This window comes from Protopterus annectens, chromosome 14.part0 (genome assembly GCF_019279795.1).
Source record: "Protopterus annectens isolate FY-2018-M chromosome 14.part0, PAN1.0, whole genome shotgun sequence".
Classification (NCBI taxonomy): Eukaryota; Metazoa; Chordata; order Ceratodontiformes; family Protopteridae; genus Protopterus; species Protopterus annectens.
Window position 1 is genome coordinate 1,147,555,271 of NC_056748.1, and position 72,089 is coordinate 1,147,627,359.

The window sequence follows — 72,089 nt, forward strand, 5'->3', positions numbered from 1 at the left end:
CTTGTATCCTGATTACCACCATCGTAATCACAGCTGTTTTGGGTAGATTTAGGGCATAAAAACATTCATAGCTTCATTAGTAATCACAAGTCTTGCAGTCCAGGAAAGCACTGAGGAGTCTAGCCCAAATTTCCAGTTGCTCCAAAGCACTGTCTGGTTAAGTGACTAGCTCCGGGTCACACATTAGGCATAAGAAAGCTGAAAGAATCAAAATCTTTAACACAGGAACTATGGCTCACAGCCTTAATCCACTGTGGCAATTGCTAGATAAATTAATCCAACGACCTGGTGTGGGAATCAAACTCACAGCTTCATGTACTATTGAGCTGCTGGGATGGGTTTCAAACAGAGACATTGCAGACATTATGTTGGTTCATTTATCCTGACAAGCCACCAGAAAACATGAAATAGGGCAAAAAACATCTTGTGAGAAAATAAAAATGTTGATTAAGTTTGAAGCATCACGTGAATTTGCTGTAGAAATGAAATGGAATATGCCAGAATCTCAGTGTTTTTGGCATCATAACAAGCATCTTTAATACCTATGTAATTTGTACTTGTTTCCTGTATCCAGGGCACACCTGAACAGTGGCTTGTTTGTAAATCACTGTTAGATATGCAATGCCAAAACTGAACCAGAGTGTCTTTGTGACGGTCTCTTGTTAGGTTCCAAAACCCCAGTGTGATAAAGCAGTACAACTTCTGTTGTTTTATGACCAGACTTTTCATTATAATTCTGCATATTCTTCACGCCTTGCTAGTGGAATAGAATGTTTTACTTCCAGCATGGTGTCATGTCTCAAAAGTAAAGCCACTGTGGTGCCATGTGACAGGGGCCAGGCTGGTTTCAAATATTCTGGACATGAACATCTGAGTTCTTGAAATCCGCAGCTTACTGCCATATCCTTGTTTCTCTGCCTGCATTACAGAAAGGCCGCTCTCAAACAACCATACAAGCTCGGATTCCATTCGCTCATAATTGTCCATGATGTTACAGCTTCAGATCAAAATGCGTTTAAAAATTCCCTTCACACCTACGTGTGCCATTCAAAGAAACAGCATTGTTATTTCTCATGCATCCGCTAAACTAGCAATTGTGGGGATACAATCAAATATTTTATTAACCACAAATGGCGGTCTTTAAGGCAGTGTAGCCAAAGAAAAGTAACACAAGTAACTATTACAGTGATAAAGTTCAGATGCCAGTTTTTGTCCAAATAAACAGAACACTGTGTAGTCAGTTACACATAAAAGTATATTTGCTAACTTATATTCTGATTTGTTTTCAGTCTACACAAGGCAGATTGACTGTATCTGACAATTTAAAGCTTTGCTGTAAGGGCAACTTGGACAAGTATTTAAACACCTACAATTGCTTTCACAAACATTTGCTGCAAGGGAAAAAAAAGTTACAGCAGACACATCAGCTGACAATGGAAATGTTAATGTTTCATTTTTTCCTAAACAAGAGAGGTGACAACTTGGCTCTGTCTTTGCTGATGTAGTTTCAAAAATGTTTAACAACTGGCTATACTCCATAAGTGTGGAAGGAAGAAGTTGTGTTTCCACTACCAAAGTGTAGGAAGGCAATTTTTTGTAGATAATTACAAGCTCAGGGGAAAATCTATGAAACAACCATCCTGAAAATGTTAGCTTCACTCGAGATATTTGTTCTTTTCAACAGTAATGTCTGCTCAGTTTACAGCCATCATTCATAGCAGCTTATACAAATGCCATGGGGGTGTTCCAAATGATGACGAATGAGTCTTGCAAAGGCATGATTCATAGAGGCCATTTATATGAATACAAAAGGCCTTCAAAATAATGAGGTGAAAATGAAAGATGTTGTGAAGTGTAGTATGCTAACGAGATGGTTTTCCAATTCATAGTCCAACATCCCGTGTTAAATGTGATGCTTCACCTCTGATATTGGAGTAGCAATCTGCGAACTTAGCCCCCAGCCATCCTTTCAGTAATTGGTCTGAGTATGCACAAGCACGTCCCTGTCACAAAAATGAGTTCCCCCAGCAATCCCATTCATTAGTTTGAATTAGGTACGCACAAGCACTAAAACAACACAATAAATCATTTTGCCCAGCTATCATTTCAGCAGTCTGACCATGTATGGGCAAGCACTTTCCTGAGCGACCCCTTCTGCAACTTGTCCAGGAATATATAAGTACCAAAATGAAACATTTCCCCAAGCGACTCCTTCAGTAACATGCCCTGGTATGCACAACCACCAAAATGAAACATTCATCCAAGCAAACCCTAAAGTAACATCTCTAGGCCTAAATGAACATGTCCAGGTATGCATAAACACCAAAATGAAACATTTCCCAAATCATCCCTTTAGTAATGTGCCTTAGTATGCACACGCACTAAATGAAACCCTTCCCAAAGTGACCCCTTCATGAAACCTTTCCCAAAGTGACCCCCTTCATGAAACCTTTCCCAAAGTGACCCCTTCATGAAACCTTTCCGAAAGTGACCCCTTCATGAAACCTTTCCCAAAGTGACCCCTTCATCAATATATCCAAGTATGGAGAAGCACAACCTAATCTCCTCCCACATGTCCTTATTTTACCTGAAAACTGCGGCTTACTGGGGTAAGTTCAGTGCTATTTACACACGTTGTATGCAAATTATCTCATTATAGATGCATGTCTCTGAATCAGACTCATATGCATACACGTGTAGTAGCTGTCTCCCTATTGCTTATGCATTATGCATGTTACACTTTTGCAATACTGGGGCATGTTCAAAAAAAATTCCTTCACATTTCCATAGTCAACTTGAAAGCTCAGGATTTGCATACCCACATAGCGCTGCTCTTCATGGACCACTGCTATGAAACTTCAGTACCGCAAACTATGGAATACCACCCTATATGCTAACCTGACAGGGTGTGGATCAGGGTCTTCATGTACCTGACAGGTTGTGGATCAGGGTCTTCATGTCATTATTTATCTCCTGGCATTCATCGAAGGCATTCAGCTGCATCCCTCATGGGGAAAATGAAATAGAAATGGACAGCATGCTTATTAACGAAATAGAAATGGACAGCATGCTTATTAATGAAATAGAAACAGAGAGCATGCTTATTAATGAAATAGAAATGGAGAGCATGCTTATTAATGAAGTAGAAATGGACAGCATGCTTATCAACGAAATAGAAATGGACAGCATGCTTATTAACGAAATAGAAATGGACAGCATGCTTATTAATGAAACAGAAATGGACAGCATGCTTATTAACGAAACAGAAATGGACAGCATGCTTATTAACGAAATAGAAATGGACAGCATGCTTATTAACGAAACAAAAATGGACAGCATGCTTATTAACGAAATAGAAATGGACAGCATGCTTATTAACGAAATAGAAATGGACAGCATGCTTATTAACGAATCAGAAATGGACAGCATGCTTATTAACGAAACAGAAATGGACAGCATGCTTATTAATGAAACAGAAATGGACAGCATGCTTATTAATGAAACAGAAATGGACAGCATGCTTATTAATGAAACAGAAATGGACAGCATGCTTATTAATGAAACAGAAATGGACAGCATGCTTATTAACGAAATAGAAATGGACAGCATGCTTATTAATGAAACAGAAATGGACAGCATGCTTATTAATGAAACAGAAATGGACAGCATGCTTATTAATGAAACAGAAATGGACAGCATGCTTATTAACAAAATAGAAATGGACAGCATGCTTATTAATGAAACAGATATGGACAGCATGCTTATTAATGAAACAGAAATGGACAGCATGCTTATTAACGAAATAGAAATGGACAGCATGCTTATTAATGAAACAGAAATGGACAGCATGCTTATTAATGAAACAGAAATGGACAGCATGCTTATTAATGAAACAGAAAAGGACAGCATGCTTATTAATGAAACAGAAATGGACAGCATGCTTATTAACGAAATAGAAATGGACAGCATGCTTATTAATGAAATAGAAATGGACAGCATGCTTATTAACGAAATAGAAATGGACAGCATGCTTATTAACGAAATAGAAATGGACAGCATGCTTATTAATGAAACAGAAATGGACAGCATGCTTATTAACGAAACAGAAATGGACAGCATGCTTATTAATGAAATAGAAATGGACAGCATGCTTATTAACGAAATAGAAATGGACAGCATGCTTATTAATGAAATAGAAATGGACAGCATGCTTATTAACAAAATAGAAATGGACAGCTTGCTTATTAATGAAACAGAAATGGACAGCATGCTTATTAATGAAATAGAAATGGACAGCATGCTTATTAATGAAATAGAAATGGACAGCATGCTTATTAATGAAACAGAAATGGACAGCATGCTTATTAACGAAATAGAAATGGACAGCATGCTTATTAATGAAACAGAAATGGAGAGCATGCTTATTAATGAAATAGAAATGGACAGCATGCTTATTAACGAAATAGAAATGGACAGCATGCTTATTAATGAAACAGAAATGGACAGCATGCTTATTAACGAAACAGAAATGGACAGCATGCTTATTAACGAAATAGAAATGGACAGCATGCTTATTAACGAAATAGAAATGGACAGCATGCTTATTAATGAAACAGAAATGGACAGCATGCTTATTAACGAAATAGAAATGGACAGCATGCTTATTAATGAAACAGAAATGGACAGCATGCTTATTAATGAAATAGAAATGGACAGCATGCTTATTAATGAAACAGAAATGGAGAGCATGCTTATTAATGAAATAGAAATGGACAGCATGCTTATTAACGAAGTAGAAATGGACAGCATGCTTATTAACGAAATAGAAATGGACAGCATACTTATTAACGAAATAGAAATGGACAGCATGCTTATTAATGAAATAGAAACAGAGAGCATGCTTATTAATGAAATAGAAATGGACAGCATTCTTATTAACGAAATAGAAATGGACAGCATGCTTATTAACAAAATAGAAATGGACAGCATGCTTATTAACGAAATAGAAATGGACAGCATGCTTATTAATGAAATAGAAATGGACAGCATTCTTATTAACGAAATAGAAATGGACAGCATGCTTATTAATGAAATAGAAATGGACAGCATGCTTATTAACGAAATAGAAATGGACAGCATGCTTATTAACGAAATAGAAATGGACAGCATGCTTATTAACGAAGTAGAAATGGACAGCATGCTTATTAACGAAATAGAAATGGACAGCATGCTTATTAACGAAATAGAAATGGAGAGCATGCTTATTAACGAAATAGAAATGGACAGCATGCTTATTAATGAAATAGAAATGGACAGCATGCTTATTAATGAAACAGAAATGGAGAGCATGCTTATTAACGAAATAGAAATGGACAGCATGCTTATTAACGAAATAGAAATGGACAGCATGCTTATTAACGAAATAGAAATGGACAGCATGCTTATTAATGAAACAGAAATGGAGAGCATGCTTATTAACGAAATAGAAATGGACAGCATGCTTATTAACGAAATAGAAATGGACAGCATGCTTATTAACGAAGTAGAAATGGAGAGCATGCTTATTAACGAAATGGACAGCATGCTTATTAATGAAATAGAAATGGACAGCATGCTTATTAACGAAATAGAAATGGACAGCATGCTTATTAATGAAACAGAAATGGAGAGCATGCTTACTAACGAAATAGAAATGGACAGCATGCTTATTAATGAAACAGAAATGGACAGCATGCTTATTAATGAAACAGAAATGGAGAGCATGCTTATTAATGGTTCTGTAATATTCTTCAACATAAATTGGCTAGAAAATGGGAAATGTCCGGTATAAATAAGTGATGCAGTCCCTAGCGATGTGAATACCCACTCTAAATGATTGTCACTTTTGATGTAATACCACAACTCCATGTTCATAAAATGAGAAAAGGGGGTTGTGGATGGATGAATAACTGATTAATACTTGGAGCAGGTAATCATTGATAAGAGGGAACCACAGGATTTAGTGTTGGGGACCCTTTTTTTGATTTCTTTATGTCTATATTATCAAATAGTAAAGCAATGTACCCCACATTACCCACTAGTAAGAGAATGTGGATCAGGTAGTCTGCAGATAATTCCAAGATTCAGCAATAGTTCCCAACACTACTGAGCATAGAATAATGAAACATGAAGTAGAGTCCCTTTTTGAGTGATCCAAGAGGGACATAGTATTTTTCAATATCATTAAGTCCAGTGTCTTGTATTTTGACAAGGGAAATAAAAACTATCCATATGATATGGCTAACCAGCTGTTACCAAAAATAGGAGCTTTAAGAGATTTGGAGGGTGTTACTTGACAGAATGCTTAAATTATTTGTAAGTTTAACAAAATGTGAAAGCATACTATCGTAATCTTGGTAATATCTTCCGTTGTTCTTAAAGTGCAAGCAGAAGAAAGGAAGTACTATAACCTCTGTATAGGACCTATATAAGGATAGTTATCGAATATTCTTGCATCGCATACTTATGTAATCAGGGCCAGAGCAGTACAATGGTAATAATACAGAAAAAACAGGTATGAGAGGAATATTTTCTGGTAGAAACACCTAATTTTCAAAGTATGATAACAAGAAAGTTTTTGTCTAAGGTTGGCTGGTTGACTGTTGAACAAACTCTCTTTAGACATTCTACAAGCATTAAAGGTCACACACTTTAAAAGAACAGTTGACAGGCATAGCCCTCAACCTCATAGCTCAAAAAATCTGGATAAAGCCAAACCTAATGGGGGGACAGAGCTCTAAAAATAGGGACAAATTTAAATATTGTTCATATAGACTTAGTTGCTAGGATAAAAACTCCTTGTGTTACCATGCATGTTCTGGATGATGTGAAGTCTGAAACTCAAATGCCTGTGATTTAGTGAATTCAATCCTCAATGATTTGCAACATAAATCCAGAAAATTATAAATTTTATGAGGAACAGACCAAAAATATGAGGCAAAAATCTGGGCATTCTGTAAGAAATCTGGACAGTTGAGAGGTATGTTGACAGGTAGGCAGGGAATAGTGTGAATTACCCAGTAGCAGTCTAATCTCATGTGAGGCTGTGGTCCTGTTCAACATGAAACATTGAAAAGGAGTGTAAAGGATCACCCAAGCATGGGCAAAGAAGAAGCCTGAAGGCTTCTAGCTCTGAAATAGTAACGTATAATAATAGTAATTCATGTTAATTTTCTGTTTTTTCTTCTTGCAAATGCCACAGTATAACAAAGAAAAAAAAAAAGGATTTTATTTGCTTAACCTGAGAAAATGATAAATAATGCTATGTATTTGCAAGAAGAGGACCAATTAATTTTCATCTTTGGGCAAACTAGCAGCATCAAAATGTTGTTGTGATTGCAGGTGTAGGGTAGAGTTTAGAAGGCCTTGCTAATAACCTCTGTTCCATACCCTACTTCACCTGGAGTAAAGGAATATACTGCTGCATATACACGCATTCATTTTCTGATAACTGATTTATGCTATTCACTGTTGTCTGAAGCTAGACTATACTCCAGAAAGCAACAGGCATACAGCATAAAATCAAGCCAGGGTAATACACCAATCAAATACAAGTCTCACACACTTGTTTATCTACTGTACATCTTTGGGATGTGGGGTGAACAGGACACCCAGTGAAAACTCAGGCTGGATTTGCAAACATGGCAAATGAGGACGCGAGCGGGGAGACAGCAATATGCAGTCGAATGCAAAAGTCTTCGGTTTGCATATTTTAAATCTGAACCTTAAAATGCGTAATGCTTGCACTCGTTCCTTCTGCATTACATTTCTATTATCTAGAGTTTAGAACCGTCAGGATGGCCTCTTGACTATTTTGCATTAACTGTTTCTGTTGCCTTCTAATTTAGTACTCTTGAGAGTCTCACACACTTAAAATCACATGCTCTTCCAAAATAACTATTCCCTTTATGTACAAAATGTATTACTGGATTTTTTTCTGTAAGAAGCAAATGGATAATTGTTGCATTTTTTGTATAATTTTCTTTAATTATGAGGTTGTCTCTTTTCATTTTCATTATAGGCAACAGAAGAGAAGACATGTTACTAACAAACATGATTAAATACAAATGTGTGTGTGAGCGATTCTTAGCACTGTCATTTATTTCATCATTAAAACTACAGCATCACTAGAAACTAATCTTCCAACAATATTTTTAAGCTATAACCGGTTTGTCGCCATTAATCTTTTGAAGTTTACTGGTACATAAAATATCCATTAAAGGCATACAAAAATTATTTGTAATGAATTGTAGATAATATAAACACATTATCACAGCAGGGTAGACGCACAAAAAGTCTAATAAATGAAATACTTCTGAAACTAAAAGATTTATGGTAATATTACATTTATTAGTTTTCCATGTAGTTGGCTCTGCTGTAGTACAGTATTTGTTTTGCTTTCTTTAGAATTATTTAAGCTGGTGTGTGATTTTTGTCTTTCTGTTTTTATAATCTGTACTTCATTGTTCTGCTACTTTGCAAGCATTAAAAATGGGGTTGACTTGTTTACCTCACGTCACTCATGCCAGCAGAGATTTTAAAGTATGTGCTTCAATATTACCTAATTTATTAACAGCCTTCAATGAAAAATACAAACTGGACAATATTTAAAATTACAAATATATATATATATATATATATATATATATATATATAAAACTTTTGTTAACACAGAACAAATCAATGAACAAAAAATAAGTACATGAGAAATTTTCAGTTAAAGCTTAGATTTGAAGATTTTTGTCTTCGGTGCATATTTTTAAATAAAACAGTCTTTTCAGTTGGTTATAAATCCTTAATAGATGCCCGTCCTTTTACTTTAGCCATTATTATACCCTTCAGACTGTACATATCTACAGAATTACTCATGGTAAGATATGAAGCAATAGGTTTTACATTTAAACTATGGAGTAAGGATTTTGTAAAATATTTAGACATTTCCAGTAAATACACATACATGCAAATACATTTATATATATATATATATATATATATGGATCTATCTTACAACGTCGACAAGTCAAAACGCCGAAAACGAAATCACCGACACCACATAACCGACATTTCACAAACACGAAACCTCACATGCCCGACACACCATAATCCCGACAAGCAACAAACAAAACAAATCCCCGGTCCAAAAAGCACACACACAACACAAGCACACCAAAATCCTTACAAACCAACAGTAAACCTCACATACACAACTACCTACAACCTTAACCCAAACCCTAACCCTAAGGTCCGCCACTATCGCACACTCACCTAACCCGGCCTAACCCTAACTCACTTAACCCGCCCCTAACCCACAAACTATCACAGTCGCACACTTACCTAGCCATACCTAACCCTAACTCACTTAACCCGCCCTAACCCACAAACTATCACAGTCGACACTTACCTAGCCCGGCCCTAACCCTAACTCACTTAACCGCCCCAACCCACAAACTATCACAGTCGACACTTACCTTACTCGACCCTACCGTCCGTCACTACCGCATACATCCACAGCCTTTTCCCATGTCGATGTTCTCAGCCGGGTTTTGATCCGTCGGTCTTCTCCGTTTTCGATCTTCTGGCGTCGGTGTTCTCGCTGTCGGCGTTCTGACTTGTCGACATAGTCAGATAGACCCATATATATATATATATATATATATATATATATATATATATATATATATATATATATATAAAATATATATAGATAATGAATAGGGTAACACCAATGAATCAATTGTGAAAAATCATTCCCAATAGTCAAACGTACATTAAAAGCTACTTTAATAAATGCATAAGTGCTTTCGGATCATTCAATCCTTCATCAGATCCAGTCACACAAATGCTAATAAAACCAATTTAAATACATGAACTGGACAAAGTGTACTGTATGTAGCCAACACCCTTCACTACTGAAGCTACATAACCAATAAAACTAGTCTTGCTAACTCTTTCATCTCCTTCTTTTTAAGGCAGTCTTCAATGGAAAATGAGTATCCACTCCTAGCTTACAGGCTCCCAACCTCCCAATCCATGCCAGCTCTTTTTCAATAGTTTTATCAATATCCCCTCCCCTTTTACTCTGATATAGATGTATACAGACATTGTCCGTGAATATATATCTACAACTAGTACATCTTCAACATGGATGCGTGCCTCTTCTATTGGATGCCACAAGTACACGTTGATCCCATCCTTAGAGAAAAGCTGTTTCAAATTCCGGTTGTTCTTAAAAAGAAGTCACATCACCTACAATTTCTCTAAGTTTCATATATATATATATATATATATATATATATATATATATATATATATATATGTATGTATGTACACACACACACAGAATGAGAGATACACGCATACATGAATACACAGATAAAGGCGCCATGGGTTTTGGTCTTGATACACATTCATTGCATACTTATGTTGTTGGCAATGTTCATTGGTGGTTAAAGTGGTGAAAAGATATTACAGTTGAACTGCCACAGTTCAACTATAATATACCTTTTCGAGTTATCCTCTTTCACTGCAGTTGTTGCTACCGTGGAGTTAGTATATTTATTTCTGTGGGTTTGTGGCTCCATACCCCTATGTTACAGTAATGTTTGTAGTTTGTTAAGTGATTGCACATGTAATGTATTTGTTTACATTTGCGATTCTACAAATATAATGCTTTTTTTTTTTTTTTTTAGCGATTGCTGATGGACTGGTTCGATGAATTTACTCTTTATCAGAGTTTGTCTGTGATTTAAGTAATGTCTTTTGGCTTTTCCCATTTAGGGGTTGCCACAGCGGAACTCCGGTCTGCTAATGATTGGCAGTAGATTTCTACAGTGCTGAGGTGCCAGCCCAACGCCCAACCTTCAAAGAAGGCACTCCCATTCACACCTGCACCTACCTGCATGTCTTTAAACCTCACTCAACCACGGGGAGGACATGCAGACTCCACACAGAAAGCCAAGAATCGAACCGGAGAACCTCTTGTTGTGAGGCAACAGAGTTTGCCTGTGATCTAAATAACTATAATCACATTTTATGAGTAGATGTCCCATAAGCTCTAAACATTCCACAAGCAGGATTTTCAACATATGACACTGGGTGCTTATATTACTTCAGAGCAGCACCTTCTGGTTGTTTCTCACTTGAACTTGATTCTATTCTCACTTTATTATTTATTTTTTTCTGCTTCACCAATAAAAGATTTTTTTTCTTTATTGACTATTTCAGTATTTTTTGAACCCAGACTTGATTTTAGGTGATAACAATAAAATGCATGCAGGAATTCTTCCTCTTAAATACAATATGTAAGTGAAAGAACAGGTGATAGAAATACTCCCCTGCAAGGTCTTCCCTCCACTGTAACAATGTGACAGCTCATCTAAATACCACTGTTAGTTCTCTGTGATGTCTCAATCATCCTTCTGATGGTCTTAACTGCCACACCAATTGGACCATCAGATTACGCATACTTAGAACCAGATGCAACCTCTCACTGTTATGAATATCTCTTGAATTCCATTTTTGCTGTTGTGGACTACCATAATTTTGAATAGACAACATGAATACGATATACATCCCCCTCTTGATAAAAGCAAGTCTGTTTCAGTCTCACTCAATAACTTTGCAAAAAAAAAAAAAAGGTGTGCTCTCCTGGTACATACATTATTGGGCAAAACTGCAATGAGAGTCCTTTCTTCATCCTTGCCAAATGCCAGTGCCAGACTTCTAGCCACATTTTTTCCTAAGCATTTTTGGCACTATCTGTTTAGCTGTTTTAAACAGGAAGTTTTGAATACAACGAATCTATGATTAAACAAAGTATGTCTCTATTTTTTTTTCGCACAACGGCCTTCGCTTCTGGATGTAGCCACTTCCCTAAATGTCTAAACATCAGACATGGTATATTACCAAAACTCTTAATTTCTTTTCCTTTCTTTCAGAGGAAACTGCAGACTTGGCCAATTAACTACCAATTCATCTTCAGAGAAATCTTGCTGTTCTGGCACATATGAGCAATGCAGCATGTATATTCTAAACCTACTACACACATCTCTTTTGCTGATTTATAACAAACATTTACAGTTTTTTTTAACTGCTTTAACATCCTATGAGGTGCCTTGTAGTATTGAATAGACTGTAATGCATACTGTCACTTTCTGCTAGCACTTTTTGTTCATAAAATATGCTAATATATTTATCAAAAGCAAATACTGTAACTAGCAGGTATTCTATCTGGTCATATTTTTAATTTTTTATTTGGCTTTAAAACAATAAATAAACAAATCAATTATAAAACAAACTATTTACACAGGTCCACAACTGATCAATACATCAACATTATACATATCAACAATTAATATTTTTAAGCAAGTCTAAGTTTAAGCCAAGATTTATATGAATGTGTAATATTAGAAGTTCTCATCTTTATAGATGCAATCCACTACTGCAAACAATTTTTGCCATACTACTACATTCAAAACTAGAGGGGGTTGTGACTTCCTTTGTCTGGACCAGTGATCAGTGAGCCTCAGTCCCCACCATTCACACTGATGGTGAACATTCACAGTGAGAAAAATATACACACACAATATTTTCAGATGCAGTCCTCTGAACCAAATATTTTTTCCCTTAAGAGCGAACAGGAAATGCACACTCCAATCCTGGTGTTGGGCTTCCTCTCCAGGCCCCAAATAAGACTCCTTACTGCCCACTGTAGAGCTGAGTCCTTAGCTGGGTATTACAAACCAAATCCTCTACCACCCTCTCTGTGAAATCAGTGCTCTCAATGTCGCTGTTCAAACTAGCTGTCACACACACACACCCCTGGGAAAGGCTGTCACAGCTTACCCGCTCTAACACCTCTACCCAGACTATCACAGAAAATATAAAAAAAACAACACTGATGGAAAGACTCTGACAGATACAGAAAAACATTTAGCTAATCTCAGTATATTTTACTAACTGACTGAAGAATTACTGCTCCCTAGTTACTTACTAAAGCAAGGCAAGAAGAAAGTAGAGGAGTGTCTCTTGTCAGGTCCAAAAACAGAGTGGACTTATCACATCTCCAACTAGTATTCAACTACTACTTCAGTGCTGGCTACACAATGACATGACATCTGGTTACCTAGCACTGTGGTTCCCTCACTACCTCCCTCACTAGAAACTGAGCTAGGATTTGTCACTGATGTGTCACAATACACACAGAACTTTAGCTAAGGTTTACTCTACAGCATCTGGAAACTGTAAAACAATTCCAACACTTCCACTCTTCCTGGAAAGACTAACAAGTCATTCTCTGGCTGCACTCAGACCTGTGAGATAAAATCTTTTTGGCCTAAAAGTTTAATTTCAGGCTATTTTTCTTAAGGTTGGCATGGCTGAGCTTAACCTCTTCCCTTCCAGTATCTTCTATTACAATATATACATTTCATCAGTTACAACAATGCTGTCTGACATACATGTACATTTCTTTTCTATCCAGCAGGACTCGCTGTTGATACATTTTTAACACAAGCAACTTTACAAATACATTTTTAGCATAAGCATCTGTACAAATCAGTTTGATAATCAAATGACAGATATTTCTTTACAAAACTCCAGCTAGCTGGCATATGTTACACATGCATTTCCCTACTCCCTCTGGCATAGCTGCTACTACCTCAAATCATCACATGGGTAACTTTACTTTTCCAATTTTTGGTAATTGCGTTCATGTCTACAGCAAGAACAGATCAAAGAAGAGGCACTTGGAATTTTGGAATTATCTCAGGAATCAGAGCATTAAATAAAACTAAACATTTAGAAATAGTGCATCTCTCTGACCATAGAGCTTGAATGAAGTTATTAATGTTCTGATGAAGTCTTGATTGACGAAAGCACTTGACTGTGGTTCCTTTTGGATGTTTTTTTTTTGGATACGTATTACTCAATTGCTTTTTATTCATACTGTTGATTTTATTTGACTTGTGGGATTAAATACTGTCATTACATTCGAGAGTCCATTTTTTGGCTACAGCTGGAGTGGTAAACTTTTTCTTGAAGTTATTCATTTTTTTCCAAAAAGGGGAAATAACTTTACATTCATATACCATATGCATCCAATCCGCTATTATTTCAGAATTACATCTCCAGCATTTAATTGTATTTGATTTATACATAATTGTAATTCTGTTAGGAGTGACACAAGCTTGGTGTAAGTATTTCCAAGTGAAAATTTTTGATTATAATGAAGATGCAGCCTAGTACTAAACTATGACCCTATGAACCTTTAACAACTGTGTGGCCTAATTGGTTAGTGTATAGGCTGTAGTTGGCAGGGTTCCATGTTTGAAACATGGCAGTGGCAATTATTTTGCAATCTCCAAGGTAACATCCAAATCTGCTCTGAATTGATGGTCAAGAATACCACATACACAAATGCCGTAGATATAGCCAACCTTCTGGCAGACAGGTTCAGTGAAAACTTCACCCCCCTTGTCTCCCCCCATCAGTAATCCAGAACATCTCCAGCACCTGCCCCCTTCTCCTCATCACCAGAAAGCAGGTCTTTAATGCCCTCTCAAAGGCAAAAAAAAAATACAGTCTCCATGGGACCCGAAAACAACCCTGGCTGCATCCTGCATGAACTCAGGCATGAGCTCTCAGCTCCATTAGGCACCGTATTCAACCAAAACCTGAGGACAGCTACTGTCATCCCTCTACACAAAGGTGGAGCGTCCAGTGACCCAGGCAATTATAGGCCTATCAGTCTAACTAGCCTGATCTGCAAGGCCATGGATCACATTATCATGGACCTTATAAACAAGGACATTGCAACCTCTGAACACTTGACCCCACACAGTTTGGTTTTGTTAAAGGGAGATCATGCCTATTAAACTTTGTCAACTTCTTTGAAACAGTCACCAAAGCCATGGACAATGGGAAGACGATGCACACCAGCTACCTTGACCTAGCCAAAGCATTTGACACGATTCCCCAACTCAGGCATAATAGATACTCTCTCCCAGCTAGGCATATGTTACCAGATGAGCAGCTAACTGGCTCACTGATAGAATCCACTCAGTCAAAATAGGGGAAGCCACCTCTAGTAGTAGACTTGTAATGAGTGGTATACCACAAGGATCTGTCTTGGGGCCTCTGCTGTTTGGGTTATACTTTTCTGAGGTGCAAGCCAAAACCAGTGGTCTGTGGCTGATCAAGTTTGCAGATGACTGCAAGCTTGGCGCTGTCTTAAATTCTACTAGTGATGTGGACATCCTCCAAGATGGCCTTACCCAAATTAATGACTGGTGCCAGGTACATGGCCTTAAACTGAATGCCAAGAACTGCATCATTATCCCCCTGCCTCAGTAGCTAAAATCCACTTCTGTATGTCTTCCCCAAGTCTTGAAATTGGAACTAGCTACTGTAATATATTTGAGCACCTCTATCACTCCAGTGCAACAACTTCTGTATTCTCTCTGTCTTCAACTGTATTCTTGCATACCCTCTCCATATCCACTATCTGCTCACATCTCTCATCAATAAAGTACACGATAATTTAAACCAACAGCTATTCGTATCCATGTTATCCAGGACATATTGGCGCATATTTACTACTACCTTTTCATGTGATCACAGTCTTTTACTCACTTTGTACAGCATTGTATTCTCATATTTTTACAAACTATTTTTTCTGTATTATGTGATATTTCTCTGTATTATTTTTTTGCTATTTTGACATTTTATTTTTGTGCATTGTTCTATGATCTTATGAATGGAGAAAAAGTGTTTTGGTACCGATTTTTAAGAATAATGGTGATGTCCAGAGCTGTAGTAACTACAGAGGGATTAAACTGATCAGTCACAGCATGAAGTTATGGGAAAGAGTAGTGGAAGCTAGGTTAAGAAGGAACGTGATGATTAGTGATCAGCAGTATGGTTTCATGCCAGGAAAGAGCACTACAGAGGCGATGTTTGCTCTGAGAGTGTTGATGGAGAATTACAGAGAAGGTCAGAAGGAGTTGCATTGTGTCTTTGTGGACTTAGAGAAAGCATATGACCGGGTGCCTACAGAGGAGTTGTGGTATTGTATGAGGAAGTTGGGAGTGTCAGGGAAGTATGTAAGAGTAGTACAGGATATGTACGAGGGTAGTGTGACAGCGGTGAGGTCTGCGGTGGGAGTGATGGATGCATTTAAGGTGGAGGTGGGATTACATCAAGGATCAGCTCTGAGCCCTTTCTTATTTGCAATGGTGATGGACAGGTTGACAGACGAGATCAGACAGGAGTCCCTGTGGAATATGATGTTTGCAGATGACATTGTGATCTATAGTGAGACTAGAGAACAGGTGGAGGAGACCCTGGAGAGGTGGAGATATGCTCTAGAGAGAATAGGAATGAAGGTCAGCAGGACTAAGAGAGAATATATGTGTGTGAATGAGAGGGAGGACAGAGGAATGGTGAGGATGCAGGGAGTAGAGGTGGCGAAGGTGGATGAGTTTAAGTACTTGGGATCAACAGTTCAGAGTAATGATGAGTGTGGAAGAGAGGTGAAGAAGAGAGTACAGGCAGGATGGAGTGGGTGGAGAAGAGTGTCAGGAGTGATTTCTGACAGATGAGTACCAGTAAGAGTGAAAGGGAAGGTCTACAAGAGGGTAGTTAGACCAGCTATGTTATATGGGTTGGAGACAGTGGCATTGACAAAAAGGCAGGAGTCAGAGCTTGATGTGGCAGAGTTGAAGATGTTAAGATTTGCACTGGGTGTGATGAGGAGGGACAGGATTAGGAATAAGTATATTAGAGGGTCAGCCCAGGTTGGAAGGTTTGGAGACAAAGCCAGAGAGGCAAGATTACGTTGGTTTGGACATGTGCTGAGGAGGGATGCAGAGTACATTGGGAAAAACATGCTAAGGCTGAAGCTGCCAGGTAACAGGAAAAGAGGAAGGCCTAAGATATGGATGTGGTGAGAGAGGACATGCAGGTGGTTGGTGTGACAGAGCAAGATGCAGAGCACAGGAAGAAATGGAAACAGTTGATCCACTGTGGCGACCCCTAACGGGAGCAGCCAAAAGAAGAAGTTCTATGATCTTATTAAGTAAATGTGGAACTTTTCTCCCCAGGCGTCCTCTGAAAAAGGACCTGTGTCCAGTTGGACTTTCCCGGTAAACAAATGTTAAATAAATAAAAATTTGGGGAAAATGGCACCGCCACTAATTATCACATTAATAACAACGTACTAAGTATGCAAGCAGTCGTGAAAAAGTGCAGAACATATATTTATTTATTTGCAATGAGTACCATAATTCTTCTATAATTTGTGTAGGGACAGTGTAGCAGGAGCTGATCAGTTTCTGCTCTTCTGCAGAAATACAGATATGTAGTAATTCATTTGTGGAGTATTACAGTGACGCATAAAATAAATAAAAATTATAGACTTTAGAGGTATGTGTGGCAAGTGTCACAGTAGCTTCCGTCAAACTACAGATATGCACTGATTTCATCTGTGGCAGATTTCAGTTCTACACAAAATAAGTAAGAAATTGTACAGTACAGAGATGCATTTAACAAACAATTTCTTACCTAGGTGTGTACTGATTTTCTTGTCAGCACATTGCAGTTGTGTAAACTATAAATTGTACACTACAAAGATGAACTTCATTAAAAGAATTGTGCATTCTTACTGCCACTACATGTCAGTCACTAACAACAGTGCATCCTGGCCCTTGACGGTATACCCCAATGTTAGTCATTAATGTCAGTCATCAAAACCCTGTTAAACATACAAAAAAAAAAGAGGTGAGAAAGGGGGCTTAGTACACCCAACCATAACTGTTAGTGTATTTAAATAATTATAATGCAGTGTGTGCAGTCTTTCTGCCTATAAAAAGGCAGTCTCCATTTTCTGCTGATGATTTATGCAACTTCGACAAGTCACACTATAAAAAGTATTATCCTGCATCAGGTGCATGAGTCACATGTCACCACTCTCAATCCTCCAAAGAGGGGTATTCTGCCCAGCTTTATGAATTCTATAAAACATATGTAGGTATATTAAGTTTGTTTGGATCTAATACATGCAAATGCTGAGAATATTTCTAAAATATTTCTATACACATTCATACATTGCCTCTGTTCAGCATCTTTTTTCTTATCATCTTTCTTTGGTTGGCCATACAGCTGCACAAACTGCAGCAGATGAGATACCGCCCAAGGCACATTAATTTGTGAAAATCACAAACAGTATATTATATTACAGGTGTGGGAGGGATTCAGCCCTACCTTTTTCCTATATTCATAAAGAAACTACAATGTATTTCACTTTGATGCAAGATTTGAAAGTTTGAAAATATTTACCTACAAAAGGCCCTGACAAAAGTGTATTAAGGACTAGTTTCAAAAGAGAGAGTCATCTATGGCAGGGGGGAGAGCCAGATGTCACTATTTCTTACCTTCTATGTTGTTCTGCAAGAGAGGTCTACTTAATTTGATATGAGGTACACTCTGATTTGCCATAAAGGCTTACTTATAGGTTCATAGGTAGGTAACAAGGTTATCGGCCCTAGGGCTTATACAAGCCGAGACAAAAAGGTACCCTGGCTTTTGCCACCCAAGAAAATTATTTTCCTGTGCCACTGTCGAGCAGAGCTGCAGAAGGGATCCCCAGGGTGAATTTCCTATTTCCTATCCAATCATCAAGATTTTTCTTGAAGAGTGCTAATGAGGAGCTTTGTTTGATATAGATAGGTAATTTATTCCAGAGTATGGGAAGTCTCTGGGACAGGAATCTATCCTTCCGGCATGTTCTGTTTATTGTGGTGACAAGGTTTAGGTCACTAGAGCGTGTAGCTCGGAGGGATTGGGATTTCTTTAAGTGGAGCATGTCCAACAGCTCTGGGTTTGACATAGCTTTGTATATTAGGCAGAGATCGCCTCTGAGTAGGCGATATGCGACAGACTAAAGCTGGAGTTTTTTGAGACGGTCTGCGTAGGGCATCTGTTTGAGGCCAGTAATCCTCTTTGTGAGGTATTTCTGCATCCTTTCCAGTTGTTTCCACCAGTAAAAGTTTGTTTGCGCTTTAATCAATTAATGCACTATTTTATGGCTGTCTGCCATTGTTTTACAATGACGATATATATATATATATATATATATATATATTTATTTATTTATTTTATCATCACTTCTTTCTTTTCTATTTTCTAGTATTGTTACTAGCCTTCCTTTGCTTATTTTATTGTGTAAATAAGGGAACTGCAGAATGACTGCCAATAGTCAGCCTACTGTGGAAAAAAAAATACTTGCACCTACATTTCCAGGAATTTTAAGATGAAGGAAATTACGTTGGGCCTTAAAATATTATATGTCTGATGTCTGGCAGAAAGACAACTTTGACAATCTCCTTAGGTAATTGTGGTACAAAATGTGTCCAAAACCAACAAATCTTTGACACTTACAGGCACATATAGAATATTTATTTTAAGTCCATAAAAGGATATTTAGAATTTTACAAAATACACAAACATGAGCACACGTATAGATAAATAAATAGGCAGACATAAAAATGGAATGACTGACAGACTGATAAATAGATTTCTGTGACAACTGACAATGCCAGATGTCCTGTCAGACATGAGGTTGCGACTGCATAAAGACACAGAGATCAGTTGTAAATGCTTGCAATAAGGCAGGTGTAACCTAGAAATACTGATGATGTATCACTTTGCAGAAGGTTGTTAAAGTTGTAAACTACTGTTTTTATGAGGCATTTTGTAGAACATTGAACAATGAATTACAACTAATATTTAGTAGACAAAAGAGAGAACACAGATCTCAAAGATGATACCGGAAGAGTTACGACAATTCCTGATCATTTAACTGCTGGTCATACTTTTGTCCTTGAGGAAAACATAATCACTTGATGACCACCTGATGGAAGATATAAAAAGCCATGCAACAAGCTGATATGTTTGAAAAAACATTTTCTTATTTTAAGGTTCAGCCATCTTAAACTGCTCAAAGGAAAAGCACACCATGACAAGAGCACAGGCTACAGACACAAACTTTGACATTGATTATTTTTTTGTCTCAATAAGAAGATACAACAACAGATGCTATGTCTTCCTACAAATGTGATACAAGACTCTTTCGAAGAATAGTAAACGATAAATAAAAAGTTGCAAAATCCAGAAAGTATCAAATCTTCTTTCCTGCAATAACAGCAATATTGATTAATCAGGTTGTCACCTGTGAGATATTTGTCAGGCTTATGTTTACTGGATAGCAACCACAAAATGAAAATGAAAAAAAATATCTGTACATGAAGATAGAAAGATAACCAAAATACTGCCATATTTAGGGAGGGTGATGCTGTAAATCTACGTATTCCGACTATCAATCATATTACTGAAAAACAGCAACACTCTTTACATTTATATCATTTGGAAGTTACTTATCAGTTACAGTTCTTCATTCATTTGACCTTTATCAGACCAGTTAATGCTTAAAGCAATTTAACGGACTGAACTGATTCAACTGGAGTGCCTTCCTGTTGGAGGTATAGTGTGCTCCATTTAAATTAGTCAAACTGGAAACTTTCTCTGAGCCCCATCTCAACACCACTGTGTAAAAACAACAGATATGCTTTCTTTATCCTCATACAAAGCGTCAGGACAACATTTCTTTACACAAGGCTTGGATTGTCTCTCTGGTGACCAGGTTACATAAATCAAAAACACTAAATGCAGCATCATCTAAACTTAGTAAAAAGAACCATATAAGGAGGTAATTTCTATTTATGTTGCAACATTTTAAAATACTGACTCACTAATCTCTGCTCTAAGATATCTAATTTCTGTTGGTGTAATAAATGCAGTGTGTATTTCTGAATTATTTAGAGAGACATAGAAGAGGAATTCTCTGTCCCTGCAGTACTATCATAAAAAGATTTAATGAATGCTTGACATTGGGGTGCTCATCTATATTAACTGGGTATATTCACTGATTACTTTTTGTAAAGGGTATGTGAAAGGGTACAAATATAAAAACATATAAATATATCTGAAGTCTTGTCTGTACACATGTCCCTCCATCCCCACCCTGCCAATACTCATGACACTATGGCTGCATTCACAACTGCCAAACCTGCAGGATGAACCTGGAAGCACAGCTCTAGAAAAGTGAGCATCAGCGCATCACAGAACACTGCAGGCTTTCATACCATCTGTTCACAGCAGTTCTGCAGATGATCTTAACCTGACAGCAACCCAAATAATTAAAGCTGCAGTTTTATAGCCTCCACATATAACTTTTGTGTTGCATTCACTTTAACATTCAAAGACAGCTAAATATAAGAATGAAACCCTTAACCGCCCCAGAATACCAGCACACCAAACAACTACTTTTTCTCTTCTGCTTATGAGGGGATGCATTTGTCCCTGCATGCTAGAGTAAAATTTTCACTGAAGTTCCTAAACCTGGAAAAAGTGAAATTGAAGGTTTTCTGCAGGATTTCACTCTGAGTTCTCACATTGCAAGATAAACAACATATTACAAAGAACTAGGCTTTTCTGGTTAAATTCTGTACATCACTGCTGAAATTAAAGCCTTCACCTTGCAGGTCGGACAAGACAAGAATGTGTTATTTTGTATAATCTTTATTTTATCTTCCCAAGTCTCATGTAGGCACAGAGTAAATCTTTATCATGCAAACTGAATTTTGACTATGACCATATTATTTATATACTTATCTTCACAGAGTTATTTAAACTATTGCAGTTTTCATATTTAAGACTTATGTTGTAGTTCGTTGTGGTTAGTACCAAGCATCATTATTTTCTGAAGTAATATGCAAAGCTCTTCAAGTGCATTTAATTTATTGCAAGTGTTGTTTCTGTTCAAAAGTTTATGAAATAACTGAATATTCTTTAATCTGTAAATTCAACTTAGTACAGATACGTTTCTGAATTTAGACTATAACAAAAATTCTATACAGTCAACACAAATGTTGATATGGCCACTTAAGAATGGTCTGCACAATGAAATTCAATAGAAAAGGTGAGCCTTAGGATGTTCAAACAACAGAAAAGGCCTCAGTTGCGTATACTGAAAATGATGGCAGTTGTCACACAGAGACAAAGCTGTAGGATGTAGTTACTGTGGTACAGGGTTTGATACCTTTTGTCCTCATTTGCCTACTGTGTGTGACCTTGAGCAAGACTCAGACAGACACTGCTCCTGAGCTGATACCTGAAAAAGGACAGTCTTTGCAGTGGGCCTACCTAGGTAACAAACTTGTATCATTAACTTAAAAAAAGCTGGTATTAACTAAAAAAAAAAAAAAAAAAAAAAAACAGCCCAAGTAGTGCTGTGTTTGCTGAAGGAGACAAAACAGTAAATGTTCATAAACAAGCTCAAAAGTCACCTTCCTTAGGAACAAGCCATAAAACAATACTGTGAATGACCCAGAATTAGAGGGTTAAATAGCAAAATCCAGTTTAATATTAAAGACAATAAAATAGTTGAGTGCTTTCATCCATAAATTATAGGACTTTACTTACCACTGGGAAAAATTTGCCATTCGGGTATTCAAGGTTTCGTGATTTTCATCTCGCGAAAATGAGTTTTGAGTATATTGGCTTTCGAGGTTTATAAGTAGATCCGTGTGTGTGTGTACATGTGTGTATGTATAGGTATATATATGTAGATTATATAAAATACACATGCACATATACTGTAGTTGTTAATCCAGAGCAGCATATCTACTTTTGTTAGGTCTGGAACAATCCGTGTTTGTAAAGGGAAGATACTATCTTCTGAAACGTGTGCCATTTGTTTAAGAGGTGAAAGAAGCTGTTGCTAAAGGACTGACGTTGCATGCTGCTCATCTTAAAATTGATAAGGCATTCAGAACGATTCCAACCAGTGGAATAACGGACAAAATAAATGCATTAAATGTTATTCTATGCAGAGTTCCGTTAGTAAACCACTATTTAAGCAACAAGGTACAACATTGTCAGTGTGGGGGGGTTATCTTTCTGTCATGATATCACAAGACTGCCCTAAAAAACTGTACTGCAGGCACTTCTTTGGACTGTTTTTATTAGATATAAAACTGGAAAATGGTCTTGGTATCGGGGAATTTGGTATAATCAAATATGATGACAGCAGACTGAGTAACTCTGTGTGTGTTGTCATGAATTTCTGTTTATTGCAGGTTATTTAGAGGACACCTCTGCCCTATCTGTAATAGCATTTCTAATTTAGTTCTATTAGAATGCCTCTGCTTGGAAAGATCAAGGAACCTAATCCTAAAAATAAATCTAGATCATATAAAAAAAAATATGACAGGTACACTAACACCTCATGAGATTATGCATAGAGCAGGTCACAATGTGAACCCAACATCACCCACTGGATAAAAACCTGGCTCACATATAGGACCCAAGAAGTCAGAATAGGGGAGTATACCTCCAGAAAATGGCCAGTCACTAGTGGAGCCCTCTCAGGGCTTGGTTCTATGTCTGCTCCTTTTTGCCATCTACTTTCCTGAAACTAAGATTAATGTCCAAGGTTTCTGGATGACTAAGTATGGAGACGACTGCATACTAAGTGCAGTCATATAATCCCCCAAGACACAAATACACATCGAGAAGGCCTGGCACAGACTAATAGCTGGTGAGAGTGTCATGGTTTAAAACTCAACTACAAGAAATGCATAATAGCTTCTTTTGGAAAAATAACCTCCACTGGAATTTATTGCACTGATAATAGACCCCTAAGTGTGGTCACAGATTTCGGAGTGCATGTAGACAGTGACTTGGCCATAGACTGTCATGTGCATATTTCTAGTAAGAAAATTGTTCTATGTTGTACAACTTATAACTAGGAGTATGGGATCCAAGTCCAGACATGTCACTGTTACATTGTACTCAGCCATCATTTTTCGATCATTGATTACAATGCCTTCTTTTGGATGTACCCAACAAGGTATATTCAAAAAGTGGAACATCCACAGAGGTTCCTTACAGAAAGAATACAAGGTGTAGACAACATGTTCTATTGCACACTGCCTCAAATCCCTTCTAGCCTTATACTTGGACCTATGACAGACTGATGAGAGGCGATCTATGCCTGGCCTAAAAAGCATCATATGATCCAGCCCTGATGGACCTGCTGCACATCAACAAAAAATACCCAATCTAAAGACCTAAACCTCAGCTGCAACATAAATATGAGATTTTGGAGGGACATGTGTGTGTCTAACAGACTACACCTTTCCTGGAACAGGTTTCCCATCCATGTAAAGCACTGTTGTATTCCTGCATTTATTCAAGAAGAACTTGAAACAGTTGATGGGAGACCACAAACACACCTCTGGTCTGTTATCCACATTTCTACTAGAGAGACGAAGCTTGAAAATGCATGACCACTCATGTGTAATACTCTACTTAAATATGTTGTTGATTGTCGTTAGGGGTCGCCATAGCAGGTCTGCTAATGATTGGCAGTAGATTTTCACGAACGCAGAGGTGCCAGCTCGACGTTCAACCAAGGCACACCCATTTACGCATGTCTTTCGAACGCTCACCCAACCGTGGGGAGGACATGCAGACTCCACACAGAAGGCACTCCCCGCACTCCAGCCGAGAATCGAATGGGAGAACCTCTAGCTGTGAGGCAACAACACTACCACTGCACCACCGCGGATTGTAATACTCTACTTAAATATACCTTGTACAAATACCTATGGTATCAAAACCTGTGCAATACATTTTAGATGTATGGCTAAGCTTAAAAAGACCATCAAAGGTTGTTACCCTAGTAATCATCAATCCTGCATAATCTGCATTTTCCTTTCTTTTTACTGCCCATCTTCATCTAATAATTCAATGACTAATCTGCTGACTAGACAATACTACATTATGCTACTTGGGAAAAATATGTCATTATTGTAAATTCTTAAATGTACCAGTTGTATTTACTCCATTTTGTTTTATTTTTATTACACTTATTAATTTCACTTGATTACTGCATATGCAATTTTTGCTTATTTTATATTGCTGGACTGTTTTTCTTGGGTTTTGTATATTGACTATCATCTTTTTATGTTTGTGTTGCTGGAGCTTTTCTCCTCGGGTCTCCACTGAAAACAGGCCATTGGCTTAGATGGACTAACCCAGTTAACAAATGTCAAATAAAATAAATAATCACTTATGAACCTATACGCTTGACATTTGAACATATGTGCTGTCATCTCCAGGATTCATTAAAAAGTCATATGGTTACCTTCATAAATGTGGGCATTTGATATCATCTCACTGATTCTTAGGACAATAACAATTCCCATGCTTTTACAGTAACAATCTGACATATCATGTGACTATCAGCACAAAACAGCATTTTATAGTAATCAGAGTGTACTAATAGAACATCAGTATTGTATATTAAAGTGTGTTTTTACATAGATTGAAACGTGCAGGATTCATATGCTTGGCTGGAATACTAGCTGTGTGAATCCAGATGCACCGGTAGTACCAGCTGTGTGAATCCAGATGCACCGGTAGTACCTGTTGTGATTCCTGGTGCACTAGTAGTACCTGCTGTGTGATTCCTGGTGCATCAGTAGTACCTTCTGTGTGAATCATGGTGCACTGGTAGTATCAGCTGTATGAATCCTGGTGCATAGCAGCTCTGTGAATCCTGGTGTACTGGTAGTACCAGCTGTATGAATCCTGGTGCACCAGTAGTACCTGCTGTGTGAATCCAGATGCACCGGTAGTACCAGCTGTGTGAATCCTAGTGCACTGCTAGTACCTGTTGTGATTCCTGGTGCACCAGTAGTACCCGCTGTGTGATTCCTGGTGCATCAGTAGTACCTCCTGTGTGAATCATGGTGCACTGGTAGTATCAGCTGTATGAATCCTGGTGCATAGCAGCTCTGTGAATCCTGGTGCACTGGTAGTACCAGCTGTATGAATCCTAGTGCACCAGTAGTACCTGCTGTGTGAATCCTGATGCACCGGTAGTACCCGCTGTTTGATTCCTGGTGCACCAGTAGTACCTGCTGTGTAAATCCTGGTGCACCGGTAAGTACCCACTGTGTGAATCCTGGTGCACTGGTAGTATCAGCTGTGTGAATCCTGGTGCACCGGTTGTACCAGCTCTGTGAATCCTGGTGCACCGCTAGTAATTATGCAAACCACCAACACTCCAACATTGTTACAGCATGCCTCTCCCTGAAATACTGTGACCTCAAAATGTAATAATAATAATAATAAAGGTGAGCACAGGGAATTTCTCCCTGAATGCGGGGTATGGAGCCATCTTGATGATGAAGCACGAAGGAGGAGCTGTGAAGCGACACTGTGTGTGTGTGGAAGGTATTCAAGATATTCAGCAGGGATGTTGAGTACTCATTTATGGACGCGAACTAGTTAAGTGGAAGGAGGGATAAGGGCTGGGTCGGTGTTGATTCTAGGGTGGTAATCACAATACAAAATTATTTTATATAATCCAAAGGGGAAGGTCTTGTTTTATATGGCTGTGCATCCAATTAGACTGATAGAAAGAGAAGCAGGATGCACAGAAGGCAACATCTTATAGTTTTGGCTTAAGTGCCTGAGAAACCAGTGAATAAGAAGCAAGTATTCAGCGGCAGGTGCTACCTGGAAGGTTTCTGCAGGAATAGAGGTCTGATACATCTCCAGATTTTAGTTTAAGTGTAACTCTCAATCAATCAATCTGGAAGTATGAAATATATGGAAGTCTGGTAAGTTTACTGAGGGTTGTGTCTGACAGAGTGCTCTAAACAGCTATAGGTATGGATTAAGTTAATGGAGACATTCAACAGACCTTGGAGGAATAGAGGTGTGCTGTTTATGTTAACCATTCCATGGCAGTCTGGCAGGCTCTGAATAGAAGACAAGATACATAGGGGGATAATAAGGAAAATATGCACTTATATTACCTCTTAAATGATATGAGGACAGACAAAAATAGCAGACATCCTTTGCAGGTGAACTATATAGAGGGGATCGTCAAGGTGGATGGCAGCAGGACAAACTGAACATCATAGAGAGTACTACTGAACATCTGTAGAGGGACAGATGATTCGAGGCTTCCGATGCTAGCCTGGTTGAGAGCTCAGAAAACTGACTGACTAGGTATGTAGCCTATGAGATATGTCAGAGGAATGGCTGATATCTGATGTAGGAGACAGGTTAAAGGATTGTTTGGAAAGTGGGTCATGTGGGAAAGGTCAGAAGGTGGTCTGCATAGATAGATCATTGGACAGGTTAGGATCCAAGTATGTTGCCCCATGCAGAGAGTTGATTATTCTGACTTCAAATGGCCATTTAGTTCCAATCTAGTAACTGCTACTTCTGTTTCCTCCATTTGCCATGTGTATATGTCTTTGCATATCTTCATATATGCCTAGAAGTAAGTGAGGATGACTAGCTCTTAGGAGGGAACTCAAATTGTCTCTGACACGTCATTTTCTCCTCATAAAGAATCTTGCATGATTTTTTTAGAGCTTTTCCTTTGTATAACATCTCAAACATATTCATTCTGCTTTCTCTTAGCTGCTTGGCAAAGTATGTTTTTAATTTGATGAGTAAAGCATATTTAAAATTCATAGAAGCAATAGTGCAAGATCATCAGGTTTATAAATGGATATCTGTTGACTTGATCTAATTCCAGTTCGCTACAGAAGCTACTTCATTGAAATTGTCCTTTGTTCCCATCTAGAGAATCCATGGAGGTGATTAAATTTAGCAAAGGGATGCAAGTGGTGTCCCCTTACTTGAGAAGTGTGCATCACCCCTATTTTATCCAGGAAACTTTTTTTTTTTTTAAATCTGAAATTTCAAAGAAGTGACCAGCAACTAAAAGGGATTTGATTAATTTGCTTATAACACTGTAATTATGCAAGAATTAATTCAACAGAAGAATGTCTCCTCTTCATCACAACAGGCAGGAGTATCCTATGTCTGTCATGTACTGTTGTAAAGCTTAGTAATTTCATGTAGACAAGATGCAAAATACTCGGTGCTTTCTACGGCCCCATCTACCACCGCTCCAAAACAGGATTTAATGTTCAAAGAACAGAAAATGAAGATATAGCGAATTTATGTTCCACTGTAGAATTTATCTGAGGAAATGTAACCTTCACAATCTTCACAAAAGTTGTAGTGTGCATCATCCCGCGAGGTCTCGTATACTATTACCTACACTGTAAACTGGGAAGTAGCAGGCATCTACTGATGAAGATGAAGGAAAAGAACAGCACATTACAGTATAAGCCTTTCTTCAACATGTGGTCAAAGCCAATGAACCCCAGTGTATTGCCAGCATAAATTTGTACAACATAAGATCCTGGCTAAACTACAAGAAGTCACTTCTGTCCAACTAAGACATCAAGAGTCTAGTGAATGCCAGGGAGGTACATTAAACCAACAAATGTCTTTCTCTGCAAGGATTATGCTGAACTGGCATATTTTATTGCAGCTTATGCCAGCACATGTAATTCGTGATTTCCTTTATTATGGTTTTCTGGTTGAAATTCTGAAGAATGTTAAGTGCAATACATGAAACAGAGGAACTTTAAGTTACGTGGGGCAGTATATTATATTTCTGAGGTATCTTGTGCTACCTCCCCTTCTCTGTGGTACAGTGACAATTTACATAGGTGGCAGGGGTGCGGAGAAAATCACCTTACAAATAACTTCTATGGTGCAAAAGTGGAGTATTTGCAGTGCTGTGCATCTGCTGAAATCACAGATTTCTGAAGTGGTTGAACTAGCTGTACTGGGTCTAATTTCTGATAGGAAGGCCATTTTTGAATATAGTATGGAGGTTTTCTATGAGAGTAGCGCTAGACATTTTGAATGATGCTTGCCTTTTATCTGACATAGAGCTCCAATTTTAATTGTCCGTCTTTCTATGAATTTATTTATTTTTGTATAAACCAATTTTCTTTCATAGTAATGGGTGGGCTTTGTCATTATCCCAAATACTGCTCAATGAATTCAATAAACCCCTCAAACATTTACTTTAGAACCTGATTCTGCAAAATGGTCAGGAATGCAGCTATATTATTCCACTAACCTCTGACATGTTTTGTTTGTTTTAAATAAAAATGCTTACTTTTGAATTTCACAGACTACCTGCTGTTTTACTAAATTGCCCTGTCAGATCTTTAGAGCTTGGCAGATGAAATAAGCATCTGTCAGCTTAGAAAAAAGTGCAAGACTCATACGGAGGCCTGATCTTTCTTTTCTTCACCGGTTTGCAGACTGAAAAATAAGTAATTTCTTCAATCAGACTCATCGTATTCACCTTTCAACAATGAGGGACTTGTACTCATTTTTTGTACCGGCATAAGAAGTAATTTAACATGAACTGCACACCAAACAAGGAAAAAAAATCTGCTTTGAAGTTTTCAGACAATTTGGCCAATCTGTCTTTGATTATGTTGCTCTTTGTTTGTTTTAACTGATAGGAAATTCAATTTTCTCTTTTAACACAAGTGAAATTGAAAGGCATAGTGCAAGTTTGAGACACAGCAAGAAATCTATAATAAGATAACAGAAGATCTGTAAGAGGAAAACATTTTTGCCAGATTTGCAATGGATATATTACTTTATGCATTATCTTCTGTTTATTTTATTTTGGGAACTGCTCTGACCACTAGGCCAGGCCCATTCCTCATGGAGGGCAACAGAGAAGCTGGACAATAACACAATCAGCTCCACAATGAAGCGCTTCACAATTATGTTACATTAACAAGAATCTGTTATGTCAAATGTAGAAGTTTGAGATGAAGATTACAAAAGCCTATGAAACATACAATTTCTGATCTTTTTGATTATAAAACACTTCATTTCAGGGTAACATGCATATTCTCTGCAATACAAAAGTTTGTAAAGCAAGAATGCAGCAGTGACTAATTCAAAAACTGTACAATGCAGAGTCAGTTATCAATGTAGTGAACAAGTCAGAATTAATTTGATGGTAATAAATTAGCATTTATAACTAAGCTGGGACAAAGGGGGTTCATAAATTTCATGATTCAATGGACAATATACATAGGTTCATGTTAACTATGATACCAAATGTACATTCCACACATACACATATTTTGCACACATTACATATAAGATGTACTACATACATCATTGTTATTCATATACATAGATATTTTATAAATACACATACATTTTTTCTTTCATAAACATTTCACTATATTCTTTTAGATTTAGATATACTAATTTCACTGGACATTTTCAGTCATGTTCAAGACATCTACTACTGCATGTCAACTACAATATTCCACATACACCCCATATATAAACATTTGTGCATATATTGTATAAAAGATGTATCAGATCCATCATTGCTACATATATACATATACATCCTATAGGTACATACACAATCCGTTATTTCATACATATTTCATTATATTATATTTCATCATATTTACATATATATTTACATTTTTTCACATACATCTAGTCACATCCATATATACATCACTATACAACCTTGCAGATTTATGGCATATAAGATGCATTTGATACAATATAATATTCCTACATATATACAAACATACCAAACATACAGTTTGTTGCTTAATATACAGTTTATTGCATTTATATACACCTTTTTTAATTTTACATACATTTTTTATACATTTCTTCAGAAGCCTTCTTTATATAAGTAGGTTCAGAGGAAAATATGTGCTTGTTTATCTTGTATTTGAATTGTTTTTAGATAAAGTGACATTTCCCTTTTAAGCAAGTGATGAGATCGCTTTTAACTGAATTGCCAAGACTATAAGAATGGCTTTTTAATTTATTTGTATATAAAACAGACCTGATGAAGCTACTCTTAGCGAAAGCGCTTGTCTGAATAAAATTCATATTTTATTTCATTGAGTACTCTGGAGACTTATTGGATCTTGGGAAACCTCCATTACGTTTGTATTTCTCTGCTTCACTCTCAGTCATCCATAAGTTCTATGGACTACAGCTAATGAATATATATAGTTTTAGGTCATACACCGTTAACTGATGAAAACATGACTACATGACGTTTATGCGTGGAATTAATTTGGAAAGTTTTGTTGATTTATATAACTATATATATATATATATATATATATATATATATATATATATATATATATATACACGTGTGTATGTATATCTACATATTTATACTATTTTGTTTTAATAGTCGGGGACTACTCAAAGATTGAATGCCTTTCTTGGTTGGACAGTGGAACTGATTTTGTTAACCTGCACATCTCATTTGTCCAAAGATGTATACCTTTTAGATATATTATTAAGAAGATCAGAATACAAAATAAATGTTAAGTATTTTTGAAATGTATAAATACTGATATGCCAATAGCAAGCCATCCTATTTTGTGAAAATGATGGGGATGAAGGACAAGCGGTTCATATTTTAAAACTAGAGACTGAATGAACATTCAATCGGCAGATGGAGGCTTTGTACAACTTGTTTTTGGAAAGGGGTTACAACACTAGTGTGGTCACTAGTATTATAAAAGACAAACAGAAAGTCATTAAAGTTATGTTCCAATTTTAAAGAAAGAACAAATCGAGTCATATACCTATAGAAAAAAGTCCGCCTAGTTAAGTACAAATGAGTGGCCAGACTTTTCTATTGGCATATTCTTAGAGAATGGAAGCAAATACAAGAACAATCTTTAAAACTAAGTAAATGTTGAGGCATTTTTAATTTCAGAGTTATTTTGGCAGGGTGTTCTCTTAAGAAACACCATTTTGCCAAGTGCACCCAGCACCACTCCTACTTCCTCTGTGATCTACAACAGTATGTGCATGCATACTTAGTCAAGTGAGAAAGTTGCATCATAATGCATGCTGAAAGAAAACACTATGAGATAAGAAATCAAGTAACTACAAACTGACGATTTTACACTGTACAAAAAAAAAATGCTTTACAAGAAGTCAGGTCAAAATATGAAGAACTGAAGGTAATTCTGTACAAAACAGTTGTAGTTCCAGTTGACACCAATAAAAAGGTATAGCACAGTATACCTTTCACAATGGCACGCACATACAATACAAAACAAGGAGGTGCTGTACACATGCCTAATAGCCCAATAGGTATCTATTAAACATTTAGAACTGAGGAAGACATCAATGTACAAGTCCATGTGAAAAGAAGGTAAACTAAAAACATTCTTATTATGTACCTGTCTTCAAAATACATTTTCTTGATCAGCCAGGTAACAGAAAAATATTATTTTAATAATAACTCTGTTACTTAATGCTTCATCAGATGCTAAAGCACAGTTTTAGTTAACTTCTCTTTGACAGACGGAGATGGTTTCCTTAACGGAGTAACTAACTAATTAAAAAAAAATAGCAGGTGAAAATGCACTGCAAACAGCACATGGGCACTATAACTACTCGTGCAGGAGGAACATCAAGAATGATGTTAACCACAACTTGTCTCTGACATAATTTTAGACTTTCAATCACATTTTCATAACTGACTGAGCTGCATATTACTGAGGCACAACACGTGAAAAGTCAGGCTGGGAGACAGAAAAATACACTGTCACTAAGTATGCAGAATGCATTACACTGAAGATAATTGCTAGATGTTTTTAGTCACTCTGAAGATATGCAATATTTCCATATTTAAATTAATAATGCCAAAACAAAGGCATAGATGAAGAAGTTCTGACTGTGACCTGCTCACTGAAGTACCTCTTGGGAGAGTGGGGCAGGTAATGTCAGCATATGCATCCTGGAAGAAGAAATATGGCCCAGTGCCACACCACTGACACCTAGTGGAGGTGGCATGCAAACACATATAAACTAGCACATGTAGTCTGGTCTACCCAGCAGTGCATACCACCGCAGGCATGGAGGCCTGCAGTTGTCACTGGACTAGTACCACAGGCATGATTTCAGTAGTGGCCACATCATGCTGCCAAGTGCACAGACTTGTAACAAGAAAATATCTACTGATCACCAGTAGGTGGCAGACATTATCCACATGCTTTGACCATCTCACACTATCATCTATCAATGGGAACAAGAGACTGGGCCAAATACATTTTATACGCATATATACATATATATCTATAAATATATCTATATATATATATATATATATATATATGTGTGTGTGTGTGTCAAGAGCTATGAATATCAAATTCAAAAAGATAGACCCCAAATGATCAAAACTCAGATAACCAAAAAATGTAAAGAAAACATTTCATGCAGCAGGGCAAAGCACCCCTTCACCCCCAAAATGTGGGGGTGCACCCCACACCATCTGCTAATTATTTATAATAGTGGTGAAATCACATCACAGTGGAAAAAGGGCAAAAATCTGGTCCCCGCTCTATCACAGTCTTGCACTACTAGCTTTTTTTTTACAACAGCTAAAAAAAGGTCAAATTTTTGAGCTTTGACCTTTTGAGGTCAATCTTTCTGGATTCAATATTCACAATGTTTGACATTTTGAATGTATCCCATATATCAGAATGGGTCTACTTTACATACCTGAAAGTTCAGATAACTGAAGACCATATAAGAGCGATGAAAAAGCTGAAACCTCATATACACGAATGTCCACACTGCCAAAATATTTCCCAGTGTAAGTAACCACTGGGCCTAAAATGCACATAGAACATACTGCACCATCTACAACCAGCTGCACCCCTCACACCCCCTTAATAAATATACTAACTCAGAGATCACACTACAGTGAGGAAAAGCGGAAACCTCCCCTTGTTGGCAAAGTAGTTACCCTGGGAAACATTTCTGCAATGTGGATGTTCGGGTATATGAAGTTTTGGCTTTTTCATCTTGGTTATGTGGTCTTCGGTTATCTGAGCTTTTGGGTATGTAAAGTAGACCCATCAGAATATATATATATATATATATATATCTACGTAACGAGTGCCTTGGATGGCTGGGGTTCTCTGTGGCCTTGAACCATGTCTCTGTGACTGCACAGACATCAGCATCTTCCAGGGTAAGGAGTGCTCCTAGTTTGTGCAGTTTCAATTTAAAATCCTAGCATTAAGCAGCATAACCTCTAGTGGATTTTTTTATATCAGGAATTTTGTTATGACATTGCCTAAAACAGGCACTATGAGGGAGGCACATACATTTGCCAGTTCCCAAAAGCCAAGATGCAACAGGTGCAGACCTTCTCTGGTAAAGCAGAGTGGTCTGTAAATCATATCTTCCCAGGCTGACAGATACTGGATCCCCCTAGACGGACACCAGAAGCTAAGCCAATTTTTGAAGTCAATCATTTTTTGTTTATATTGAAGCATCATCGTGGTTGAAGGCAGAATGCTGCATTGGGCTAGGGTCATACCTGCCTGGGACACAATCTGTGTGGTGTCTCTCTTCATATAGTCCAGTGAGGCACATTTCAAGTCATTCAATCCAACATGGACTATGACAGAGTTATAATGGTACTTGTTGTCTCCCTGGGGACTCCACTAAAATGGGGACTTATATAACCCAGTCAGACAATTCTGGTAAGAAGATGTAACAAATATATAAAATAAGTAGATATTTTATTACTTAGGTTTAATGCATTCAGTTACAAGTTCAGCCTGTATATGTACATAAATTAAGCCATTATGTTATGTACATAATGTGGGGAAGGCATTATAGCCTTGGATGGCTGGGGTTCTCTCTGTGGCCTTGAACAATGTCTCTGTGACTGCTATACATACTTCCACCTAAAGAACAAAATTTATTTTACCTATGTGCACTGTAGCCTGTCTCAGGACAAGAACCCAGTGGCATTGTGGTTTTTCTTTCTAGTAGATTAAAGCGCCTCCACTTACCGATATGGTGCTAACAGGCGTATTTTTTTTTGCTATATCTCAAAGCATATCTGGATTAAAGGTATCACCTGGGAAAGTTAGTGCTTTAGTTAGTGCTATATAGTAGTAACGGGCATATTATGCTTTTTCCACATCTTAAAACGTATCTGTATTCAAGGCTTTTTAGCTGGGGAAGGTTAGTGCTTTTTAGGTTGTGTGAATCATGAGCAAAGTGCACTTTAGGTCTTTCATATCAAGAAACAGACTAAGCAGCACCATATTAGACAACCTTTGCAAATTAATGCCTACACCTTCCTAAGACGCCAAAAGGGAGCATATTTTGCCAATTAATGCCTAGAATCGTGTAATGCAAAGTGCTTAACAGCCCCTTTGCAATGCTGGGCCACCCATTAGTGCAATAGGGGTATTTAAAATTCAGCTCATAAAAGTGGTAGCTCAATTCACAGAGAACACTACGGGCACATACCTAATGACTGTTGTTCTTTTTACCTGTAAGGTATTCGGCTGATAAAGGTGTCAGGCATTGTCAACTTAACTTGTATACCTGCAGCATTGTACATCAATTTGTTTGGTTTTATCCAATGGTAGGTGGCTGCTTGTTAAACTGTATTGCATTTTTGTTAAGCCTCTCAGTATCATATGTAATGATTTATTTCCCTGCTGCTTGTCTGTATAGTGAATGATACCATGCTAGCTTTATTCTAAAGTGCAATTTTTTCTTCTTCTGATCTTTACCCCTATGTTTATACACCTAATCTACCCACCTAACTGAACCCACCCCCACGAACGGCTCGGGACCAAAAGGACTGCTATGCATTTAAATATACCCTCCTGCAGTCAACATTTTTTAAAAAAAATTCCAAAGACTGCTATGCATTTAAATATAACCTCCTGCAGTCAGCATTTTTTAAAAAAAAAAATTCCAAAGACAGCAACAAGGTCATTATCTGTTACAATGTTGCATTTTAAATGCATCTAGTAATGTAGAGGTCCGCTCAGGAGCTCGCAGCACTAGTAATACTGGATTAAGTCACCCCCCCCCCCCAGCAATACAAATTTCAAGCTCTATAGAGTAGGTAAAGGGACACAGTCATACAGATCTTGCCCAACTTTGGCCGTTGTTTCCTGCTCTCCCTGTTTAGACTTCACTGATTGTCTCTGTAAGCGCTGTAGTCTCGTGGTGGCTGAGCCCCGCTATGCTTGGCTCACTCCGTTCAACTACCCTGCCCCCAATTCATACCCACTCCCACTACTTCTACATTTATTCTAACCCCAAAACACCTGACCTCTCACTACAGCCAAACAGTAACATCCCAAGCCACACCCCTTAATTTTCACTACCACCTATACAACACCACTTGCATTCAAATACAACAAAATCCAGTCTATGCAGGTCTTACTCCCATCTCTGCTATTAACCTTTACAACCCTAACCTACATTACATCCTTACACACAAACACACTTCTACCACACACTACCTACCATACAACACATATCTTAACACCAGCTATTTCACACACAAACTTTCTCATAGCCCCATCTTGATTTACTGACAACGCAATACCATTTATATGTAACAAGCATATTCCACTATCCTGCAACAGAAAAACATCAAGTAAACTCCACACAGACATTCAACAAACTGTCAAGCTCCAATATTTACTAAAATAAATACCTCCTTACCTCTGCGGATATCCATCCTAACCCAGGACCAAACAACACCATACCTCCAAACAAACACACTGCAGATCTTCTCATCATAAACCTAAACTCTCGTAGCATATCAAACAAACTTCCTAACTTACACGCATTCATAACTCACTATTCGCCCGACATTCTTACCATAACAGAAACCTGGCTACAACCTAACACACAAAATGAAGAAATCTTCCCTCCAGGATATAATATCCTTCGGCTAGACAGTACATGAAAAAAAGGGTGTAGGCATTGCAATTATATATAAAAATACAATCTCTCTCCAACCTCTACTAACCCCACTACCTAAATTTCATACCATTGAAATATTAGGCTCTGTGCTACTGTTAAACAAGAAAAACAGCATCAATATTCTATGCGCATACATCCCTCCAGGTAATAAGTCTCCTATAATTGAGGATATTCTACAATGGTCAAAAGATAATCTCCCACAGGAGACAATTGTATTAGGTGACCTAAACACTGACTGGCTAGCCTGCAACTCTAAAAACCCCACTAACCACATATGGCTTCTCCCAACTCATTCAAGAACCTACAGGAGTTGACAAAAAATCCCATAAAGAATCAATACTAGACTGGACATTAGTTCACTACCCAGTAAATAATTACCAAGTAGGTAATCTACCAGACGGACTAAGTGATTATCTTCCTACCGTCCTCCTACGGAGACACACTAACATTCCAAAACCTAAAGTCTATAGACAAGTCCGAAGTGACCACAATGTTAGCCCTCTAGAACTCTACATTATGTTAAAAAATGTAACTGGCAACCACTACGCAGCCTTGATCTAGACCAAGCAGTGGACGATGTTAACAGTCTTATTAAGATCCTTGACTCAGTTGCCCCAGTAAGGAGAGTTAGAGCCAAGCAAAACTATGCTCCATGGCTTACCAAGTCCACTAGGGCCCTATTAAAAACCCTAGATAAGGCCTGGAACACACTCCAATAACCCCCAAAAGTTCTGGCACGCAATAAACTCCATCCTTAAACCTGGCAAAACCTTTACACCAGCTCCCACCTCCACCACTACAAAAACAGATAGCGATATAGCCTTCACTGAATCCATTAAATCATTATCTACTCAACTGCCCAAAAATAGCTACTCATGCTCACCAACACCCCCAACAACTCACTGCCCTTTTCATTCTCACCTGTCCCAGCCTCCACAATAAGAAAATACCTCTCAAAGCTTAAACCCATTCTTCTTGCAGCAGATGGCATTTCTGCTCATTTCCTAAAGCTGGCTGCAGACTCCCTTTTCTACCCAGTCTCAATCATAATCAACCGCTCCATACAGGAATCCCGTATCCCTCAACTATGGAAAATTTCTTACATTATTCCCCTTCATAAGGGTGGGAGTTCCTATGACTTCTCTAACTATTGCCCCATAGCCATTCTCTCCCCTTTATCAAAAATACTTGAGAAATGCATACACTCCCAGGTCATGCATTTCTTAGACTCTAACAACCTATTTTCCATTATACAACACGGTTTCCGCCCACACCATAGCACAACCTCAGTCGTCCTCTCCTTCACAAACCTGGTTAACCAACATAGAAATAACAACAGGTTTGTATCCTCTATATTCCTTGACATAAGGTATTCAACATGGTTTCCCACTCCATACTAATAGATACTCTTACCTCTTTATCCTTTGCCCCTGACACTGTTGCATGGTTTAAAAACTATCTATCTGACTGACTGTCAACAAGCTGTCCCAGTGTCCCATCACCTTTACTCCCAACTTCCACTGGTGTATCTCAAGGCTCCATACTGGGACCATTCCTCTTCTCTCTCTTTACCAATAACCTGCATACCTCTACTCTCCAGGCCTCACTCATACAGTATGCAGTTGACCCCACCCTGATCTGCTCTGCCCCAACTCTCACCACCCTACATCTTGCCCAAGAATCTTTCAGCTCAGTGGAAATGTGGATCACAAATATTCAACTTATACTAAATCCCAACAAAACAACACTACTTTTGTTTACCCCAAACAAATCAAAAAACACTCCACTCTCTTTCTCCATTCTCTCCAGTAATGGAACTGTCAACACATCCTCTGTTCACACCCAGCTGCTGGGCATGTCGAAATAGATAACTTACACTTTGATATCCATATCTCCCAAGCTATTAAAAAGGTACAGAAAAAAATGGGGTCCCTATACAGACAAAAACACTTTCCATCAGATCAAGCTCAGGTCACCCTAGCTCAAACCCACCTTCTTTCCACACTAACGTATGCAGCGCCTATTCTTACCTATTTTAGAAAAACTGATCTAGACAAACTTGCGTCGTGCTATAACAGCATTGCCAAGTTTGCAAAAAATTCCCTCTTTAGAACACACCATTGTATACCTCTTAGGTAACTTCAGTGGCTTGAACTCCCACAGTTATTAACCTATCACCAACTAGTCATAGCCTATAACATCCTAAAATATCCTGTCATAGCCTATAACATCCTAAAATATCCTGACAGTACTCCATCACTAAAGGAACTAATAAGTAACTACATTCCAAATCGATCACTCCGCTCTGCCAACAAATCACTCCTATCCTTCTCGACAGCCAATAACACAGCAGGTAAATCTCTATTTTCTCACCGTATAGCAAAAAATTGGAACAATCTCTCTCCCTCAGTAACTGCAGCATCAAACACCAAACAATTCAAGCACTCCCTTAAGGCCCATCTTATTAGCTCCTGGCTATGTCCCATGTGGCATATAAGAATAATAAGCACTACCTAGATCTTATCCATTACTTCCAATTACATAGGCCATCAAAAAACATGAAAGTAACAAATGTATTCTCTCGACATATAGTAATGTCGTATTGATCTTTGCCTGGATACGTTTGTATCACTAACTTATTTGTCTACTGCTAAAAATGTTGATATGATTTTCTTTGTGTACTGCTCTCAAGTTCAAATACAAAGTTCTATGAGTATTTTATATATTCTGTATAATTATCTCTAGTTCACTGTATTAATTAATTTGGAGCTTTTCTCCCCGGGCCTCCGCTGTAAATGGACCTTGTCCAGTCGGACCATCCTGGTTAACAAATGTAAAATAAAAAAATAAATAAATAAATTACACTGTGCTTGACTGATTGCATGGTTTGCTTTGCTTCCCATTTAATATTTTGTATCAGACTACAATTTTATGACTAGGTAATATGACATGGTTTGCTTCCCATTTAATATTTTGTCAGACTACAATTTTCTGACTAGGTAATATGATGGCGTTAACATCTCTACTGATCTTTAGAACAACTTTTTATTGAAACTCATACAGTAAATGGAATATTAAATAACTATCAGAAACAAGCCTACTTAAATTTAAACAAAAATTTACAATACATTTTGCAGTGTCATTACTTTGTAACATAAGGGTATGAAAATTTTCCACACTAACAAGCTCTCTCAAACATTTAGACATGTAAGCCAGAAAGACATTTGGTAAAAGAACTACTTGTATCAGATATCTGTTCATTACAGTTTCTAAAGCAAAAGGCTGCGGTGGTGGTGCTGCGATAGCATTGTCGCCTCACAGAAAGACGTTGTCCTGTTCGATTCTCAGCTAAAGCGTCTTCTGTGTGGAGACATGCGTGAATGGGCGTACCTTCATTGAAGGCTGTGCGTCAGAGCTGGCAACTCGGTATGTTAAAATCTACTGCCAATCATTAGCGGACCGGAGTTCCGCTGTGGCGACCCCTAACCGGGAAAAGCCGAAAGATACAACAACAGTTTCTAAAGCAAAGCATTAAAAATGAGATAACTAAAACCTTATATATAATACTAAAATAAAGTGTAACCAAAGGTTGTGTTAATATTCAGTTTGATTTGCTGTCTGGTGACAAATAGCACTTATCTATGCTTTATGTCATATTGCATACTGGGACTGCTTGACCCAGATACCACTGAAGACATTTGTGGTCTTTAAGTCCATGGTTCCCTCTTGAAGTATGTTTTAGCCATCTATCCTTACTGTGAAAACTACTTTCTAATAATCTAGACTAAAATTTATACATGGAGGACAATGGTCAAGCCTTTCACCCTTTCCTCATATTCTTAATTTACAAGTCCCATGTTTATGTTACTTGTGTGTCACTGCACTCTCTTATAGCCCAACTATTTTCTGTATTCGTGCCAAAAATAGACACAATGCTCTAACTGCAGTCAAATAATAGATGTGTAGTTAACTCCAGCTGACAATTTATTTCTGATTAGGTGATTTATCACCTTGACAGCAAATATTTATGACAGCCATTGGAGGGAGGAGGGGCTTGATACCACGTGGTTTGGAACCGCATAACATGGCTTCTTCGTGTCATTATTAGTCAACTGTAAATACCTCCTTGGGTCACCCTTGAAAAGAGGCCACTGAACGGGGGGGAAGGATAATCTGCTTAACAAAGGATAAATAAATGTCAGTAATTTGAGGAGACGTGTAGCTTGGCCTGCAGATCATGCTCTTCAAAGTGACAATTATAATAATTAAAGTAATGTCAATATTTAATTAACTCATAAAAACTTGCTGACTTCTTCTGTCTTCACTTTCATGGTGGAAACGATTAAGGAAAACAATTTCTTTGAAATCTTTATAGAATCCATTGTTTCAGAACCATTTATATTCTGTGATCTTGAATAACTGACCGATTGCAAACTTAGAATTCGATTATCACTATTCAAAGCAACTGATTTTACAAGCTTTTGCATAGTTTCATTTTAATTTATAATTTTATGATAAATTATATGTTATTCATGTATAAACAGTTTTCAAACATGCTACAGATTATGGTACATTAGCACTCCTCCTAAGTTGATTTTTATTCCAAATACTATTGAACCTTCTCCTTCTGTTGTCACATTACTTTACATGAAGTTATAAATGCTTTATTTTATGAATTAATTGTATGCTAATACTTTGTTAGGTCTGACATACAGCATCTAATTCTCTTTGCAGTTTGAGTGCACAATATATCTATATATTTGTAAACTATTTTGTGAAATGCAATGTAAAAAATGTTAGTTGTACTGAGTCTATAGAGGTCTATTGTAATTTTCTAATTTGATTTTTTTATTTGTAGTCACTGTCATCCAAAGTCCTTTTCTTGCTCTGTACTTTTCAAGCTGATGGTATTTCATGTTATTGGTTCCAGGTTGTACTGCCATAAAGTTTCCTACATAAAACCTCATATCTCATTTCCTCTCAAGCTACCTCTATGCTTGCCCTAAATATAGTTGAGTACCATAACTTTATTTTGCATTCATTCACCTCATTTCCAGAACACTATGGGTCATCTAAATTAATTGTTCTATAAAATTATTTAGGTCACTGGCTATTTCTCTGGATTTGCTTGCAACATATTATATTGATTTCATGTCATTTAGCAGAATCGACAAATGAGGTGTCAGTTAATACTGACAAAGCAATTGTGAAAAACACAATAAATAAAACCTTGTAATTGCACTAACCACTTTCATTAATACCAACATATTTTTATACAAGATCCAAAAAAACTTTTTTTGTATAAATTAAACACGAGAGTCGGTACTCTTATTGTCCATATTCCTCAGCTAAAAACAGTTTCAGAAAAAAATTTATTTATTTTATTTATTTATTTAACATTTGTTGACCAGGAAGGTCTGACTAGGACAGAGCCTATTTTCAGAGGAGGCCTGGGGAGAAATGCTCTAGACGTATATATTTGGAATGTGGGAGGAAATCATAATACCTGGAGGAAACTCATGTAAATGCAGGGAGGACATGCAGACTCTGCACAGAAGGCACACCAGCTGAGAATCGAACCAGGCAGCCTCTTGCTGTGAGGCAACAACATTAACCACTGCGCTGCCCAAAAATGGAAAAAAATCCCAATTCTGCATGATTTATGTAAATGAATAACAAAAAAAAGGGAGGAATGTCAGGTCAACACTCCACACAAATTCCAAAATAATCCCATACTTGTTAAAGGTGGACCTTGCATTCATATTCACCTTCCACAGTACAAAAGGAGTTTAGGTCCCACTGTAGTTGAGATGACAAACAAGAAACCCTGGTATAGTCAAGAGGAATGATGGATTTTCTTCATGGAGTTACTTCACCCCAGGACAGGAGCATGTCAGAATGCCCACAAAGGTAATGCACCAGTGACTGGCCACAAAGATCCACTTTTGGTGCCCATCTCTTTACATAGACATGATATGCAAATTCAAACAGCTCTAGGTGAACATGTGAATAAGAAGGGGATGAACAGCAACACATTCTTGTGATGGCTTCATGACCACAAGTGTGTAAAGTAAAGCCAAATAATTATGAACAAAGCAATGTGACATCTTGATGCCACTTGGTCTAATGTGCTGGGGAATAAAACAACCAGAGGCTCAATTGTTTTGAAGCAAATATAAACTTTTACTAAAGGGAAAATAACCAAAACTATAAAGCTAATTTTTTCCCAATAAAAGCAAACTTAAGACCTGAGAGTTGTCTAAACTAAAAGTCCACTTGGAGTGTCACTATGGACAACAAATATAAACTAACAACTTGTTATGGAAAGTACAGCTATCACATACCTCTCAACCTCTTATTGTAAGAAACCAGGACAAAGTCTGACAAAATGGGGGTACAAAGGCCCAAAAATATGGACAGATTTTAAATATTGCTCTTATAAACTTAGAAAGTTGCTAGAGTAACAGGGTTTGTGTTAACATACATTTTCTTAAGGTTTTGAAGTCTGAAACTTCAATGTGTTTCATTATTTAGTGACTTCAATCCTCAGATTATCCCACCGATTTGCCAGAAAATCACAAATTGTATGAGGAATAGACCAAAAACATGAGTCAAAAATCTGGACATTCTGTGAAAATCTGTACAGTTGAGAAGTATGCAGCTACGCTTTACCTGAAAGAAAATGAATGACACTGGGTACAATTAATGCCTTTGTGGTAGAAAGGACCCCTTCCCAAGTTGGCCACTGTTCTGACCAGTGGATTATACTGCATATGCCAGTTATTTAGTCTCAGGAAATGTAAGACAATCTGCTTCACTTGCACGTGTTTGTTAGTTGCTGCTTTGTTATGACTATCAGTTGCACGTGTTTGTTAGTTGCTTTGTTATGACCATCAGTTGCACGTGTTTGTTAGTTGCTTTGTTATGATTATCACTTGTATGTGTTTGTTAGTTGCTTTGTTATGACTATCACTTGCATGCGTTTAGTTGCTTCATGACTTGCATGTGTTTGTTAGTTGCTTTATGACTATCAGTTGCACGTGTTTGTTAGTTGCTTTGTTATGACTATCACTTGGCATGCGTTTGTTAGTTGCTTTGTTATGACTATCACTTGCATGTGTTTGTTAGTTGCTTTGTTATGACTATCACTTGCTTTGTTATGACTGTCACTTGGCATGTGTTTGTTAGTTGCTTTGTTATGACCATCAGTTTCACGTGTTTGTTAGTTGCTTTGTTATGACTATCACTTGCATGAGTTTTAGTTGCTTTATAACTATCACTTGCATGCATTTGTTAGTTGCTTTGTTATGACTATCACTTGCATGTGTTTGTTAGTTGCTTTGTTGACTATCACTTGCATGTGTTTGTTAGTTGCTTTGTTGACTATCACTTGCATGTGTTTGTTAGTTGCTTTGTTGACTATCACTTGCATGTGTTTGTTAGTTGCTTTGTTATGACTATCAGTTGCACGTGTTTGTTAGTTGCTTTGTTATGACTATCACTTGCATGTGTTTGTTAGTTGCTTTGTTGACTATCACTTGCATGTGTTTGTTAGTTGCTTTGTTATGACTATCAGTTGCACGTGTTTGTTAGTTGCTTTGTTATGATTATCACTTGGCATATGTTTGTTAGTTGCTTTGTTATGACTATCAGTTGCACGTGTTTGTTAGTTGCTTTGTTATGACTATCACTTGCATGAGTTTTAGTTGCTTTATAACTATCACTTGCATGCGTTTGTTAGTTGCTTTGTTATGACTATCACTTGCATGCGTTTGTTAGTTGCTTTGTTATGACTATCACTTGCTTTGTTATGACTGTCACTTGCATGTGTTTGTTAGTTGCTTTATGACGACTATCACTTGCATGTGTTTGTTAGTTGCTTTGTTATGACTATACACTGACTGATCTCAGTTATAAATTGGCCTCCTACTGTGCCCATCTTTCATCCTCCAATTCAACTGCAACTTGGACAATTGGATGGGAAACTGGAAATTCATCCCTGGTTTGGCACCTATGTCTCTAGTGCAAACAGGTAACCTGTAAATGCTTCAAATCCCACGTCCATGCTTACACTTATGAAGGATACCAGAACTTGTTAGAGATTTGGGATGCATGGCTAGGCTTAAAAAGGCCCTTGTGGTCGTTAGCCTAGTAAACATCTATGAACCTACCATACTCAAAAATAAATCACAACATCTCTCAAACTCTGTCCAAACTACCTATCCATACTTACTCTTTACACTTTTCATACAAATTGTACCAACCCTACTTAATATTGCCCCTATCCTTTATCCCAAATATAGGCTGATTAACTGCACTTCAAGTCAAACTAAGACAAAGTTAAGTGCAAGCAACCACTCAAAAAACATGCTATGTATCTCGGCTGGTGTGTGGGGAGTGCCTTCTGTGTGGAGTTTGCATGTCCTTCCCGCGGTCGAGTGGGCATTTGAAAGACATGCGTTGAATGGGCGTGCCTTCGTTGAAGGTTGGGCGTCGGGCTGGCAACTCGACACCATGAAAACCAACTGCCAATCATTAGCGGACTGGAGTTCCGCTGTGGCGACCCCTAAAAGCCGAAAGACCAACAACAACTAAAATTCTTCTGGGAAGAGATATACACCCTAATCCTGGTTTCATCACAATGAATACAAAGATAATTCTCTCCCACACACTTTATAACCCATCAGGAGCCAGTCCCCAAAATTTTTTCTGCAATAATTTAGAAGTATAACAAATAAAATTGCTGAACTACATGCTTGGATTACCGAACATAAGCCTGATGTTCTCTCTGTAAGTGAAACTTGGCTTAAACCCAGAAAAAATGACTCTGAAGTTATACCCTCTTGCTATAATATCATTCGTAACGACTATATAAAGAGGAAAGATGGTGGTAATACTTTAATATTTCGCAAAACCTACCACATTTCCGCTTACAGCAAACCAACACCAAAATTCAGTTCAGCAGAGCTTCTTATTGCTTTCCTCAAAATTAACAGTTATAAACAAATATAAACAAATATAAACAAATATAAACAATTATAAACAAATATAAACAATTATAAATAATTATAAACAAATATAAACAAATATAAACAATTATAAACAAATATAAACAAATATAAACAATTATAAACAATTATAAACAAATATAAACAATTATAAACAAATATAAACAATTATACACAAATGTGTACTCCTGTCCTTTACATCCCTCATGTAGATTATACACAAATATGTACTACTGTCCTTTATATCCCTCATGTAGATTATACACAAATATGTACTCCTGTTCTTTATATCCCTCATGTAGATTATACACAAATATGTACTACTGTCCTTTATATCCCTCATGTAGATTATACACAAATATGTACTACTGTCCTTTACATCCCTCAGGTAGATTATACACAAATATGTACTACTGTCCTTTATATCCCTCATGTAGATTATACACAAATATGTACTACTGTCCTTTATATCCCTCATGTAGATTATACACAAATATGTACTACTGTCCTTTATATCCCTCATGTAGATTATACACAAATATGTACTACTGTCCTTTACATCCCTCATGTAGATTATACACAAATATGTACTCCTGTCCTTTATATCCCTCATGTAGATTATACACAAATATGTACTACTGTCCTTTATATCCCTCATGTAGATTATACACAAATATGTACTACTGTCCTTTACATCCCTCATGTAGATTATACACAAATATGTACTACTGTCCTTTACATCCCTCATGTAGATTATACACAAATATGTACTACTGTCCTTTACATCCCTCATGTAGATTATACACAAATATGTACTACTGTCCTTTATATCCCTCATGTAGATTATAAACAAATATGTACTACTGTCCTTTATATCCCTCATGTAGATTATACACAAATATGTACTACTGTCCTTTATATCCCTCATGTAGATTATACACAAATATGTACTACTGTCCTTTATATACCTCATGTAGATTATACACAAATATGTACTACTGTCCTTTACATCCCTCATGTAGATTATACACAAATATGTACTACTGTCCTTTACATCCCTCATGTAGATTATACAAAAATATGTACTACTGTCCTTTATATCCCTCATGTAGATTATACACAAATATGTACTCATGTCCTTTATATCCCTCATGTAGATTATACACAAATATGTACTCATGTCCTTAATATCCCTCATGTAGATTATACACAAATATGTACTACTGTCCTTTATATCCCTCATGTAGATTATACACAAATATGTACTCCTGTCCTTTACATCCCTCATGTAGATTATACACAAATATGTACTACTGTCCTTTATATCCCTCATGTAGATTATAAACAAATATGTACTATCGCCCTTTATATCCCTCATGTAGATTATACACAAATATGTACTCCTGTCCTTTATATCCCTCATGTAGATTATACACAAATATGTACTACTGTCCTTTATATCCCTCATGTAGATTATACACAAATATGTATTACTGTCCTTTATATCCCTCATGTAGATTATACACAAATATGTACTACTGTCCTTTACATCCCTCATGTAGATTATACACAAATATGTACTCCTGTCCTTTACATCCCTCATGTAGATTATACACAAATATGTACTCCTGTCCTTTATATCCCTCATGTAGATTATACACAAATATGCACTACTGTCCTTTATATCCCTCCTGTAGATTATACACAAATATGTACTACTGTCCTTTATATCCCTCATGTAGATTATACACAAATATGTACTCCTGTCCTTTGCATCCCTCATGTAGATTATATACAAATATGTACTCCTGTCCTTTATATCCCTCATGTAGATTATACACAAATATGTACTAATGTCCTTTATATCCCTCATGTAGATTATACACAAATATGTACTCCTGTCCTTTGCATCCCTCATGTAGATTATACACAAATATGTACTCCTGTCCTTTATATCCCTCATGTAGATTATACACAAATATGTACTCCTGTCCTTTACATCCCTCATGTAGATTATACACAAATATGTACTACTGTCCTTTATATCACTCATGTAGATTATACACAAATATGTACTCCTGTCCTTTACATCCCTCATGTAGATTATACACAAATATGTACTCCTGTCCTTTATATCCCTCATGTAGATTATACACAAATATGTACTACTGTCCTTTATATCCCTCATGTAGATTATACACAAATATGTACTACCATCCTTTACATCCCTCATGTAGATTATACACAAATATGTACTACTGTCCTTTACATCCCTCATGTAGATTATACACAAATATGTACTCCTGTCCTTTACATCCCTCATGTAGATTATAAACAAATATGTACTACTGTCCTTTACATCCCTCATGTAGATTATACACAAATATGTACTACTGTCCTTTATATCCCTCATGTAAATTATAAACAAATATGTACTACTGTCCTTTATATCCCTCATGTAGATTATACACAAATATGTACTACTGTCCTTTATATCCCTCCTGTAGATTATACACAAATATGTACTACTGTCCTTTATATCCCTCATGTAGATTATACACAAATATGTACTACTGTCCTTTACATCCCTCATGTACATTATACACAAATATGTACTACTGTCCTTTACATCCCTCATGTAGATTATACACAAATATGTACTACTGTCCTTTATATCCCTCATGTAGATTATACACAAATATGTACTACTGTCCTTTATATCCCTCATGTAGGTTATACACAAATATGTACTACTGTCCTTTACATCCCTCATGTAGATTATACACAAATATGTACTACTGTCCTTTATATCCCTCATGTAGATTATACACAAATATGTACTACTGTCCTTTATATCCCTCATGTAGATTATACACAAATATGTACTACTGTCCTTTATATCCCTCATGTAGATTACACACAAATATGTACTACTGTCCTTTATATCCCTCATGTAGATTATACACAAATATGTACTACTGTCCTTTATATCCCTCATGTAGATTATACACAAATATGTACTACTGTCCTTTATATCCCTCATGTAGATTATACACAAATATGTACTACTGTCCTTTATATCCCTCATGTAGATTATACACAAATATGTACTACTGTCCTTTACATCCCTCATGTAGATTATACACAAATATGTACTACTGTCCTTTATATCCCTCATGTAGATTATACACAAATATGTACTACTGTCCTTTACATCCCTCATGTAGATTATACACAAATATGTACTACTGTCCTTTACATCCCTCATGTAGATTATACACAAATATGTACTACTGTCCTTTACATCCCTCATGTAGATTATACACAAATATGTACTACTGTCCTTTATATCCCTCATGTAGATTATACACAAATATGTACTACTGTCCTTTATATCCCTCATGTAGATTATACACAAATATGTACTACTGTCCTTTATATCCCTGATGTAGATTATACACAAATATGTACTCCTGTCCTTTATATCCCTCATGTAGATTATACACAAATATGTACTACTGTCCTTTACATCCCTCATGTAGATTATACACAAATATGTACTACTGTCCTTTACATCCCTCATGTAGATTATAAACAAATATGTACTACTGTCCTTTATATCCCTCATGTAGATTATACACAAATATGTACTACTGTCCTTTATATCCCTCATGTAGATTATACACAAATATGTACTACTGTCCTTTATATCCCTCATGTAGATTATACACAAATATGTACTCCTGTCCTTTACATCCCTCATGTAGATTATAAACAAATATGTACTACTGTCCTTTATATCCCTCATGTAGATTATACAGAAATATGTACTACTGTCCTTTACATCCCTCATGTAGATTATACACAAATATGTACTCCTGTCCTTTATATCCCTCATGTAGATTATACACAAACATGTACTACTGTCCTTTATATCCCTCATGTAGATTATACACAAATATGTACTACTGCCCTTTATATCCCTCATGTAGATTATAAACAAATATGTACTACTGCCCTTTATATCCCTCATGTAGATTATACACAAATATGTACTCCTGTCCTTTACATCCCTCATGTAGATTATAAACAAATATGTACTACTGTCCTTTATATCCCTCATGTAGATTATACACAAATATGTACTACTGTCCTTTATATCCCTCATGTAGATTATACACAAATATGTACTACCATCCTTTACATCCCTCATGTAGATTATACACAAATATGTACTACTGTCCTTTACATCCCTCATGTAGATTATACACAAATATGTACTACTGTCCTTTATATCCCTCATGTAGATTATACACAAATATGTACTACTGTCCTTTATATCCCTCATGTAGATTATACACAAATATGTACTCCTGTCCTTTACATCCCTCATGTAGATTATAAACAAATATGTACTACTGTCCTTTATATCCTCATGTAGATTATACACAAATATGTACTAGCATCCTTTACATCCCTCATGTAGATTATACACAAATATGTACTACTGTCCTTTACATCCCTCATGTAGATTATACACAAATATGTACTCCTGTCCTTTACATCCCTCATGTAGATTATAAACAAATATGTACTACTGTCCTTTATATCCCTCATGTAGATTATACACAAATATGTACTACTGTCCTTTATATCCCTCATGTAGATTATACACAAATATGTACTACTGTCCTTTATATCCCTCATGTAGATTATACACAAATATGTACTACTGTCCTTTATATCCCTCATGTAGATTATACACAAATATGTACTATTGTCCTTTATATCCCTCATGTAGATTATACACAAATATGTACTACTGTCCTTTATATCCCTCATGTAGATTATACACAAATATGTACTACTGTCCTTTATATCCCTCATGTAGATTATACACAAATATGTACTCCTGTCCTTTATATCCCTCATGTAGATTATACACAAATATGCACTACTGTCCTTTATATCCCTCCTGTAGATTATACACAAATATGTAGTACTGTCCTTTATATCCCTCAAGTAGATTATACACAAATATGTACTCCTGTCCTTTGCATCCCTCATGTAGATTATACACAAATATGTACTCCTGTCCTTTACATCCCTCATGTAGATTATACACAAATATGTACTACTGTCCTTTATATCCCTCATGTAGATTATACACAAATATGTACTACTGTCCTTTACATCCCTCATGTAGATTATACACAAATATGTACTACTGTCCTTTATATCCCTCATGTAGATTATACACAAATATGTACTACTGTCCTTTATATCCCTCATGTAGATTATACACAAATATGTACTACTGTCCTTTATATCCTTCATGTAGATTATACACAAATATGTACTACTGTCCTTTATATCCCTCATGTAGATTATACACAAATATGTACTACTGTCCTTTATATCCCTCATGTAGATTATACACAAATATGTACTACTGTCCTTTACATCCCTCATGTAGATTATACACAAATATGTACTACTGTCCTTTATATCCCTCATGTAGATTATACACAAATATGTACTACTGTCCTTTATATCCCTCATGTAGATTATACACAAATATGTACTACTGTCCTTTACATCCCTCATGTAGATTATACACAAATATGTACTACTGTCCTTTATACCCCTCATGTAGATTATACACAAATATGTACTACTGTCCTTTATATCCCTCATGTAGATTATACACAAATATGTACTACTGTCCTTTATATCCCTCCTGTAGATTATACACAAATATGTACTCATGTCCTTTATATCCCTCATGTAGATTATACACAAATATGTACTACTGTCCTTTATATCCCTCATGTAGATTATACACAAATATGTACTTCTGTCCTTTACATCCCTCATGTAGATTATACACAAATATGTACTACTGTCCTTTATATCCCTCATGTAGATTATACAAAAATATGTACTACTGTCCTTTATATCCCTCATGTAGATTATAAACAAATATGTACTACTGTCCTTTATATCCCTCATGTAGATTATACACAAATATGTACTACTGTCCTTTACATCCCTCATGTAGATTATACTCAAATATGTACTCCTGTCCTTTACATCCCTCATGTAGATTATACACAAATATGTACTACTGTCCTTTATATCCCTCGTGTAGATTATAAACAAATATGTACTACTGTCCTTTATATCCCTCATGTAGATTATACACAAATATGTACTACTGTCCTTTACATCCCTCATGTAGATTATACTCAAATATGTACTCCTGTCCTTTACATCCCTCATGTAGATTATACACAAATATGTACTACTGTCCTTTACATCCCTTCTGGAGACAGTGCTGCTATACTGGAAGTTACCCTACATCGGATATCCGTGGCATTTACACTAGAAGAAATACTACTAGGTGATGTGAATGTCAATGCTTGGACATAAACTTTAATTCCTCTACATCTAGCATCAACTTGTATGGTTTCACACAACTAATCAACAGCCCCACACATTATAGCTAGACATCAAATTCTCTATTAGACTGGATTCTAGTATCAGACCCTAGCAAATACTTCAACACAGGTACAGTGTCAGTCTCTGTCAGTAATCATCTCCCAATCTATATGACCAGACATCTCACACATCTAAGTAAAACATACTAGCATATTTATGAAATAACACACAACCTTTCCAAGTTTAACTCAGAAATGTTCATTACTACACTATCATATATTAACAGGAATTTCCTAAAAATCCTCCCCTTAAATGATGCTGTAATTGAATTCAATACAACTTTTCTAAATATCTTTGCACCTCCTAGAAAGAATAGACTAAAACAAATAACATAATTTGGCCATCCAAAAAGAGCAGAATGCTAATGCAAGATAGAGAAAAGCATGGCAAGAATATAAAATACTCTGGAAATTTCAGAATGCTTCAAAATCATACTAAAAAGCAAATAAATGAAGACAAATAACTATGCTATAATAACTTTTCAGAATAATACTAAACACAACTCTAAAAAATGTTGGACATCCATTAAAGAAATCCTACATCATGGCCAAAAATTCAACCCAAACACCTCGCGAGATAACTAACCACTCAAAACTGCAATACAGTTCAACTCCTACATAATAGATAATATAGCATTATCTAACTAAGGATACCTGAACATCTAAGCCCAACCCTGCCCAATAATCACATCTCACCACATCCACTTTCACCTTCAAAAGTGTGCCCACATCCTACATAAAACTACTGTTAAACAAATTTAAACCATGCTCTTCTTCAGCTGATGACCTTCCAAATGAGTACATAAAAGAGCAGCCAATAGCACTGCCTGTCCTGTCCCAATACTTATAAATAGGTCTAACCAAGAATGCTATGTTTCCTCTCTCTGGAAGAAGTCACACATTATCCCTCTGAACAAAAGAAGAAATTCAGCAGGCATTAACAACTTTAGACCTATAGCAGTCTCATCTCCCCTCACCAAAATACTTTAAAAATTTATTGAAAAATGATTGCTACACTATCTATTCCAAGAAGAACTCCTATCCCCTACACAGCATGGCATCCTTCCTTCCCTTAGTACTAGCACTGCCCTTCTAACCTATGCAGTCAATAAAGCCAGAGATAATGGCAAACTAGTCTCTTCCTTATTTCTATACCTGTTTAAAGACTTTGATACAGTTTGTCACAGCAAAGTTTTACTTCAAATTTCCTCACTAGGTATCTCTCAGCCCACCCTTCTGTGGTTCAAAAGCTACCGGTACAATATGCTTCAGTCAGTAAAAGGACACTCCATGCTCTCTCCTTCCCTCCCAGCTACCACAAGGCTTTATCCTTGGTCCCATACTCCTTAACCTTTTCACCAACACCCTCTATACTTCCATACAACAGGCCACCCATATACAATATGCAGATGACTCCATTCTCATTTGCACATATGACATGGTACACCTCAAAAAGATTACTCAGGAAGCTTTAACAGCCACTGAAACATGGCTTCCTAACTCACAACTCATACTCAATCCAAAAAAAGACCAAATTATTTTTCCACAAATCCCTCTCTCATGAAAAAAACTAAATTTGAAGTCCTATCTCAATAATAGAACCACTGAAGTCACTTCTCATAGCAAATTATTAGGGGTGATAGTGGATAATAAGCTTACATTTGACCTGCACATACAAAATTGCATAAGGAAAACTCATCAAAAGCTAGGGATGATTTACAGAGCCAAAAACTCTCACAAAGTCCTGGGACCTCTCTTGTTCGGTATATATTTCTCGGAGGTACAGGCCAACATGGAAGGACTGTGGCTGACCAAGTTTGCAGATGACTGCAAACTGGGCACCATAATCAACTCTCCAGCCGACACAAGCATCCTCCAAAAGGGCCTCATAGAAACACACAACTGGTGCCAGAGCCATGGCCTCAAGCTAAACGCCAAAAAGTGTATAGTCATCCCCTTTGGCAAAAACAAAGTGCCCACAAATTACCACATAGGTGGTAATCCATTAAGTACAGAAGTAGTAATTAGGGACCTGGGGACCCAAGTTGATAGCAATCTCTCATTTGACAACCACATGGCCAAAGTGGTTAGAAAAACATTTTATATAGCCCACCTAATCATGAAGGGATTCACATCTAGATCAGGGGAGGTCATTGTGCCTCTTTACTCATCCCTCATCAGGCCCATAATTGAGTACAATGCCCCTTTTGGGATGTACCTTACCAGACACCTGCAGCAACTGGAAAGACCCCAAAAGTACCTCACCAAGAGGATCAAAGGGCTCAAACAGATGCCATATGCTGCCCGGTTAAAGAAACTCCAGCTCTACTCTGGCATACTGCCTGCTCAGAGGCGATCTGTCCCTGATGTATAAAGCAATGTCCAACCCGGAATTAATGGACATGCTGCACCTCAGAAAATCCAAATCCCATCGAGCCACGCGCTCGAGAGACTTGAACCTCAGCACTGAAATAAATAGGACATGCTGGAGGGACAGATTCATAACCCAGAGGCTCCCTTCACTCTGGAATAAAATCCCAGTCCAGGTTAGGCAGAGTCCCTCATTGACTCTCTTCAAGAGGAATCTTGATGAGTGGATGGGAGATCGTAGGTTTACCCCGGGTATCACTTCTGTGTCACTGTTAGACAGAGGCACAGTATACTAACCTCGAAAAAGGGCATAGCAAAATAAATTTAAAATGGGTGGCGAAAGCCAAACACATTCTGGCTAGGCTTATAAATGCCCTAGGGCAGATAGCCTAGTATGAACCTATGAACCTATAAAGACGCAACTAAAACTACACTTGTCAGTACTCATCTCCTCCCCAGTCTTCTTTATGGTGCTCCCATCCTTACTGACCTCCAGGCTTCACATGAATTAAAACTTGAACAATGCAATAAAAAATGCAACATTTGCAGCACACATCCGTTTTAGAACCCACCACTGTATAGCAATGAAAAGCCTAAATTGGTTAAAATTGCCACATCAACTAACATATACACAACTTCTTACCACCTATAAAATTATCCATCATCCATTTGCTTGTCCAGCACTAAAAATAAAAGTCTACACAACTATGTTTGCAGTGGGACATTGTAATCCATTGACCAAAATCTCCTGTCTGTCTACAAACCTAGCAAATCTGCCGGGCATAGTCTATACTCGTACAAGGGTGCCAAGGCCTGGAACTCCTTACCTGTATCCATGGGGTCTATACCCTTCCTCTCATCTTACAAAACCACTTTGAAAGACTTCCTAGCTAAAATCTGTTTTTTTCTTGCTCAAAAACAGGATAAATTAAATCTCTAAGTGTGAACTAGTACCTTTTTATTCTTTATACAGCCTTACTCTCCCTTCTTCACTGCTATCCAATTATATTCCCTGACTTTCTGTCTAAATATACCATAAGCCTGTTTTTCCCTCACTTCAATATTGCAATTACTGTTTGTATTAGACTAACCTAGCTTTAATTTTTCTACAAATTGCCCAAAATTTCTCTAAATATTAAATGATTGTCATATACCTTTTATCGATTTTTAACCAATGCTTTTATATTATGTCCAATTTGTTATAATTATTTCAACTACAGATGTTTTGTTTTATTTTTGAAGATTGTAAAATTATTGTTCTTAAAATGTTTTGCAATATATTTGTTGCTTTTCTCGCTGAGCTTCCACTGAAAATGGGCATCTACCCAGTTGGACTTTCCCGATAATCAAATGCCAGTAAATAAATAAATAAATAAAACAAAGTAATTAAGTACAAGAAAATATGAAGAGTCATTAATAGAACAACTAAATTGTAAAGTACTGTGGATTTGCATAACTGTAAAAGACATAACATTTTTCTCTTTGCACAGAAATTCTAGAAATTGCACATTTTATCCCTTCTGTACAAGTTATATTAACAGAGGCACAAAGGCTCAATAAGTTGTAGATGACATTCTTTGAAATCTTCAACACATATGCCCCAAATTTATCAGAGAAACTGGACTTTCTTCCTTATTAGAACACAGACTTATGGACATTATTTATACCTGTATTTTGTGCTTTACATATCTTACAAAATAACTGTTATGTAACACACTGTTGACAGTCAACTGTTCTTCATTCTTGCAAACAAAATAGTCCTAAAAATCTACTAACCTAAAATCAATTCCAAATGCCTGAATAAAGAGAAAAGGGCTTCAGATACATTTTAAATACAGAAAACCATGCGTTCTGCTTAAGCTGCTAAGATACACCCACACATAAGACAGTATCAAAATAAAGGCACTGGGTCCCGTTCACATTACATACCTCAGCAGTCTCCTGCTGTTCCATGCTGTGTAAACAAAGATGGTGTCCCCATTATGGTAGAAATCCCATGGTGGTGAGACAAACCAAAAGTAACTTAAGCAAATAAACCAGATTTCAGTAAAAGCTAAGAAAAAAGAAAAATCTACACAAGATTAAGTCATCAGTATTTAAGGCTCAAATCTACTCCTAATAAGTATTTTTTCATGAAGGGATGCTGATACCATAAAGCAGAATTTCAGATGAGGTAATATGACAAAGTGACATACAGAAACAAGGAACAACCATATAAGGGATATGGATTGATGCTTTGCGGTGGGACAGCTGCATAGCTGAAAGGTTCATGAAAAGAATCACTGGGACAAAAATGGGAGTGCTTGGGAGAATACTAACATTTGTTTTCCTTCAACACTTATGATTCTAACGGAAGGGAGGAGATAATACTAGATGCTTAGATAATTCACTTGCTGTTGTTTGTTTTTGCACGGGTTATTTTATACACCACTGTCAATGGCCACTGCAACTGCTATAAGTGAAATCCTTTTAGAAATTCTATAAGACTAACATGACATATAAACAAAGGGAATTAGTTACGCAGACTTAATAGATCTTGACAAGGGGAGTATGCATTTCCAAACGCTTTAGAAGCTGTTTTGTAAAAGTTACTGTAGTCTTGTAAAAGAGATCGCATCATGTTCTGCTTCAGTGCTCTCTGTCAATGGCCAGTCACAGAATTTTTCATAGGCAAATACTAGGCTAAGCTGCCCTTGTGGGCTATTTTAAGCCTAGGCAATTTCCCTTTCTGTGCTCAAAATAACATATCCTATTTGGTCAGATACTGGCCTTGCTCATCCCATGGTCGATAATTATATATTACTCTTAATGAGAATAACTGAGATCATAGCATAGGTAATTTGAGGGGAACCATGCATGAGGTAAAGCATTTAAGTACTGCCTCTGTCCATTAACAGAGCAGGGGCCAGTGTTGGGTGGCACATTATCCGTTTCTCATCCATAGATCCAAGTTGCACTTGAATATGGACAGGAAAGAACTTTGTTTTATGTGAATGGGTGTCTGTTCCAGACCAGTAGTATCATCTGACAGATACAGATCTTCTTCCAAACCAATCTTCCTTTTTTATTCTCACATCTTTGCTCGGGGTTACTGACTGTTCAGCCTAGATATATATTACAGGAATCTGACTTGCATTCATGCAAAAGACACTTCCGTAGGTCAAAACTCAGAAAAAGTTACAAACTGTAGATTCATTTCACATCCACAAATGCTGAAATGTCTTACTAAGTTCGATTTTTCATTCTGTCATTATTATTATCAGGCTGATAACTTCCCTAATTCTTAATTTTCTACGACTTACCATTTTTCCTTCTCTATTTCTTCTCTCTGTTTTTCTCAGTTTCCTTCTACCTGTCCTCTCTTTATTCTCCTTACATCCTACATCATATCTTTCCTAATAACTATCATTTTATGCATTGATAAGTTTACTATGTTTGCAATGTAATTGTACATATTGAGCAAATCTTTTTACTATCTTAGTCCACTCTGCATTTTTTCTATATTACAATACTACTGGTATGTTCCCAAGGTGTTATATGTACAATTTGTATTATTGGAGTTTTTCTCCCCAGGCATCCACTGAAAATAGTTTCTTTCTGGCTCAGTTGACTTTTCTAATAAACAAATGTCAAATAAATAAATAAATAACTATATCTGCACTATCTAAAATATAGGATACAAATCACGTGTCATTATCCAGACTGGTTATATGGTCTTGAAGTAACATTATTTGATTATAATGTTACTGTCAATAATTTTTTTGTGAATGGAACAGCAATTGCCCTACCAAAATTATTCCAAAGTGACTTTGGGATTTTGGCGATCATAGCCTCTCATTTGCACCTGAAGGAATACCAACTTTAGCCTACAGCATTTAGAATGAAGGAAAGTTATTTTGTTATATTGGTGCTTTCATAGATTTAGGTCTTTAAAACCTCTTTTGGTAATAGTTTCAGCTTCCAAGAACTTAAAAAAAAAGTAATGCTATCAAAGAAACAACATAAAGACCCTACAAACTGTTGGTAGTCTCTGCAGCCCGAATCCCTAGGCTTCTGTGTTGCAATAATATCCAGCTGGGCTAAAAATTCCATTAATACTGTTTCACAGCTAGAACAGTTTTAAGTTAATCAGTACAACATGTCTGGATAGGATTTTACTTAATTTATTTTACTCACAAGGATACAACAGAGACCACTGCTGAAACAAAGGACATTAAGTCACTGAAGTATAATATGTTACATTAATCTACCTTTGCTACATTCCACTGGTTTGCAAATGCAAGTTTCTGCACAATTGTTGAAAGAAGTCTGCAAAATGCTTTCAGACAAATTTGCGAACTCTGATCAATTAAAATGTACCAGTTTGTTTGAATTTGGTCACTAGAGGGTGTTATAAGAAGCTTTTCAGTTTTCATGGCAATACTGCATACTTTTTACTGTGCCTCATTTGAGTTTAATTTGTTTTCTTTAGTTTATTCACCGTTCAATTCAGGAAGTAGTTGCCAAGAAAGGAAACAGGATATAATATGCAAACCTAAGCAACTACACAAAAAATTATGCTTGTAATGGATGTATTGTTTTACATCATTTTAAATTGTTTTCAAAATGCCTGTTGGAGGAAATGGTTGCATTTGTTTGAGATAAACTAAAGAGAATACATTTTACAGACTGTAGGATCTAAGTAACTCCATGACCGTTTTATGGTTGTTTGCATACTGTAAATGAATGGCTTGGTAATTATGAACCGGCAATTAAATCAATGTTCTTTTCTGCATTTTGAATCATTGTATTAACATATATGCAGAAAAAGTTTAAAATGTATTACTTTTTGTATGCTGTGTAAACAGTGTACAGGTTCATCCTTTAAGTATTCCAACAGATCGCTATTAGAGCCAATAGCACTGAATATTTCCAAAGCGACAAAAACAAAAGTTTATCTTTGGCCTGCAAGCTGGAAGTTTATAACACATTAAGAAAAATCCAAGGATCAAACTTGCCAAGTTAATTCCAACTAACGGTGGTATTCATGCTAGTCAATATATCAATGGTTGCATTTATAAAACAAGTGCCATTTATATAAAATGAATGTATTTTGTCGAAGTCCCCCAATTTATGTCAAGAACTGATTTTCAGAGTAAAGCTGTTGAAACACAAATTAAATACACAGCATCAGATGAGTTACTTTAGCTGAAAATAAGGGAACCCACAGCAAAACCTAAATATGGAAGTATGCATATTTCATGGAAAGCAAGTAAAACATCTGGAAGTACATCATTCAACGAAAGAATGTAGAACACAAAACTACAAGAATGTCATAGTTTGAAGCAAAGCTTTAAGAAATGGCAGCAGTATTATACTGAAAATAACTAAGCATCTTTTCTTCGGGAGAAAGCAAGATGGAAAAATCAGCAGTGTACTAGTAAGGGACGATATAGGTCTGAGTGAGCTGATCTTTGTAGAACATTAGTTTTAATAAAATATAAACTGAATATTTAAAGGTAGTAAGCACTGTTTTGATGCAATGTGTTGTATGTCAGAGTTGCTTATTAATAAGTTAGTAGATAGAATATAACAAAAGTCTCTTCTTTGCTGAGTAACACACAAAAGTTTCACTGACTGCCTTAAGGTTGTGATAAGAGTTTACAATAGTCTATCAAAGACCAACCTGTAAGTTAACCTTCAAACCCTGGTGTGTTAATATACTTGGAGCCCAGAGGCTGAGCAGAATGCACTGGGGGCAAGGATGCAAGGGAAGAGAAGAAAGAAGGAAGGAATAAGACATGAAGGTACCTACCCCATATAGTAGGCATTATACATGAAGGCAACACATGAACAACAGTGTGGAGACGAACCAATATTATAAAGAATGACTGCATGCACTATTTTACATTATGCAACACTGAGTTCAATGGTGGACAGCGCTTCAGACAGATTTGGTCCACATGCTGCCCCAGCAGGGCTATTTTGAGAGTGTTCACTGTTCTGACTTATGTTAGACCTTACCTGCTGTTTCCACATGCACTTTCACCTTATGTGTACTTTCCACAGCTTTATTACAGAGGGCAGTTGATGACTGTTTCTATAAATCTAATCCTTCCTGTCTCCTTACAGATTATTTTCTTACATTTGTTTCTACATGTTTCTGGATGTCTTCACTTGCAAAGCACATAGGTAGAGTAGACAGAAATAATATAGCAGGTCCTCAGGATAATACACATGCTATACTCTTTGCCACTGACTGCAAACACCACAGGGATAGTATCTGTCAAAGAAACGGGTTCAAATCAATTAACTGTACAGGTAACATGTGTGTTATGCTGCTTCAACATTGTACATCTCGTATGTAGTGGCACTGCATCTAGAACTAAGGATGTTATACCTTCCCTCCCTTGTACTCAGCCCTCATCAGATCACTAATACAGTACAATGCTCCCTTCTGTATGTACCTCAGCAGATACCTACAGCAACTGGAAACACCTCAGAGATTTCTCACCAAGAAAATTCAGGGCCTTCAACACATGACCTACATGGACAGATTGATGGCCCTGTCACTGCACTCTGCATCTTGTACCTGGCCTACAGAGCAGTCCTGGACACTACCCTAATGGAAATGATGCAGATCTGCAAGTCAAATGGGATAAGATTCAGTTATTCTAGGGATCTTAACCGAGCCTGTGACAGTAACAGGACATTCTGGAATTCAGTTATTCTAGGATCTTAACCTAGCCTGTGACAGTAACAGGACATTCTGGAATTCAGTTATTCTAGGGATCTTAACCTAGCCTGTGACAGTAACAGGACATTCTGGAATTCAGTTATTCTAGGGATCTTAACCTAGCCTGTGACAGTAACAGGACATTCTGGAATTCAGTTATTCTAGGGATCTTAACCTAGCCTGTGACAGTAACAGGACATTCTGGAGAGACAGATGCATCTCCCAGACATTGCCACTCCTCTGGTACAACCTCCCAGGTCATGTAAAATACAGCTCCTCAATGATCCTACTTAAGCTTAACTTAGACAACTGGATGGGAGACCATATATTTACCCCAGGGATGTCACCTATGTCCCTCTTGGATAAGGGCATTTGGCACTGATCATAGACTCATGTTGCAGATATAGACCATACAACTTGGTCCATAAGAGAACAGGGGTGTAACATGTCTTGGCTTATAAAGGACCTAGGGCCAATAGCCTCCTATGAACCTATGCAGTGAAATGCCTGTGTTTGTACCCATACCTTTTCACTTCTTTCCTTAAGAATTTTAGACTAAGCCAAAAATAATGGGGGGAGGGGAGCAAGGACAACTTTTAAACATAATTCTAATATACGTAAAAAGTTAATAGAAAAAAAGTTTTGCAGCAGAGGGCAATTTTTAACAGAACAGTTTAGTACTGACACATGTTTTCTGCACAATATGTATGAAACTCTAATATCTGACATCACTGATTGACTGCGATCTTCAATGATTTACAAGAAAATCAAAAATTATTTTGAGGCGCAGGGCAAAAACAAGTGGCAAAATTAAGGATGTTTTGCAAAATGAGGAAAGCTTATAGGTGTCTTCGCACATTATGTTTATAAGCTACAATTTAGTTTCATGCCATGTCTGATGCAGGAGATTTTTAAATGAACAAATGTTAGCTGGGACACGTATATGGAGCACAGTGTGCAAGTGAAATGACAGTTTTTATTTAGCAGGTCTAAGCTAGTCCATCTGGCTTCCTATCCATTTCCACAGAATGGAGCTCCATCAATGCAAATTTGAGGACCAGAATCAAAAAGTATTTGTCTGTACTTCTATAACTCCAGCAAACTACTAGCACAGAACATGTAACTTCTACCAGCTATTTTGTTTTGGGTTGTAATGGGTCAATTCTAATTCTGCTGTATAAGAGTGGCTACGTATTATACAAAGTACAAATTCTTCCTGCTAAATATGCATTAAAAGACTGTAAATTAAAAAAATATATACAGCTAGCTGTTCAACATTTTCACTGTTAAAAGCTAGTAACTTATTTTTGTCAGTATGTGCAAAACACTATTAAATGAAATCCAAATCACTTTGACTAAGAACATACTTTTGGTTGTCCACAGTTGTTCTTTTTCTTGTTTAAAAGGGAATGACATTCTACTAAATGTCTAAATTTAAAGAGGGACAAATAATTGGCCCCAGTTCTTATTGAAATACCTCATCAACTACTCTGCTCTAAAACTCCCATATGTTTGTGTTATTTCTAACAGAGAAAAATCTTACAACACATTGAAAGAAATAAACATAACTTCTGCACTTGTAAAAGCAAAACCAAAAGACAGCTTAACTTAGTGAACAGACAAGATCTACTAGAATCGACAGTCCACACTATCCATACTTAGAATACTGATTGCAAAAGCAGTGTGCACATGGAATACTACAAGTAGCCGATGCATCAATAACCTCATTAACTTTCCTTTCACCACTTGGATTTACTTCTTGGACATCATTTAGCATTTGGTAATGCATGTCTCAAAGGCACAATGCTGAAGTGAAGTAATCCCCTTATATTAATTGAGTATTTCAAGTATTTCTGGCCTACACAAGACAACATCTGCTCTGAACACATCCGTGAGAGTAAAAATCATATCTATCCAGATGTTTCTAGCCTTCACTACTCTGGTACAAACTCAGTGATAGTTTGGATAGTAGCTAGCAAAATTAACATTATAAGTTTGACATATTCCATTTGAAATATGCCAACATCTTTTTTACTTTGTGCATGTGTGCGTGCGTGTGCGTGTGTCTGTCTGATTAAGGGTGTTTACAAAATTTGATAAAATAGGTATGATTAGTGTATGTTGATAAAGCCAGTAAAGGAAAAACAGAAATGCTTCTACAAGTATCAACTTCCCATAAAAAGCACACAGATATGAAAATATAAAGGGACTATTTTATATATAATTAGTTTAAAATTAAATATGACAGAAAAAAAAGCACAGCTGCACATAGCCCAAAACCATCCTATTGCTATAAAATTCATTTTATAAACAGAATAAGATACTCTAAGGTATGGGTCAGTCTGATATCAGCATGGCTTTAGGGATATTGGCACTTGGTAATAGGAACTTATTGCCTTACTACTCTTATTAGACAATAAACCACACATTTTTGTGTCTTTGACCTTGTATACTAAACCCATGGTCACTAAACTGTGGTGGGGAGGGCAAACATCACAGGAATGAAAAAATATTTTTGTACCCTACCAACAGTAGTTTGCCTCTGATAAGAATTTAATCAAATGTGTTTGCTGGTCAGAAAAGAAGAGACTGGTAGTGACCCTCCCAACTCCCAAGATCTTGTAAACACTTTTCACAACATCTGGACCGAAAACATCAAATGTGCACATAGCAAAAACCTTAATGATGCAGAGAAATTCACTACCAGTGCAGTTTGATGCTTCATTGCAGGTACAAGTCAAATCGCTTTCAAGATGGGTAGCTATATGAGAATTCCCAGGGAAAGAAAACAGGGTAGCGGCCACTGACTGTTCCCATAGGAATAGCACTTTTAGTAAGATGTGGGGAAGACAAAGATCTTTTGCTTGCATGTATAATTAAAAACCTTGACAGCATTGTGGCACACCATAAAACAAGCATCAGCTATGCCCATATTCAAGTACAAAGTAGATCTATGCATTGGGAAACAGACAATTTACACCAGGACTGCCCGAAAGAGACCACTCCTAAATGCTTTATCCTATGCATGGGTACATTCAAATTATTTATGGTATGATCCCTGTTATTCTCATTAGAGGTAATATGTAAATTATTGACCATGGGATGGGTAATGACAATCTCTACCCAAATGGGACAGGTTAGTTCCAGCATGAAAAGGGAAATTGGCTAGGCATAAAATGGACCTCAATGGCAGCTAGCTTAGTACTTATCTATGAACCAGTCATGCTTGAACCGGGTCTATATCAGAAGACCGATTGAGCGGAATATTGAATGTCAAAACATGGAAAAGACTGGACCTCGGATTTGCTATTGTGGGGGGCTGTGCCCCCCACACCCCCTGCTAAATATATATATATATATATATATATATATATATATATACCAACTCGGGAGATCGCACTACAGTGAGAAAAGGGCAAATATTCCAATCTTCACTGTACCGTGATCTGACAAACAGCACTTCGAGGTCCGGCCTTTTCGATCTTTTACCATTCGATATTTCGCTCATTCAGTCTTCTGATATAGACCCTCTTGAACCATGAGGCTAATACACTGCCATGAACGTTATCAGTAGCTCATCAGATCTTGCATGTTAACTACAAAGACAGTTCCTGAAGCTTTTCTGAATAGTTTACTTTTTCCTGCCTACAATTCCTTTTTTTTAAGGTAAGAATTGTTGCATCTTTTCAAGATGTTTGAAGTAGTTTGTCAACATCAAGATAATGCAGAGCTATATTTATTAATGAGCCAGTACAGAGATGTATAAAGTGGTAGGATGTTTGGTTAGTAACAGTCACCATCTCAACATTTCTGGCAACTGATGACCTGAACCCTCTGCAAAAGCATTTGCCACAAAAGTTGAAGGCTGCTTAAAATTAGCTATCATGTATGGCAATGTGACAGACACCACAAATGTATGACCACCACCTCCTGTCCTTGGTAATAGCCCATCCATCAGCACCCATTACTCTCATCTCATATAACAGCGATGTTCATATTTAAAGAGCATTATCTCATGGCCCACATCATGCAGATAACCGTGGAAGACCTAATCAGATTCCAACAAACCATTCAGTACGTTTAACTTTAAATGCACTTTTATGCTACCTTTTTATATTGGATTCTCCATTTAATACAATAACTACTATCTCAAGTTCTGAATTCTGATGGAGAAAATTACAACTTTGTGTTCCACAACATGTTACTAAGCTGCCTTATCAGGATGACATATTTAAAAAAAAGAAACAATAATGTGAATTAAATAACCAAGAAGCAAATCATGTGGAAAAGGGGTACAGCAAGGATCACTTGTCATAAACTTAATTTCTGGCAATCATCATGGATACCTATTCCATGACTGAAAAATCTTTGCAGACCTCCAAGAAATAATTCAGCATGCTTCAGTTTTAGGCAAAACTACACAATGCCAATGAAAGCATTATGACACTCAACAAATATTTACATGTTTACTGTCCTTTTAGGATATCTATAGTGCTGTAACCATGGCCCATCAATCAGTGTTCCACAACAACTATTAAAAGTTAAATAAAAATCAAGGAAATAATTAAAAAAAGAAAACTTCAAACTGCAACAATTTCATCAGTTTTCCTTGCAAATTTCAGTGTCATGAATGCATACACTGGAAAAGTCAGTTCCATGGCACAGAGGGACGAGCCCCCGACTATGGACCGTGAGGGACGAGCCCCTGACTACGGACCGTGAGGGACGAGCCCCTGACTACGGACCGTGAGGGACGAGCCCCTGACTACGGACCGTGAGGGACGAGCCCCTTACTATGCAGCGTGAGGGACGAGCCCCTGACTACGGACCGTGAGGGACGAGCCCCTTACTATGCAGCGTGAGGGACGAGCCCCTGACTACGGAGCGTGAGGGACGAGCCCCTGACTACGGAGCGTGAGGGACGAGCCCCTGACTATGGAGCGTGAGGGACGAGCCCCTGACTACGGAGCGTTAGGGACGAGGCCCTGATTATGGACCGTGAGGGACGAGGCCCTGACTATGGAGCGTGAGGGACTAGGCCCTGACTATGGAGCGTGAGGGACTAGGCCCTGACTATGGAGCGTGAGGGACTAGGCCCTGACTATGGACCGTGAGGGACGAGGCCCTGACTATGGACCGTGAGGGACGAGGCCCTGACTACGGACCGTGAGGGACGAGGCCCTGACTATGGACCGTGAGGGATGAGGCCCTGACTACGGACCATGAGGGATGAGGCCCTGACTACGGACCATGAGGGACGAGGCCCTGACTATGGAGTGTGAGGGACGAGGCCCTGACTATGGAGCGTGAGGGACGAGGCCCTGAGTATGGAGCATGAGGGATAAGGCCCTGACTATGGAGCAAGAGGGATGAGCCCCTGACTATGGACCAAGAGGGATGAGCCCCTGACTATGGACCATGAGGGACAAGCCCCTGACTATGGATCATGAGGTATGAGGCCCTGACTATGGACTGTGCAGCTGAAGTTAGATTAGCACCTCAAGCGTCTGAGGCACTGGCTGGGACAGGACAAGGATACCCTTGGATATGCTGTCCATTTGATCTCCTGGTGCTGCCTATGGACATACAGGGCAGGACTTTCCTAAATGGGGTATAGGCAGGGGACATTTCCGGAGTCACAGCACAGATGACAATATTTTGCAGGTTCCCACTGCACAATCAACCTCGACATTAGTAGACACATGCAGAAGAGTGTATTAGGAGGTAAAACTCCCCTTGCAGTAGTATGACCCAAAATGGCTTCATCTCCTTGCCAGCCTTGTCCTTTACTGGAGTTAGTCCAGAGAAGACCAGGAGGATAGGAAGAACTAGCTATCAAGGAGAGTCAATGGGGTCTACTGATGGTCAGCTGAGGGATACAAAAAGACACATGCATAAAAAAATGTGCACAGTGGAATGGCACTACAGAACTTAACTGTACCCCTAGATTAATCAGCAAAGAGTTTTAGGAAGAACTTAAATCTACTGCTTGCTGTTGCTACAGTGATTGTGGAGCTCAATGGCTTTCCTGTTACTGACGCTGTAATTGTGGATAGTATGGCTATGTGTGGTTCAGGGGCATGATGATTCTGAACTGGTAAGGTGAACAGTTGCTACCAATACCTGATAAGGCATCAGAGGAACCGATCTGAAGGCAGCAGTATTAAATGCACATGGCCTGAAAATGCAGGATGGCACTCATGACAATGTACTAAATATACCTGGTCACTTTACATTTGTTGTAATCACTCGATACACGTGTACTCCTGGATAATATGAACACAGAAAGGTATGTAACCACATTTTTGTGTGGTGCATGACCATGTATATGTTTTGTGTTTGCACAAATATATCCATCCCACATATATCACTCTTGCATTAAAACCTGTCAAATGCACATTTTACTAACACATTTTTACCACTGCCTATTAATATTAATATTTCTGATTCACTGATTGCAGGGGATTTTGAAAGTAAGAACCATCAGCTGGTACTTTGCTGTACAGGGCCTGGTCATGGTGGGTGGTAATTGGGGCTATCTGTAAAGCTGAACATTTTCAGATATACCAAAGCATTTTGAGATATAATAAAAATTTCTACATTGGAGGGAGGTGCATGTACCTACACGTTAGGGTAAGGAACCAGGTTTAATGATTTGTGTGTGTGTTAATGTTTAAGGATTTTTGATAAGGTAATGTTTGGGGCTTGGGTAAGGGGCAGTGAAAGGGTTAACACAGTTACAACATGTGAGTAAAGTGGTAGTGTAAGACAAGCACTTGTTTTCCTTATGCAACTGGTGTTTTCAGTCCTAACCTCCCCACACACATTTTTTGTTAGTTTTGATATGAAGAAATTTATGGAAGGTGCATAGAGAGACACACAGACACACAGACACACAGACACACAGACACACAGACACACACACACACACACACACACACACACACACACACACACACACACACACACACACACACACTCACTCTAGGAAAAATAAAACAAAGTGCCAATCAAATGAAACTGTTGGTAGTGTCATGGAATTTAGCATTTTAGGCCACACAACTAATTTACCATAACTTGCACTATTTCTGACTTTACTTTCCCACTTCTTTTGAACCCCCTAACTTCTTTTTTAGTGCTCAACACTAAGAATCTATTTTACTTTCACTCATAAGGTAAAAGTCTCAAAACGTTGTCACAGAACCATAAAATCTGAGTATCGACTACAAAGGACATGTATTTTTCAAAACATCATTCATGAAAACGTAACTTAATTTTTGTTTAGTAACCATCAATTAGTGTTCCTGTACAGACACAGGCATGCATGTGTGCCTGCTCATGCACACACAAAGATAAACATATACACACAAATAAATAACACAGGCATGCATGTGTGCATGCTCATGCACACACAAAGATAAACATATACACACAAATAAATATTGGAATAATTTAACAAACGAGGTAAAAATACAGATGATATGATTACTTTATTACTCATCTTTAATTATATGCTTTACGTGTCAAAATATAATTAGCCTCAGAGAACTCTGTAGATTGAGATGTTAAAATATTAATTTTAAACGATTAATAAAGCAGCATTTCTTACAGTATGATTCTGATGTTATAAGCATATAAACTGTAAAACATATGAGATGAAAAGCTGATTACACAACTTTCAAGCAACACAGGAAATGCTTATATTATTAATCAATGCATATGTCTAAAAATGACTGAAGCGAGAATTTATGGGGTAAAAATGATTAATTTAACACTAAATAAAAGACTGATACATCTGTTGTCATACTTTTGTTTCCAGATTTCAAATAATTTGTGTTGTAACTGCAGAATTTTAAAAAGATATGTAATGTATGCTTTCAATTATTTAAGCAGATAATTATTTACTTTCAGTATGTCTTTGGTTTTGGGATTGTTTAACAGCAGTTAACTGATCTCTAAATCTAACTTAATCTTAACCTTTTGTTAAAGTACTACTTTTACAATATATTTATTAATAAGAATAGGAATTTTTCTGAACTTTGATGGTACTGCTGTTGAATTTACTCTTTGATTACCTTGGAAAGCAGATAAGAAAGGTGTCCTAGAATATATAATGTATGTAATCAGCAGAGGTGAATATATTATATGTGTGTGTGTATATATATATATATATATATATATATATATATATATATATATATATATACACACACACACACATACACACACACACACACACACACACACATATATATATATATATATATATATATATATATTACTTGCTTTAATTAGAGATAATAGGGTGCAGTTCACACAGCTGATGACATTTAACTCCTGAAGGGATACCAGGATTGTTACACTGGCTATTTCAAAGTTCTGGCTCAGTCCAGTCCTAGGCACATACAACACTACGCTTAATGCTACAATTACTCCTGAAGGACATGAAAATCCCTGTCTGTATATGGCCTGTTTCTGATACCTGCTCTATCCTCTACTAACATGCCATGCAGCAAGCCAAATGTGTCAGCCACATTTATGTATATCAGGCTGCATAAAACTGTTCAGCTGATCTAAAAAAGGTAAATACTAGACTATTGGCCTACAGGCTATTATTACTAGCCTAGACAATAACCAGATGTCATAATCAAACCCTGTACTTTGTAAGCTAAAGACCTTAACCATTATGCCAACTCCCAACTAGAGATTCACAGACTGCAGAAATTAGGAAATTATCTGGATGAAATGGATATGTTGACCTAATTCAAACTACATATGGGACTAGTGATTATGTTAAGCATGTGACTTCTGAACACCGTTGTGACTTGGTGGTTCACACACTGGCACTGTGGCATGGACACCTTAGGGTATCTGCGTTCCCAGATGCTGTTACCCACCAGCTTACAGCCATTTGACTGGTATGATATTGCTTGTAGCAGAGGCATTCTTGCAAAGTAGCTCAAGGTTGAAGTTGCTCATGTGCTACTGGTCTACATTTACTAGGGGGTCCAAAAGGAGAGAGGGTCTTGAATGGAGAGAGAGAGAGTGAAATGAGCAAAAAAAAGGAGATTAGTATTGCTGGAACTGAAATCATCCTCAACTCTTAGTGAGCACCTTTACATGGTGGAACCTGTTTTCACAAAATCTCACCAAGATGACACTGATAAATAGCATATATCATGGAAGGAAGTAGATTAAAAAAAAAGACAGCTGTGTGCAGAAGTCCCTGGATAACAAGGTCCCAATCCTGGTCTGCGTACTTGTGCCAGGACTGGAAAAAATGACAGTGTAGGATCCTCAAGACATGGGAACATTCCTACAATGGGGTTAGGCCTGGCTCAGGGGAAGATTGCCTCCCCTGTTGTAAAAGGAAGTAGTAGGCCACAAAAAATGGCAGGCCAAGAAAAAGCTATAAAGATGAAAGAGTGCACTATTGAGGATATGGACAAAGTTATGCATGATTATTATTATTCAGCAAGAAGCCAGAATTTCCAAGTAGAAGATATTCAGAACAATTAAGAGAGAAATTAGAGGAAAGAAAAATACTTGTACAAGAAAAAATGTCAATAGATTGAAACAGTCAACATTTAATATGCTACCTATACAGGTAACTCCTTATGAGTTGCAGGAAGACTCAGTTCTGGGCACATTGCAGGTGCGATGAAGAACACTTTTGATTTACAACAAAGACTTAAAGCAGTACTGATTTCATGGTCTTTAATTACACCCTGAGTTAGGAATGAGGAACATTGTAAACGTATCTCTTCTATATTTCTGGATCTGTCTAAAGCTTTTGATGCTGTCCAACACAGTAAACTCCAACAACTGCTCCATCTCAGTCTATCCCTTTCTTTCTTCACTTCAGAGGTTTAAAAGCTACCTATATGACAGACAGCAACCTATTAGATGGCAACATACTTTCACTGCTTACCTCTCCTGTTATCACTGGTGTACCCAAAGGATCAGTTCTTGGCCCACCTCTCTCTAACACTTTCATTAATGACCTCTATACCTCTTTGAGGTAAACATCGCTTATACAGTGCGCTGATAATTCAACACTAATATGCTCATCTGACACACTGGCACATCATCTTAAAATCGCACAGGAAGCCCTCACCTCTGTTGGAAACTGGCTTCACAATGGCCAATTACTCAAACCCCCAAGAAAACAAAACTACTCCTATTTCTCCCCAAAGCACACCTGAAGGATAAATCCACCCTTCACAGTCTTCTCATTTAATAATACAGAGATGGAAATTGTATGTCATACAAAACTGCTTGGTGTGACAACTAACAACCTCATATTTCAACTTCACATTCCAAATAAAAAAAAAATCATCACAAACTTGGCATGCTTTATGGACTTACAAACTTTCTTACTTACTCTGCGAAAGCCACCCTAGCAACCACTTTGTTTCTTCCTTCATGTGATGATAGGAGGCTCTGCCAACCATGCCTAAAGAAGTGGGGCAGTGGATGTATAACATATGCCAGCACAGCTAGCTGGAATTTTGCAAATTATATGTAATTTGTATATCAAACTGATTTGTACAGATCCACAGCTCACCACCACAACGATACACCAGATAAATAACCTGCTCCACAGAACAACCAACAAGGAAAGCATAAAATGGGGCAGAATAAAATGATGGC